We start from the raw sequence: 72,089 nt of genomic DNA on the forward strand, positions 1-72,089 counted from the left end.
TTGGATTCAGTTTGCTAGTATTTTGTTGAGAATTTTTGTGTCTATGTTCATCAGGGATATTGGCCTGTAATTTTCTTTTTTGTTGTTGTATCCTTGTCTGGTTTTGGTATCAGGGTAATACTGGCCTCATAGAATGAGTTAGGGAGATTCTTTCCTCTTCAAATTTTTAGAATATTTTGAGGAGAATCGGCATTAGCTCTTCTTTGAAAATGTGATAGAATTCAGCAGTGAGCCATGCAGTTTTGGTCTTTATTGTGAGACTTTTTACCACTGATTCTAATCTTGCCATCCACTACAGGTCTGTTCAGGTTTTCTGTTTCTTCTTGATTCAATCTTGGGAGGTTATGTATGTCCAGGAATCTATTCATTTCCTCTGGCTTTTCTAGTTTATTAGTGTATAGTTGTTTATAATAGTCCCTGATGATTTTTTGTATTTCTTTGGTATCATTTGTAAGGGTCCTTTTTTTGTGTCTGATTTTATTTGGGTTTTCTCTTTATTCTTGCTTAGTCCAGCAAGTAATTTATCAATTTGGTTTATCTTTTCAAAAAAGCCAACTTTTCATTGTGTTGATCCTTTGTATTTTTTTAGCCTCTATTTCATATTGTTATTTTCCAGTCTTTATTATTTTTTTCTTCTACTAATTTTGGGTATGGTTTACTCTTGCTTTTCTAGTTCCTTATGATGCATCATTAGATTGTTTATTTAGAATTTTTCCACTTTTTTCATTTAGGCATTTATTGCTATAAACTTCCCTCTCACCACTGCTTTTGCTGTATTTCTTAGGTTTTAGGATGTTGTGTTTCCATTTTCATTTGTTTCAGGAAATGTTTTTGTTTCCTTCTTAATGTCTTCATAGATCCATTAGTCCTTAAGAAGCATGTTGTTTATCTTCCATATATTTGTATTGTTTCCAAAGTTCCTCTTCTTATTAATTTCTAGATTTATTCCATTGTGATCTGAGAAAATATTTGATATGAGTTTTATTTTTTTTTAATTTGTTGAGACTTGTTTTGTGTTCTAACATATGGTCTATCCTGGAGAATGCCCCATGTTCTGATGAGAAGACTGTGTATTCTGTAGCTCTTGGATGAAATAGTCTATACATGTCTATTAGGTCGATTTGGTCTAATGAGCAGTTTAAATCTAAGATTTCTTTGTTAATTTTCTGTCTAGGTGTCTAGGTGTGTAATGCTGACAGTAGGGTATTGAAGTCCCCAGTTATTATTGTATTAGAGTTTATCTCTCCCTTTAGATATAATGATTTTGCTTTATTTGTCTGGGTGCTTTGGTATTGGGTGCATATATGTTTTCTTCCAGTAGTTTTATAGCTTCAGGTCTTATATTTATGTCTTTAATGCATTTTGAGTTGATTTTTGTGTAGAGTGAGAAGTGGGTTCTAGTTTCAAGTCTTCTGTATATGGATATCCTGTTTTTTCAGCACCATCTATTAGAGAGACTGCCCCTTCCCCAATCAATGTTCTTAGTGTCCCTGTCAGTTAGCTGACAGAGTTAGCTGTAGGTACATAGATTAATCTCTGGGTTCTCTACTCGGTTCCATTTGTCTGTGTGTCTATTTTTATGCCCTTACCATGCTATTTTGTTTACTGTAGCTTTATAATACACTTTGAAGTCTGGTAAGGTGATGACTCCAGCTTTGTTCTTTTTGCTCAGGATTGCTTTGGCTATCCGGGATATTTTATAATGCCATAGGGATTTTAGGGATTTTTTTTTCTATTTCTATGAAGAATGTCATTGGTTACTTTGAGTTGTATGGTCATTTTAACAATATCACTTTTTTCTGCTCCATGATTATGGGATGGGATGGCTTTCCATTCTTGAGTGTCTTTTTCAATTTCTTTCATTAGTGTTTTATAGTTGTCCTTGTAGAGTTATTTCAGCTCCTTGGTTAAATTTATTTGTAAGTATTTTTTGTTTTGTGGTTACTATAAATAGGATTACTTTCTTGATTTCTTTTTCATCTAGTTCATTGTTTATCTATAGTAATGCTACTGATTTTTATTGATTTTGTATTCTGTAACTTAACTGAATTTATTTGTCAGTTCTAAGAGTTTTTTAATGTACTTTTTTAAAATAGCACATTCTTCTTCATGAGTATCTGTAATGATTTTATTAGTCTGAAAATATTAATGAAGGATTTTCTCCTTCAGAATTCACGTTTTCTTAAATTATTTTTGTTTGTGTGTTATCTTGATCTCTATCTTTCATGTTATAGGCTTCTTAAGGTATCCATGAATCATGATTATCTGACTATATTTCAGAGTGGGCACTGAAAAACTGAATGGTGGCCTTTAGTGTGTGAGTGGCTGGGTCCGTTCATGGAGAAGCTATGATTCCAGTATTTTTTACCTTCTTTCTTGGGCTAATTAGATTCTCCACTGAAGGATCTTCTGTACTAGAGGTTACAAGAGTGGTGTCTGCCATTATTCTGGAAGTAAAGTGGGAAGAGGCCTGGGGCTCTGCACATTCATAGGCTCATTTTTATTTAATCTTCTTGCTTTCAATAGCACCTGAGCCCTCTTCTTTACCTGACATTTCCAAAGACTCTCTGTTATAGCCTTTCCAGAGAGCAGCTTTCCTCTCCAATCTTCTGCGGTGGACGGAAGTTGAATCTGGGAACCCAGTCACATCCAAAGCAGACTTCCCGCCCACCGTCCTGATGATCCTTCTACTTTATCTCCATTCCCAGTGTCTCTAACCCCTAAGAAGCTTGTGATTCTGTGTTGTAAGTCAGGATGTTTCCTGACTCTCCCTACTGCTGGCTTAGGATTCAGTATTTTTCATTTCTGTTACCACTCACTCATTTGTTTCCATCTTTCAAAATGTGTTATCCCCCGCCCCTTTCTCTGTTTCTCCTTGAGTGTTTATGCTTTGTCATTTGAGTGAGGATTCAGGAGTTATCAAAAGCAAGTGTGTTAATTCAATCTACCATCTGTACCTTGAAGTCTGCATATTATAACTATTTTATTTATCTCTGTGGTAGATAAAAAAAAATCCAAATATTTTACTTTTCCTTGTTTCTTTGCCCTAATAACATTTTTTTCTTTGCCCTTTTAAATGTGACTTTGCATCTCCTATAATCAGGAAGTGGAGTATATTCCCCTACTCTTAAATCAAGACTGGTCCTGTGAATTGATTTGGTCAGTAAAATGCAACAGAAAGGAGAGCACATTAGTTTCAAGCATAGGCATCAAGATGTCTTACATGATTCCATTCATTCCCTTAGAACCCTGTCCAGCCTCCATGTAGACAACCTAGTCCAGCCTGCTGGAAAATGAGAGGTTCCAAAAAGCAGAGATGAGCCATTTCTGAAGCCATCCTGGCCTAGCTGTACCTAACCTCCCCCAGGACTGGCTACAGAAGCAAACTTAGCTGAACTAGAAAAACAGCCTAGCTGAGCCTGGCACAAACTTCCAACCTACCGAATGGTGAGCTAAATAGTTGGTGTTTTAGTCACCTAAGTTTCAGGATGGATTGTTACACAGCAAAGGCTAACAGGAACAGTTTCTGAAGAATGTGGGTTCAAAGATTCAGACAGTTCAGCTCTTTAAAGACATTGGAAAAGGTCCTTGCCAAGTCAGAAATTAGAAGATCCATAAAAATAGTAAAACTTGTCGATCTTGAAAAACACCTGCATAAATAATAAATTTATTGGTTTTAAACTTTATATCATTCTTATTACAAAACTACACTCCCTGAAAGATAGCAAATCAGTCTCACAGTCAGCGCTAACACAGCGGCAGACAATTTATCTTGGCACTTGGTACCTGCTGGCTACTGATCCCAATTGCTGCAGATGCTAAGGAACGTGTTTATGGAAACAGCGAGACGATGGAATGTGTTAGATGCATCAGGATTCTGGGACTGTGTCAGGCTTGGTTCTGTGCACCACCAAATTCCTGCCATGAGCAGCACGGTGACACCACTACTTTTATTTCTGTTAACTTCTTATGAACGCTAGAATAACAAATTAATTCACTGCAAAGTTGCCTTTTTTGAGATATTACTAGATTTTTCCAACAGTCAAAAAGAAAATCAAGATATTAGGGAAAGCGTGAATGAAAAGCAAAGCAAACACAGGAAGGCTCTAGGGCCCACACACATGCGGTGTCCATGCAGGTTTTTCCAGAGATAAAGGTAGTGCTGAATAGTTGCTGAGAAGTCTCAATCTCAGCCCTGTTCCAGAACTTACTCATGCTGCTGGGGAGAGCTGTGCGTGGTAAACCACCACGGTGGACATAGCCTGGAGTTTCAGAGACAGAGGTGGGTCATCTCATTTCATATCAACTCTAACTAGAGGAAGAGAAAAGAAAAACTTAGCCATGAAAATGTGACCTCTTCATTTCCTGAAACTTAGAAAATTCTAGTTATCTTAAAAGATAACTAGAATGGTAGTAGACAAAAAGCTGATTATCCAATTCTTTGCACATTGATTATTTAAATTTTTTTAAGATACATGTCATTACTTTCCCTAGTGAAATTTGAAACAGTGTATTATCTAGATGCCATTAACGGTTAACATCTCTAGGTCTCTAAAAAATACAATGACAAAAGATTCTTTGACTTCGTTTTATTCTTTGGTGTGTCTGTCATTGAATTCCTTTTACAATCTTTTTGAAAACCTTTTGATGGGATCGTCTGTGTGAATTATTGGTGGAGAGAGGAAGGAGAGGGCATTGAAATACAAAAAGCAAAGAAAAGATTAACTGCAAGCTAGAAATCAGCAGAACTACCAAAAAAAATCAGAACGCTCTCAGAATCCACACCTCGCTGGATATGCCCATAACTCCATCACTTGCAAATATCAGAAACCGAGGAGCATTAATAAATAGCACATATTAAACAGTAATTCCTTGCAAGAAAACATTCTTGACTACATGTGCATTTAACAAACCTTCAAGAAATAGCTACAGAGCAAGACTCTGTGCTGTGGACTTGGGAGTGGAGAAGGCAGGAGCAGTCCTTGACTTCACAGAGTCCACAGACTAGGGAGGGGCACAGACAAAGTGGTGTGATGCACGCACGCAGGAGGCGGCAGACCTGAGAGTCATCAGACAGTGTGGGGGTGAGGGGGCTTTGAGGCCCTGCAGCGAGAGAGAGAAGGCGGAGGAGGCGATGGGACCCAGAGGCACACGTGCACTCAGAGGGGAGGCAGGGAATAAAGACTCAGGCACCTCCAGACTGGGGGGGAAGAAATGCAGGAAAAAGGGCCCCAGTGGAAGCCAACGGAAGGGAGCAAGTCCAGCATTAGAAATGCTGGTCCGTGCGTGTTCAGTGCTGCCGAGAGGGAAGATGTTCTAAGACAAAGCTGGGAACAAGAAGGAGGCTGCGCTAGCGTCTTTCGAGAGGCAACTCGGAAAGGAGTTGGGGCGGTGGCACTGAGAGAGACAACGCCCGGCTGCGGCTGGTGGCGGAGCGTCTGGCCTGAGGCAGTGGACGCGGGCCTTGCAAACGTGCCTCAGTGCGCTGGGAAGGGAAGGGAGGCACAGGCGGTGCGAGGTGGCTTCTCGGGAGGGTTGCACTTTAAGACAGAAGTGACACGAGCAGGTTCCAGTGCTGCAGAAAGAAGCTGTGGAAATATGGGCGAGGAAAGAGACAACAGTGTGACGGAGGGCTCAGAGAAGGAGGCAGAGCCAGCCCTGGACAGCGAGGCCCCTCTTCTGTCGTGAAGGGGCTGGGCAGCTTGTCCCTGACGTGGCAAGGAGCTAAGGTGTTTCTGACTGCCTCTAGTTTTCTGTGGCTCTAAGAGTAAAGGGGGAGATGAGGGCATGGAGGTTTAAGGGAGCAGAGAAAACCAGAGGGCGGGACCCGTGTCACGCTAACGCAGGCCGGGCGCACGGCAAGCCGGGGTTTCCATCCCGTGGGCCCTGGGCCCAAAGCGTTCAGCCGTGTGTTTCGGTAAAGGAGACACTTGCGTGAAGTTACTACATCTTCATTCTTAATTTTCTAAGGTTATTATTTCTGAATCCGAATTCCTTCTTTTTACATCTCTGAATTACATGTTCGTTTTCACCTCGTGGCAGAATATTAGGTTCTAGATGCAACCGAGGACCGCAGGAATGATGAAAAGGGGCAAGACCTTACACCACAAGGTGGAAATGACGATGTTTGTGGACAGTGGCCCAGCAACAATAGAAAGAAGAAAATAATTTTTTATTATATTGCTGCGAAGCCCTTCTTACATACACATGTAAAATAACCTCTGAAAAAAGCTCACGTTTTAAAGTGAGTTAGACCTGGGCTCCATGCTACTACTGGTTGTGTAACCCTATGCATTACATTTCTACCTGATCCTCAGGGTCCTGTTGGATCCTGGGGAAATTGGTTCTACCTTTCAAAGTATCTGTGACGAGTACACTTAGTACAGTGATCAGTATACCCTGTAACTCATTTATATCATCACCATCATCTTTACTGTACTTGAAATCTAGATTTTAATGTCAATAGTAGCTAGCTGTGTGTCTCTTAGATAAATGATGTAAGCTCTTTGGATCTTTTTAATTCTCTCAACATACATAGAGCTGGTTTGAGTAGAAAAACTCTAAGGATTTACAAATGAATAAAATTTGGTATTGATTTCCAATCATAATTCTTTAACATTTAATCAACTATTACCAATTTTGACAATTCAATATTTTTCTAAGCATAGAACTTTGGCTAGAAGCCAATACAAATTTCTCTTTATTACTATTTTCCAATTTTTTTTTCAATACTTGGTTTTATTGACTGATACCCATTCCTGCACCCTACACAGTTTTTCCAAAAAATATCTTTCTTTATGCCTTTCTATGAAACTACAGGTTTTGAGCTGCCATCCTGCATATCCCATCAAGTTCTCATCTCATGATACTGTAGTCCTGACTCTTCAATATTAATTTCTTTTAGAATTAGCTCGTTCTCTTCTCTTTCTTAAACTTAACTCACATCTCCTTACCTGTCCTTTCCATTTTTTTTCCTCTTCACTTTTTTTTTCTTTTTTTATTTTTATTTTGGCATATTATGGGGGTACAGATTTTAAGGTTTCAATAAATGCCCATTTCCCCCCCTCCCCCCAAAAGTCTGAGTCTCCATCATGATCATCCCCCAGATGGTGCACATCTCATTATGTATGTATATACCCGCCCTCTCCCCCCTCCCCCCTGCCCAATACTCTATTATTGTAGTACCTATGTGACCACTTAGGTGATGTTCAGTTAATACCAATTTGCTGGTGAGTATACGTGGTGCTTGTTTTTCCATTCTTTATTTTCCAAATTTTTAATATGGCAACTTTATTTAAAATTGTACCCCTAGGTCAAGACCTGCTTGTTTGTTTAGTTTTGTTTAGTTTTGGTTTTAATGTAAGTTTCTGTGACTTTAAGAAAAAAAAACCTGCAACAAGCCAGTGTTCTAGTGAATACAGGCAAAACAAAATTAAAAAAAAAATTGTTTTCCCAAATCTGAAGCATAAAATGTATGCTTTTATAGATTACTCTTGGAAAGTTAAGACATATCTTTAAACTGAAATATGTGTTCCTAAGTATGAGTCAATTATGCATTTAAATCTGTTTAACTGGTCATGAACATTGGCAAATTGCTCAACATTAGAGATGGTCCAAGTTCTCAGGATGATGTATCTGCTGCTGGCAAAGGCTGGAATCTGCTAGAAGCCAAGACATCTTCATTGCAAATCTCAACGAAACAAAAATACCTAAATGTGCTTATATGTGTTCTATTTTTATGAATGCCCATGACGTGTTATTTGCAGAAAAACACAAGTTGCAGAGCACAGATTCAGCAAGATACACGTGCGCACATACCTGCACGCACTCATGCGCACACATACACACCGGATGTTCCATGTTCATTCGAGGATACCAAGATCAATTCACCCTAACTACTAATACTGCTGTATCTGAAATACGGAAAGGGAAGGGATGTGTATTTAAAGGAATTGTCTCTTTTTACTTTGCACGTTTTGTACGGCATAAATTTGCACCAAAAAATGTATTGTTTTATAACTTTAAGTAAAGCTCAATTGCCAAATTAATCTATATAAGTAATCTTATACCAACTTAAAGTGATTTATTAGGAAGATGATGCAAAGAGAACCAGCGGTTAGTGAGACATTTTATAACTTTAAAAGCCATCCACCTTAGTCAGAATTCCAAGACTCACATAGTTCTATCAAAATTTATAGTACTCACAGAACTCACATAGAACTCACATAGTTCTATCCATAGTTTATGCAATTACTGTCTGTGAGACGCTTTGCTAAAGACCTACATGCAGTAGAGCGTAAACCCTTTACTAATATCCTGGAAATCAGCACTATTACGGTCGTTTTCATTTGAGGAAACTGGAGCCCAGGGAGATGAAGTGTCCTCACCAAAGTCTCAGCACTAGGAAAGAGTGGACTTAGGAATCGAATTATGATCTTAACATCACGCCCCACAACCTGCCTGCCTTCCCTCACACTTTGCATTTTAGGGAAGAAGAAAACTTGTTATGCATTAGCAAAACTTCATGAAGTGTTGAGAGCTCCGAGAAGGAAATGATATCTCTGTGATCAATTCTTTTATAGGGGAGTTAGACGCTGATTAGCCACTTACTCTGACACGTTATCGCAAATTGTTACTCTAAGTCAACAAGCACTTTATGTACCTAAATCTTGCCAAAAGCAATCACTAGAGACAGCGGGATGAATGTGGAAAGAGTCACAAAGTCTTCATCTCAGTAAAGCTTGTGGAGGAGCCAAAGTGAATTAACCATTTGGTGGACCGATGTGTGTATCAGGTCCAATAGTTTAGACTGCAAATTCCCCACCTGGGGGACGGGAGCCATAGGTTTTATCTTTATTGCATCTACTCTACAAAAATACACAAAATAGGGTCTTCAACCTTTCATTAATATGTGTTGTTGAGGGTACAATCTGAGTGAGTTAGTACTCTTTGGAGGCAGAAAGTGTCAGAAAATCCAACCCATATCTATACCTAAGTGAAATGTTCAAGGTATCACTAGACCCAGAGACTTAAATACGCCATCGGGATTGACTTTCTCATCATCTCCTCTGGTTCCATTTCCTCTCTGGGAACCTGTCTTGGATGGTAATTCTTTGCAGAGACAAGGAGGCGTCGTCTACAGTGTCTCACACCTTCCCAAGATCAGGTCCAGAGCTTCACTGTGCTCTCCACAAGCCGGTTACTATGGGTTGGAAGATGTGCTGTGTGGTTGGCTCAGGCCTGCTCACATGTGCCCCTCCTGGAACCAGAGTCAGAGCCCTTCCGATGAGATCATAGGAAGGTTGTTGAGGACGGTGAACTTCCACATGACAATCAGGATCTGTTACTGAAGACGATGGAAGGGACACCTGGAGGCGAGCGACAGATTTCCTGCTTGCCCTAGGTACATAAGCGTTGCCTACTGAGTCTCTGATATGTTTTGGTGGCTCTCCCAAGACTCAGGTGACCTGCGGTCCTCAGGTCAGCGGTAGCCTCACCATAGCACCTGCAACGGGCCTCCACCCACCGTGATCCACTAAAGCTTGTTCAAAATGGCTTCCCTACTTCCTCTCAGCCTGCCCCATGGTCCACTCCTGGGGACACCTGACTTCCCTATCCCAGCCTCTGAGTCTCAGCAGCTGCTGGAGGATGAGCTGTGTGACGGTGGCTAGGATAGAAGACCTCCATTCCTTCATCCCCAGAACTGATGTCTCCCTGCGGTGCCTAAGAGAAGAGTGTGATAACTATTTAGCCTCGCCTCTCCAGGTAGAAAGTGGGGTGGAGGTGTGGGGAGGGGAAGAGTAGAGGCAGGAAAGAGGGGAAAAGAGGAGAATTCGGTTAACTCAACCCCTTTCCATGGCCGGATGTCCCCCAGCTTTCCACTTCAGGGGAGAAGAGAACCAACTTAAAAACTGGAAGTTAATTAGTAGAACATCAAAGAGGAAAATCCTGAAACAAAACCAACAACGAAAAAAGCTAATTAATTTTATTTTTTTCCAAATCTCCAAAGGTGAACAAATTCTAGGTAATGATAAAAAGACTCATGACTGGGAAGTACAATCTTCCAGCTTCTCGTTGCCAATTTTTATTCTCTGACTAAAGATGAGAAACCTCAGTTTTCTTCTCCACCTGCTGTGGGTTAAAGCTTTTAAAGAGTTTATAGTCTTCACATTTCAAGGTGCCCTGGTCTGTTGGTGAAATTCTTTAAAATCTACAGAATAAAAATACCCACTTCTACCATATAAGATCCTACCTGGCAGATTTTAGTCAAGAAAATTTTCCTTTGTTTTATTGTTAATAACTTTTATACAAATATGAACATGGGATTACCCTTTTTCAAGTAATTTTCAGTGTAAGGAAATAAAAAAAAATGCACTCTTCAAACAAAATGTGTGTTATGTTTGTCTCAAAAAAGCAGACAAAGAAAACCATAGAAGCCCCTCAAGACCTTTAGGTTTCCAAATTTAGTGGCTAAACACATCTAGTATCCTATACATGAGGCTAAATATATCTAGGTATTATACACATACGCCTAAACTTTGAAGCATTATTCATACCAGATATAGTGTTATATAAAAAGATCAATGCCAAAATATCATGGCCAGAATTACTCATCGCTGAGTAAGTTAAATACAAAACCAAACAATTTTGTTTCCTCATAAAGCAAATCTCAAATGCGAAAATGGCAAAAGGCAGACATTATGCAAAGAAACTATACATGTTGCTTCTCTCTGAAACAGAAATGCTTTCTTTGCTAATTTTTAACAGAATTGCTAATTTAAATGTGTACATATTCAGATATGAGAATTCACCAGATCTGCCAAACCTCAAATATAATATTTTACTTTGGGGATCAGTTTTGGGGGAGGTGTCTTGCACTCACTTCCTGAAAGACTTTTTTTCCCCCATTTCACAAATTACACAAAGGGAGCCTCTCGTCATTTTTAACTAACTAAACCCCACTTCCAACCGGGGCGACTTCTTGTTGCTCTGGGAGTGAAGCCAAGGCCCTCCCCGTGGGCGCCGGGCTCGGGGTCTGGCCCGTCCCGCAGCGCCCGCCTGGGCCCCCCCCAGCCCTCACTCACAGACAGGGTCTTGGCTTCTAGAGGAAACGAGAGGGATTTTGGGGGAGGGTCAGGAGGGGGGAATACGTTTATATGAGGAGCACCATGAATTTTTAAAATTGCAACCAAGTTTTACGTTTTCCGGTGGAGTGATGTACGACTCTTTGCCCTGCAAAGGACAAAGCAGGGCATTGCCTGCTTTGGGGACCCGGACAGAGCTGAGTAAAGCAATGTAATTGTGCAGCGTGCCTGCCTGAGACACCTGTCACAGCGCTCTCAGGGGCTGTGCATTAATATCAGTGTAGGTTACGGGCGTTAATATCCCCTGGGGCTGTGGGCAGCTGTAGCCTCAGGCCGCCCTCCTCACCGGGCCGGGACCCCTGCAGAGTCACGTTTGTGTTTGGCCAAAGCACAAAGCGCCAACACCGAGGCCGTGCAGGGAAGGCACCGCGGGCTGGCGCTCCCCACCCCAGCGACTCCATCTCCAGCTGCGTTGGCCCCAGTCCTCTCTTGAAGAAGTGGGTCCCCGTGGGTCTGGCTCCGGTCACAACTCAGCACCCCTTGGTGCCATGTTCCTCCCACGGGAGCCCTGGGCTGGCTCCCACCACGGCCCTTCTCTCTGGCCACTTCCCTCTTGTAATCTTCTCTTCTCTCAAAGACCCACGTCCAGGGGATTGGCTCATCCTCCTCCCACCTGTTCTGTGGGCACAAAGCCTTTGTCTGGGTCCGGCACGGTGGCTCACACCTGTAATCCTAGCACTCTGGAAAGCCAAGGCAGGAGGATCATTTGAGCTCAGGAGTTTGAGACCAGCCTGAGCAAGAGCGAGACCCCGTCTCTACTAAAAATAGAAAGAAATTAATTGGCCAACTAAATATATAAAGAAAAATCAGCCAGGCATGGTGGCACATGCCTGTAGTCCCAGCTACTCGGGAGGCTGAGGCAGGAGGATCGCTTGAGCCCAGGAGTTTGAGGTTACTGTGAGCTAGGCTGACGCCACGGCACTCTAGCCCGGGCAACAGAGTGAGACTCTTGTCTCAAAAAAAAAAACAACAACAAAAAAAACACAAAGACTTGGTCTGGCACCAGCAAGGACCACCATGGCTTTGCTGATCAGCCTGGACTCCTCTAGCCCCTCCCTTTTCCTGCTCTGTCCTCTGTGACCTTCTCCTGCCCAAACCTTGGGCCTCATCAAATGACCTCAGTACACAGACACACCTGGGTTGGTGCAGCCCTTCCACGTCTGCTAAACAACAGACACACTCAGGTGTCTGGGGTGTCACCAAATGCTTCCTTCGAGTTCTGTTGCTTGTGCTTCGGAAGGACACAGTGGGGTGTGGTTTAATCATCGCCGTTTTTCAGCATCACAATAAAAAAAAAGCTACCATTTCTTCAGTGACAGACATTGCTCTAAGCACTTTATATAGATAGATTCGCTCATTTAATCTTCATAATAATGCCGTGGGGAATTTACATCATTATCCCCATTTTACAGTGAGGAAACTGAGGCGTGGAGAGGTATACATAATTGCTCCAGTTTCTAAAGCTAGCAGGTGGCAAAGTCAGCGTCGAGTCCAGTGCAATCTTACCCAGGGGCGCAGGGTAGAGGGGTCACTCTGCCGCCAATGGGGCAGAATCCATGCGAATAGGAAAATGGGCCTGGTCGTTGAGGGACTGCACCGGGAGCCGCAGGGCTGGCTCTTGAGTCTCAGGCTTCTCACTGAACCGAGCTTCTCTTTTCCTTACCCCGCTGCCTCCTCTCCAACTGCTTGTTGCGTCTGTCCCCGTGGAAGCTGTGCTCCCTGCCCACCGTCGGCCTGACGGCCTTTGCACGCGGTTTCCCACGGCTGAGGACAGCCAGGGATGCAGCTCCCATGGGGACACCCAGATTCGGTGGGAAAAAATGGGGGAGAGGACACAGGCGCGGTGGCAACTTACAGTGTGTGACGGTCACCAGCACTGGGCGGAATGACACGAGCATGCCGGTTGGGGGCAAGTTTGGGTTTTCAAAGCCAGAAGTTTTGCTGGTTCCACTCTAGACCAGCTGCTGGCGCAGCGGTGCTGGCCACGGCGGTGAGGAACGCATGGAAGCCCCCTCACCTGGGGCAGCAAAGCATCAGCGACATGGGAAAGTGGCTTTAAGAAGGCGTCACTTTCCCCATGACTTGCCCCGACGGGACGGGGGCGCGGGAGGTGGGCAGAGGCACCCTACATGCCCACCCTACATTCCCGGTGGGGAGAGAGGAAAACCACCCACTCACCCCATCGTCGGAGAAAGAGACGGGACAGTCGCTGACTGCCTCATGGCAGGTGGTGCGTGTCCCCTCCGCTCCCTCTGCGTGCAAAGAGGGAAGGAGGGTTCCCTGGGACGTGGGAATCACAACCTCCGAGTCCCTGCCTCTCTGCGCCGTGGTCCCTCGGCACGGCCTGAGCACAGCACGGCACAGCCGCTGGAGACTGAGCCTTGTCGGGGTCACCGGAGTGTAGGGCTGGCGCAGGGTGGGGAAGCACCGTCCTCCAGTAAAAACAAGCGCCGAGGAACAAACCGCGTGCAGCGGTCCTTACCGGGCGGGTGGATCGCAGCTCGGTGGTTAAAGCGTGTCAACATTCACTGGTGACAATGAAATTATGGGGACAGGTTAGAAGAAGGATTCAGAAAGAAGAAATTAGTGTGGAACAGGAGCTTAAACAGTCCCAATAAATCAAAGAAATAAACTAAGAAGAAGCACGGCAAAAAGTTCAGGGAACCTCATTAATAGGGAATGAACTACTAGAAGCCGGAGTAATTGACTCCTCCCAGAGAGGAGAGCACGTGGGGATGCATTTACAGCACCGTCTCGCCCGACAGAGCGAGGATACAGCGAGGCTCCCAAACAGGTGGGAAACGCGGAGCTGTGGCGAATGTTCTCCGCAGGGAGGGGAGGTCGCAGGGAGCCAGGCCTCCTCTGACCGAGACCCCCACTCCTCAGGCAGTCAGGTCAGCGAACAAAACAGAAATCGATTGGCCAGGAAACCACACTTTTAGGGATGCAGAATAATGTCCTATCAGTGACTTTTTGGGGAGCAAAGATAAGTCCACGTAAAAATGGAAAGAAAGTAAAAGAAGGCGCATGGGAAACCAGCTTACCGGGGCCGTTTTGCTGGATGCATTTAAGTCCCACGGGCAGACCTCAGCTGAAGGGAAAGGAGACCTGCAGGGCCTGCGCCCCGCCACCGCGGGTCGCGCGGGACTGTCCACACGGCCAGGAGCAGCACCCTGCTCAGACGGCCCCCCGGGCAGCTGCGCGCGCTCATGCAGACAGGGGGCTTGGCCGTGGCTTCCTGGTCTAGACACTCCCCGGCCAGCACCCTGGCCACTAGCCGCAGGTGGCCACCGAGCGCTCGGGACGTGGCTATTTGAACCGACCTGCGCTGTGGAATCGGATGCAGGCCGCGCTGCAGATGCTGCTGCTCCTCCTTTCTGGGCCGTTCTCTGCGACCTCCCTGCATCGCTGCTTCCTTCGCTGCCCCTGCCCCTCTCCTCTCAAGTTCAGTCCTAGACGCTGCTCCTGCAGCCGGGGAAGGGAAAGCCTGCTCCGACTCTCGGCGCCTCTCCCGGTCACTGCCCCACGCTTGAAGAGTCTTCGACAAGGGTTTAGGCTTCTGGGACACAAGGGCCAGGAGAAAGCAAGACGGGCTGCTGTGGGGCACGGGGAGGCGGGGGCGGGGGACCGTCTGCTGCTGGGCGGGGGCAGGGCGCCAGGAGGAGAAAGGAACCGTGCAAACCCCAGGAGGAGGAGAAGCACCCTCAGCACCTCAAAAGATGCCCTCCTGCCCATCTGTGCGCCTAGCCTCCATAAAACAGACCAAATGAGAGACCAATATGCACTCTTCTTGTTAAAATAAATTTAATTATGGCATAAGAAAATATTTAGATTCATAAGATGTGGGTGCCTAAGATCGGTGTGGATTTTTTTATTATTATTAATTCAGCGGAACCTCACTTATTAGAACTTTTAAGCAATGCTATTTCCCAGCTTCTTGACAATAAAATAATCATGAGCAAAGTTTAAAAAGTATTCACCTGCAGGATTTCGTGTGGGCTCTGCTCCCTGAATGGATATGGCCTAAATACTTGAGAATCTTTCCTTTCCTCGAGGTTTACACATTCCCCAGGTAACCTTGACCTATCCACTGAGCAGGCCCTTTCCTCAGAGAGGGTCCAAAGGTGCGTTTGGTGTTGGCGGTGTCGGATTCAACACCTATTCCAAGTGATCAGTGATCTAATGATCAAGTGATTGGATCGAATTGCATCTACCAGCCTAACTGTTCCACCGTTCGTTCAGTTACTGATTTCTGGACGTGGTAGAACCCCCGCCACTTTTGAGGGTGTTTCACGCGGCCAATACATTCTCAAGGGGCGGAAATCTCTCTTTATCCTAGAAATGGGGATTTCACGGAGTGGTGAATGGGCTTCAGATCTCTCGGCACCTAGGGGCTTTGCCTAATGAGAGTGCTTTAGCAGACCAAAGGAAGATGATTGCCGAGTGATGAAATATTCAAGACGACAAAATAGCTGCACACAGAAAGCAAAGGGAGCTTGCTGGATAACGGGATCTCTTCTCCAGGCTTCTTCTCAAGGGAGTTTTGATCTCAGGGAGGCACCGCCCCCACCCTGGGAGCAGATAAACTGTGGTCTAGACGCTTCCCTGGTGGCCTCCTGCCCCTGTCTCCCTGCTCTGCTTTGAAGCGCCTGCACCACTCAGGCTCCCTGCGCTGCTAGATGCAGTTTGGGCTCCCTGCAGCCCCGGTCCATGTTCTGTGCTCTGTGCAGAGCAGATACCGGCCTGGCTCGGGGAGGAACACGGCCATAAATCATTCAGTGTCAGAGCCTTTTCAAGTTAAATCCCTGAGCTCTCTCAGCCCATCACTCACGGAAGGCTCAGGGAGCATCATTTATGGAAATGCCTTGGAGTTGAGATTAGAGGCACATTTGGTTATTCATTCACTTTCCCTTCCCAAATTGCAGTTCACTCCGTTTCAGGAATCGTTTTGCAGTATACTATTCGGCACAACTTTCTAATAGAAAAGCGCTTCCAAGAATAAACATAAGCTCTATATGTATATTTCCATGGTAGTTCGCTCAAGAATGAATTAGTTGGAAAAAAAAAATTCTTAATACCGGTGACAAAACTGAAAAGTAACCTGGTTTCAAATGGAACTCCGGCTGCACGGGCTGGAGAGATACCCAGGAAAGGAACCCACACTGCATGGCATTTTGTCAGCGTCACCCAAAGTAGATCTCCAGCCGTGTAAATTCACGCATCCTAATCCTTGCAGCTTCTGCTGTGCCTCATAAACCCACCCTATAATGAGCGTTTTATTTAAGCCATTTTTAGAGATTAGAACGGAGTTCATTTCCTTCTACTTTTCATTCACGTTACTTTTAATCCCTTCATTCTATAAACTTAATTGCTATTTTGCTAGTCCCCAAGCAGCTAACCTAAGCCTTCTTTAAGCATTTCTTAGTAATTTCCCTTTAGTTATTTACTACGTTTTCTCTTTAGTCAGCTAAATGAAACTTCCAGGATATTTCTTGGGTGAATAAAACTTTTCAGATGAGGCATTTGCTTTTTTTTGTTACAACTAAACAAATTTTACTTTGCATTTTTCCCTCTTCTAAGGGGCATCAAAGAGATGACAGAATGATTGATGTCAGTCATTAGCACTGATTATTTTTTTATCTTGGGCAAAACACTCAGCATTGCATTTGATGCAAAAACAAATGAACATTTGATGCAATTGCTGCCATTTCCTTCCATCTTGACAGATTGGGATTTTGCTTAGGAGCGTTGGATATTGCAGCATCCTCTGCAGTTTGGAGGCCACGCTGAGGCAGTTATCTACTTAACCTACTTGTCTGACTGCAATTTTACTACTTCACAAACACCTGTTACGGCGGCGGCGGCAGCACCAACGGTGTTATAAAATAAATAAGCGAGTAAGTCTGAAAGAACCCGCTGAAGCTATGCCCTGTCTAGGTAATATAATTTCATCCAAGGAAAAGACTTCGGAGAACAATGTCGTTGTTTATCTATTTATCCTGTTTGATAAAAATAGTAGCAAATGCCACAAGTGAGCAAGACTTTGTCTTAAGAACCCAACAATATAAGCATACAGACAAATAGTGATAGACATAAAACCAGTTGCCGTGGTGGCTGGGTGTGGGTGTATTTGTGTGTAACATATATTACTTGCCCATATTTGTAAGAATATAAAGCTTTGCACCCAGTTCTTCAAAAAAGGGGGCAAAAACATGTTTCATCAGCCAGGCGATATGGTGACGGGCTTAATGAAAACAGTCACATGGGAGTCAAGTGCAAACAAAGGCAACAAAAGCAGCATTTGCCATACAAGGTCGTTAGAGATCTAGCTTCATTTCTCATAGTGATACATTCTCACCTCGGCCCCCAGCACGGCCATGTCCCAGATAATAGCAGCTAACTGTCCTCCCAGGGGTCACACTTTACAGAAGGAATTCATGTGTGTTTTCTCATTTTATCTTTTCACCCGCGAACACGAAGGTTTCCATAACCAGAGTGCTTGTCGTTGTCCTGTTTCACAGAGAGGAAAACTGAGGAGTACAGAGGCCACGTGACCTACCCCAGGCCTCACAGCTAACACCTGTTTGCAAAGACTTGAACTCAAACGTGCTTATTCCAAATCGAGTCTCCCTTCAATAGCACTGTTGTCCCCCCCCCCCAGCAATGAGTATTTCTAAGCCTTGATTTAAGAAACAAGAAAAGATATTTTTGCCCATTCCAACCTCAGACCCAAGGTTGAGTTGATTTTCCAACCCATCCTGACGCACAGTAGACTGCAAGTAAACCAGGTGTTGGAACCGGTCCAGTAAAAATCTCATACTTTCTACACACCATGATTAGACCTTAAGAATATAAAGTAGGAAAAGTACATCAGCAGTCTGGCCATTCAGAATTAGTCACTTACTGTCCCACAAGTGACTACCTTGAGTATGAGTAACAGTATGTGGAAATGAGAATCTGAAGCCCAAATGAGCTCCTCAATTCCTCTGTTACAAACTGGAGTAGAGATCACTAACCCTATAATAACTACAAAATGACATGGGTAAATATCAACTGTTTGCTTGTTTTTAAACTGGAAGTATAAAGCTCAGGCTACAGATAATCCACTCAAAAATACCTGCCTCAACTACCTCATTGGGGTCTTGTAAGTTTCCCAATCAAAATAAGATAATAATGCCTCTGGATGTGCTTGGTAAATGGTAGAAGTCCATAAGAATGTCAATGATATTGCCACTTTTATCATCATTTTTATTATATTGTGCCGTAGATAGAATAGCATAGCATAAATATAGTATAATGTCATATATTTAATGTCAGCAACTGCCTGCAGTATTACCCAAGCTCCCAGTGTAAAAGAAATCTATAGTGAAAGCTAAGCCATCAATATATGGAGATGGAATTTCACCTAGCATAACACAGGCAGAGGTAAAGGTACCTTATTTAGAGCCCTTATCACCCAAACTCTCTTTGTTCCCTCTTGCTCTGCAGAGCAGAGTCTGGCTGAAATGGGGGAAACGCAGGGATAGGGTCTGGGTAAAGAGTCCCAGGGATAAAGAGCAATGAAGACCCTCGTCTGCCCATCCATGGCTTTTAAAGCCCTTATCTTAAACCTTACAGCAATTAAACTCAGAATTACAAAATGTGACATTTGCCATTTTCATGTGACATACTTTTTTCCTTGAAATAGAAAACAAAATTTTAGGCCAGGTGCGGTGGCTCATGCCTGTAATCCTAGCACTCTGGGAGGCCGAGGCGGGAGGATCGTTTGAGCTCAGGAGTTCAAGACCAGCCTGAGCAAGAGCAAGACCCTGTTTCTACTAAGAAAGGAAAGAAAGAAAGAAAGAAAAGAAAGAAAGAAAGAAAGAAAGAAAGAAAGAAAGAAAGAAAGAAAGAAAGAAAGAAAGAAAGAAAGAAAGAAAGAAAGAAAGAAATTGGACAACTGAAAAAAAAATATATATATATATACACAAAATTAGCCAGGCATGGTGGTGCATGCCTGTTGTCCCAGCTACTCAGGAGGCTGAGGCAGGAGGATCACTTGAGCCCAGGAGTTTGAGGTTGCTGTGAGCTAGGTTGATGCCACCGCACTCTAGCCCGGGCAACAGAGTGAGACTCTGTTTCAAAAAAAAATTTAGCAATTTACCCAAAGCCACAGCCAAACAACAACAAAGTAAAGCATACGAGACTTGCTCAGTTCTTCAGGACAATGTTTAAAAAACAAGCTCCCTATTTCCAGAAAACGTGGAGCGGGGTCTAGTATTTAAGACCTTACCTCTTTATAAACACGGGGCTGTTTAGTTCAATAAATGCAAATCTTTACAGTAACTGTAATTAGGTTGTTGCTATTGCTAATAATAGTATATAAGAAATTGTACCTAATGCCGACCTCACAGACAGGAAAAGTAAGGCCCAAGTTTCCTCCAGTCCATCCAGATAGGAGCCGGGGGTCAAGGCCTCCTGCAGGGAAGGGGTCCCAGTAGAACATGCGGTTTCTTAAGGCAAATGATGGCAAGAGGGCTGTCAGTTCCAATTTAATATTTGTATATACGTACTACCTTGGAAATTCTTTAAAAATGTATTTATATTCAATGTAGACATAAAAATCAATGTTTCTGCCTGGGATCTATTCACACCTTAATACAGTTTATAATGGAGCAGGCAGCAGGAAAATTAAAAACGTTGTTAACTTCCAAACGGTGCTGTTTGTTGTTTTACGTTTGACATAACTGACCAAATGGGACATGTTCACTTTTAATGTGGCTTTATTTATTTTTCTTACACTATTTCTTTAGCACTTTTTCTTCTCACATGACATATTAATACATAATTCAGAGCTTTTATGTCTCCCTGCACTGTCGGTGTGATTTCTTGTGCTATTGAGCGGCTCTATTTATGACCAAATGGCTAACATGTCTTTTATTATTCATTTTTGGGGGCAATTTTTAAAAAGCTGCTGAGAATGTTAACCCACTAAACCCCAAATTGCTTTTCTGTGTTCCCACCACGTGTCTAAATTCTGGCTGAAATAATAATCTGCTGGTCCTGGCCAATTATTAACATAACCGGAGGTCCCGCGAGGAGGCCGGGTCCTGCCTCTGGACGCCCGCAGGTGCGCCAATGGCAATGACCAGCTCTGACATGGGGACAGGTATCCCAGCGGCCGGACCTCCGGTCATCTGCGGGGTCTCCCCTTCCAATTCTTCACGGCCGTTTCCTTAGTTTCGTCACAGTTCCTTTAATCTGTAGTTGTCTCAGACCCCTCAGGAAACATGTAGGTGTCCGCTTCCCTGATGTCATTACTAAGGTCTGTCACTGGCAGAAGCAGCATTTGCTGCATGGGCCACCTGCAAGTTCCCGAGTGGTCCCAGGAAGGCTGACACCGGCCTCGGAGCCCGCCTTCCCCCCTCAGCTTTCCCAACCTCCAGCCCCGGCGCCCTCAGTCAGGAGGCTGAGGCAGGAGGATCGCTTGAGCCCAGGAGTCTGAGGTTGCTGTGAGCTAGGCTGACGCCACGGCACTCACTCTAGCCTGGGCAACAGAGTGAGACTCTGTCTCAAAAAAGAAAACAAAATTTTAGTGATTTACCCAAAGGCAAATTGGGTAATTTGCTCATCGTCCCTCAGAGCTCCTGGTGACGGGGACGTCCTTTCAGCAGAAGCGCGAAGTTACACAGTATGGGACATGGAGACTGGAAGGGGCCTTGGAGATGGTCAACATTTTTATCTGAGGCGAGAAAACTGAGAAATCCTGTTATGTGCAAAGGCCACAAAAACGGTGAATAATAGGCATTGGTCTTGACGCCGGGTCCCTGGCCTTCTAGAATGTACTATTCCCAGCCCCTGGCTCCAAGGAAGCTTCTCAGAGGCATGTACATACATAGGAATCCCTGTGTGTGTGTGTGTGTGTGTGTGTGTGTGTGTGTGTGTGTGTGTGTGCTGATGCCAGGGCCCGGCCACTGGGCCTCAAGTCCCCAAACACACGCCTGCGCAGAGTAGCAAACCAAACCCACGACAACAGGATCGCAAGTCACCAAGACCCTCGCAGCCGGCTGCCTCTTCTGTTGTCTCTTCTGAATGCCTCTTTCTCCTGCACCCAGCCTTCTTCAAATAGGAGAACCCCAAGAGAAGGATAGGCAAAGAGGGATGGGAAGGATGCTGATGGAAATGCAAGGCTTCTCCATCCCTTTTTTCCTGCCTTGGCTAATTAATTTTCTACATTGTGTATTCTCACGCCTGTAATGGTAGCCAGCCATTCTTCCTTGTCAAAAAGACCTGGGTGGAGCTGGTCTCAGCACAGCCCAGGGGCATAGGAGAGCGGGTGTCAAAGCTGGAAATAATGAATCTGGTGACATACATGATAAGTGAGGCAGATGTAAGCCCACGACAGCCGGGTTCCAGGGTGGCGATGAATGGTTCTGTCTTCCAAGACAGCTGTGCTATGCTTGTCTTCCCTCCTCCCTCCCTCCAATCCTTCCTTCCTCCTTTTCTTCTTTCCTTCATTTTTCCCTTCCTTTCTTTTCTAGCTCTTTCTTTTTTTTCTTGTCTTTCTGCCTTTCTTTCTTTCTTTTGTTTCTTTCTATTCCTTTCTAGTAAAAAAGAAGCAGCTGACAATCTTTAATATACCACAGAGTCTTTAAAAGAAGCCATTTAGCCACCATTCATTCACTCGCTCATTCATTCATTCAACAAACATTTATTGGACACCTTCTATGCTTTCCTAGGCATTGGGGTGGACACCAAGGCCACAGATTTGTGGAACTCAGCTTCTTCCCCTAACCTGGTGCTTGAATGTTTTACTCCCAGTCCTCTTAGACCAGCCTTGTTCTGGTGAAACTGAAGTTACAGATCTAGACTGGGATAAGCCACACATTGAAGTCACCTCCTGACCATGTTCTGCAGACCTGCTTGCTCAGAAGGGTGAAGGCTGACAGCCAGAGAGTCGCACCCTCAGCTGCCAAGGCATGGAGCAGCTCCACTGCCCCCAGTGCCCTGGGCCCCAGCGGTGGGGAGGCTCAGGCTGCAGGAGACGGGGAGCTAACCTGTACCTCCATCTGCCGAGGCAGCTCTGAGCAAAACCACATGAAGTTATCCACCTCTTCCCAAAGTTTGGGCATTATCTTAAGATGCATGGGATTTTTTTTTAGGAAGCCTTGATTTTCTAACAACAAAAACCGCTTACAACTATCACAGCAATTAACCTCTGCAAGGCACTATTGAAAGCATTTCCTTTGTATTAACCCACCTAAACATCACTACTTCATCACTACATCACTACTACTTTTACTACTCTTGTTATCAACTGAATTGTGTCTTCCCAAAATTCGTATGTTGAAGCCTTAACCCCCAATATTATTATTATTTGGAGATGGGCTCCTGGGGAGGTAATTAAGGTTAAATAAGGTCGCAAAGGTGGGCCATAATCTGGTAGGACTAGTGTCCTTAGAAGAAGAGGAAGAGAGACTGAAGATCTCTCTCTCTCTCTCTCTCTCTCTGCACACACAGAGAAGTGGCCCTATGAGGACATATCAAGAAGGTGGTCGTGTATTAGGTGAGAATGGAGGCATTGCCAGAAATCAGCCTTGATGACACCTTGGTCTTGGACTTCCAGCCTCCAGAATGTTGAGAAAATGAACATTTGCTGTTTAGGCCGCCCGTTCTGCAGGGAAGTTGCCAGCGTGCGTGGTTCCGGAGAGGGCTCTCGTCACGGCTCGTAGAGAGCTGCCTTCTCGCTGTGTCCTCACGTGGCAGAGAGAGAAACAGCTCTGGTTTCTCTCCCTCTTCTTATAAGGATGTTAATCTCATGACGAGGGACTCATCTTCATGAGCTCATCTAAATCTAATTACTTCCCAAAGGCCCTATCTCCAAGAATCATCACATAGGGGATTAGGGCTTCAACATATGATTTTAGGGGACACACACACAAAAAAATCAAATCACATAGGAAGAGAGAAAGAAACAAAGGATTTACAAAACAACCAGAAAAAGATTAACAAAATTACACTAGTAAGTCCTTACCTACTTACTGATACTACTTTAAATGCAAATGGATTAAAGATTAAACTCTCCAATAAAAAACATGGAGACTAAAATGGATTTTTTTTTTTTATAAAAACAAGATCCGACTCTATGCTGTCTATAAAAGACCCACTTTAGATTTAAGGACACACATAGGCTGAAAGTGAAAGGATAGAAAATGTATCCCCTGCAAATGGCAACCATAGAGCGCATGGGTGGCGGCTACACTTATATCAGACAAAATAGACTTTAAGTCAAAAGCTGTCACAAAAGACAAAGAGGGCCACAATATAATAATAAAGGGGTCAATTCAACAAGATGACATCACAATTGTAAATACCCTGTGTATGCACCCAACACTGGGGCACCTAAATGTGTAAAGCAAAGACTACCGTAACTGAAGGGAGATAGACAGCTTAACCACAGCGGTAGGAGGGGATGTCAGCAGTCACTTTCAACAAGGACTGGAGCATCCAGACAACAGACCAATAAGGAAACAGTGACGTGAACCACACTATAGACCAAGGGGAACTAGTAACAGACATGTACAAATCATTCAATCCAACAGCCGCAAAATACATATTCTTCTTAAACGCACATGGAACATCATCTAGAATAGATCATATTTTAAGCCACAAAACCTGTCTTAACCAATTTAAGAATACTGAAATCATATCAGATATCTTTTATGATCACAATGGTATGAAAGTAGAAGTCAATACCAGGAAAAAAAATTTGTAAAACTCATAAATACGTGGAAATTAAGCAATAGTCTCCTGAATAACCAATGAGTCAAAGAAGAAATAAAAAATATCTTGAAACAAACAACAGTGAAAACATAAAATACCAAAACTTACAGGATGCAACAAAAGCAGTTCTAAGAGGAAGTTTATAGCAATAAATGCCTACATTTAAAAGAAAGAAAGATCTCATATCACCTAATTTTATACTTCAAGGAACTAGAAAGAGAAGGCCGAACTAAGACCAAAGTTAGTAGAAGAAAGAAAATAAATAAAATAAATATCAGAGTATAAATAAATAAAATAAAGATGATAAAAACAATAGAAAATATCAAAAAAATAGAGTTTGTTTGAGAAGATGAAATTGACAAACCTTTAGCCAGACTAACTAAGAAAAAAGAGAGAAGAATCAAATAAAATCAGAAATGAAGGAGGAAACATTACAACTGATACCATACGAATAAAAATGATCATGGGAGACTACTATAAATAATTTTACACTAACAAAGAGGATAACTGAAAAAATGGATAAATGTCTGGAAATATGCTACCAAGACTGAGTCATGAAGAAATAGAAACCAATAATCAGTAAAGAGATTGAATCGGTAATAAAAAAATCTCCCCACAGAGCAGAGTCTGGAAGCAGATGGCTTCACTGGTAAATTCTACCAGATATTTAATGAAGAATGAACACCAATCATTCTTAAACTCTTGCAAAAAATTGAAGAGGAGAGAAGACTTCCAAAGTAATTCTGAGGCCAGCATTACCCTGATACAAAAGGCAGACAAGAACAGTGCAAGAAAAGACAAGGCTAATATCCATGACAAACACAGATGCAGAAATCCTCTATTTTATTTGGACTTCCTATTGCTAGCAAACAGATAAATAAGATAAAGATAAATAAGATCTACTATACAGCATAGCGACTATAGCTAATAATACTGTATGGTGTACCCAAAATTTGACAAGAGGGTAGATTGCATGTTAAGTGATCTTACAACAAAAAACAACAACAACAACAAAAACACCAGAAAATGATAATTATAATAGAGGGAGCAGGAGGAAAATTTTGGAGGTGATGGATTATGTTGATGGCCCTGATGCTGGTGATGTTTTCATGGGTATATCTTCATCCTCAGACCCACTGAGGTGTTGATGTAGACATTAAATATGGACAGCTTTTCACATGTCAATCATGCCTCAAAAAAATGGTTTTAAAATTGGTTTTCTTTAGTTTTAAAGTAGAATGTACAGATTGTTAATCTCTATTTACCTTTAGATACCTGTTATTATCACAATGGGGAAAAAAACTTTAATTTCTATTCATTTTCTAGTAGAGGAATTTCTATTCATTTTCTAGTAGAGGAAGTTCACGACAATAACGCATACAAAAGTCTTTAATCAGGGTGCCTTTGAACCTCACTAACTTTTAACAGCATAAAACACAATTGAAGCAAGGACCTGAGAGCTCACAGCCCCGTGTGAGCGCCCCCAGTCTCAGGGAAGAGGCGTCCTCGGCTAGCGTTTACGTGACCACATGCACGCAGATCAGGAGTGAACAGCTGCTTAATCGTGGAGGCAAAAAAGTTTCTGTAACTGTACGGGGTAAGGAAATAAAACACGGTGGCAAAACAATTTCTCTACAACCTCCCTCATACACCAAATGGAAACTTTTATGGAACCAGATTTAAGATTTTTTACAATTTTGTTCTGAACCTCAGTGGTTCTCTTTTCAGTGCAGAGCTGGGCGACTTCAGCCAAAGGAGCAGAGCAAGTTCCGGGTTGAGAGACTGGGGCCATCAGCACCCACCACTGTCAGGTGTGGCCATCCAGCGCCTCCTGCCCTGCTCGCCTCCAAAGTCCAAGGAAAGAAGACCACCCTTTAGCAAGATTATGGAATCTCAGATCTCCAGAAGCTTTTTATAACATAAAATAAAACATAAAATTAAAAAGTCTAGCCACGAATGCATGCTTGCAAAATAATACTGCCTTTGACACCTCTTAAGGACTTGAAAACTCTGAGAATTTATAAAATTACATCATCCCAGTTTTGTACATAAAGAGTAACCGTTCAGAGACTCCTCTTTCCATCTCCGTGGGGTACAAAAGCAATCTTCATTTAATTTTAACGCTGCCGACCAAGCAGGCTTCTCTATGGTTTGTCTTACTCAGCACTAATGTGTATAGCTCCACTGAGAATAAGAGGCAGCCCATGGAGCTCGGACTAGGAGGTTAATTCACTTATGCCTTTTGGTGATTCAAAACTACAATTTCCATTTATGATGTAATTTATGTTGTGCATCCAGTCAGATACCTGCATTTCAGCCACCCGTTTCTAACACTGTCTCAGAAAAAGGGACTTGCTATGTACCATGATGCTTTCCCACCGCCTTACAATGCACCACCAAGAGGTGGGTGCGTGGACCCAGCAGAGCCTTTGCCTGGGCTTTATATCTGAACACGCAGGTGACATTGTTTTCACTTTCCATTGGGTTTGCTAAACTTGGAGAATGTGACACCAGGCCACGATGGAGAGATCCCCTTTTGCAGACTGAAGCCAAGAGGAGGAGCTCAGCAGAGTGGCGAGCTGGGCGGAGGTGGGCGCTTCTGCACCAGGACCTCACTCTGGTTACTGAGGCCGTGGGGCTCCTCCTCCGTGTCCATGAATGACTCAGCCTCATCCCCTACCCAGAGAATCAGCACATTCCCTTTACTGCTCAAGCTATCTGCTTACGTTAGCTCGGAACCAAAGAACTTACTCACTGATCCATCGGGGTATTCCCGATTCCTTACCAAGATCACTTAACTGAACTACAGGGTTGGAACTTTAATGGGGAGGGAAGCAGAGAACATGTTTGGTCAGTGGTAGGATCTGATCAAAGTGCTCGTTTAAGAAACCAGATGTGGAAAGACTACATAGGATAGTTCCAAAAGGATGTAGGCAGGGAGTGAGAAATTCTGGGTACTAGAAGTCCTTTTAGGTGATACTTGGGGGATTGGCAAGAGAGGGCAAAGAGTGAATAGACATGATTGCAAAGGAAGAATGATCAGAACTTCTTGGTTTTTTTCTTATTGTTTGACTTTCTCTGCTGGGGAGAAGAATTTGTGTAGTAAGAATTGCACAGAAGGATTTTGCTGGAACCAATCTCTGACCTCATTAAAATAAAAATTTAGACAATTCTACCCAGGCCATAGGGAGAGAAGTTCCTGATCATATCTGCTTGTATTTTCAGACTCTTCCTCACTGGACCTTATCCCCTGACAAGCAGATCTTCTGTAAATTTAAATAAACAGAAAACTAGGCTCTGGGCTAGCAATGATCCGATTACCATTGGGCCACCAGGGACGGGCCTATGATTATTGACAAATCCAGAACATAGATTGATGATCCAATATATGAGACAGCAACAGCACAGGAGCCAATGTTTGGGGTCAGTCCTCGTAAGCTAGCACGCTCTTCACCAATCCTGTGCCCAGCTGCAGTGCTGGCATCATCCCTTTCTCCTGGCAAGCAGTAGCATGCTTGGATCCTTTGGAAGGTGGCCCACTGCGGATCTAGATGCAACAGTCTAGACGGGGGTGGGTTTGGCTAATATGTGGTTGTCCCCTTCCAGGAGTCATCCTGGAACCCTCACTGTGACGTTGAGTTTCTTTAATAAAGTCCTGTCAACCCCACCACGCTCCCCAGGGTGTTATTTTTGTTGTAAGTGACATCCATGAACACAAGTATTTTGGGGGTGACCAATCATTCTCGCTGGCCAGGATTGAAGAGTCTCCTGGACATTGGACTTTTAGTGCCAAAACAAACTACTCTTCTGAACTATCCAGGACAGGTTGTCACCCTGGGTATTAAGCAGAAAAGCTCAGGGGCGGGGGGTGCAGAACGTATGCCTTTAAAATTTCCAATTTGCTCTTGAGTTTGTTAAACTTAAATGTTAACCTCTTCCCACTTCCTGGTGTTTCTTTTAGATCTAGACTTAATTCTCCCGACAACAGTTGCCTCGTTTGGACGGAGTACTACCTAAATAGCAGAATGCATGAACAGTTAGCTCTGGATAAAAAGTAACCAACATGGAAGGAAATAGAGATAAATACAGACTAAGTAAAGATGGCAAGTCTGAATCCGGGGGGGAAATCTGCATTTCATATTTTGAGACATGCAAATGTATTTTCAGATGTATGTATTTCAAGGATACTAATGTTGATGACTCAGATTTTTGTAGTGAACTCCTTCAGTGAATAGATTAAAATGACATGTTATTGGCAGTTCTATTGTTTTTAAGTAAATGGATCCTTCTAAAATACTTGGAGGAGCTTGAAATAGTTTGACTGAATATTTAGCCATAGAGGATAACTTCACTTTATAAGGTGGTTCTGTTCCTCAGCAAAGGATATAAATCATGCAAGAGAGAGGCCGGGCACAGTGGCTCACGCCTATAATCCTAGCTCTCTGGGAGGCTGAGGCAAGAGGATCGCTCAAGGTCAGGAGTTTGAAAGCAGCCTGAGCAAGAGCGAGACCCCATCTCTATTAAAAATACAAAGCAATTAATTGGCCAACTAAAAATATGTAGAAAAAAATTATCTGGGCATGGTGGCACATGCCTGTAGTCCCAGCCACTCAGGAGGCTGAGGCAGGAGGATCGCTTGAGCCTAGGAGTTGGAGGTTGCTGTGAGCTAGGCTGACACCACAGCACTCTAGCCCAGGCAACAGAGTGAGACTCTGTCTTAAAAAAATAATAATAATCAAAAAAAGAGGGCTGCAGAAAAAGCCAGGTACAAAAGACCATGACTAAGGTAAGCTGATGCCCAGGGAATGAACCTATATACCTGGGCATCCAGATGTTTGTGTTTTCCCTAAGAGCCAGTCTGAAAGTGGCTTCAAAGCATCTGAAGCTGCCAGGGCTGCCCTGTGCTCTAGAAATCGATTACAGTGGATGCTGGAAGCACACAACTGCAGTAACCCCAAAGATGTGTGGCAGGGTGACACACGGGAGAAGCAGATGGTCTTGCTCAGGTGTGATACGGTTTTTCTGATAAAATAATTCAACCAATGAACAATGTTAGAGAACAATGTTCTCTAAGTCTGACTATTAATAGCTCCCAACTTGTTAAATATCTATCAAGGTCACAGATCTTAATGGCCCTTTTTGAGGGGCACATCTTTCCACCAGAAGCCCCAGTTTCAGGCTGAGTCCCTCCAGTGCATCTGGGAGGTGTCCCCACCTGCCAGCCCTGGCCCGACCCACCGCTTGGATACTCACTGAGTATTTACTTCTAATATTAGAAACTGAATCACATTCCATTTTAAAGAGCTTTGTCATGCACATCAAAGAAACAACACTTTCTTGTTTAAAACCTAAAAGTAGATAGACAATAAAAAAAAAAAGATATGACTGTATTAAAATTTTCAGAAAGCAAAATTAATAGGTCATCTTGAATAATCCCTGCTCAAGTTGATTCATAACGGGGCGCTGTGAACTCCCAGCCAAACCCACTTCCATTTGCTGGCTGCTCTGCATCCAAACTGCCACGGGGGGCTAGAAAGAAAAGAGTGTCTGAGCAACTGGCCTTGGGAAATGAGGGGACCACAGGCCAAGGGGTTGTTGTCCTGGGACCAGCAGGCAGGGCATCGCTGGAGAGCTCATTGGGAATGCAAACTCTCGGGCCCCCCCCCCCCCGCCCCCCGGGTGCACAAAATGAGATCCTGTCTGCTGGTGACGCCCATGCACATCAAAGTTTGAGAAGCACCGGGCAGGGAAAGGAGGTTGATCTCAAGACTCCGGAACATGACTTATGAGGTCATTAAATATGGAATGTTCAATTTCAAATCAAAAGTGTAGTTTATTAGATCTCAGACAAGAGGCAGTGGGATTAATCAAAGTATGCTCCCACACTATGGACACAGTTTTGCCATCTTAATGGTAACTCATTTATGGCAGCAGTGGAGAAGCCTGGAGAGCAAGAGCGAGTGTCAGTGAAATCGTAAAAGGCGTTTTCCACGGCTTGTTCAGAATTGAATATTTTTTCCTTGCAAGAAGTGGTCCAAAGCCTGGAAGAAGTGGTAGTCAGTTGGTGCAAGGTCTGGCGAATACAGTGGATGACAGGGAGTTTCCAAGTCCAGCCTCTGTAGTTTGACCAGCCTTGTTTGTGTGACATGTGGTTTAGCGTTGTCTTGCAAGAGGATTGGGCCGTCTCTGTTGACCAGTCTCAGCTGCTTAATCTCAAGCATCCTCATCATTTCATCCAATTGGTTGCAGTAGACATCCGCTATAATGCCCTGACCAGGTTTCATGAAGTTATAGTGGATATACTAGCACTGGACCACCAAATAGACACCATTAGCTTTTTTTTTTTGATGAATATTTAGTTTTGGATTGTGTTTCCGTCACTTGGTCTTTATCCAACCATTGTGCCAAACACTTGCGATTGTCAAAAAGAATCTATTTTTCATCACATGTAACAGTGCGGTATAGAAATGATTCACCTTTATGTCGTGACGGGGAAAAAAAGGCAAGCTTCAAGATAATTTCTCTTCTGAAGCTCATTTAATTCATGCAGAACCCATCTATCCAACTTCTTTACCTTGCCAATTTGTTTCAAATGGCCCAATATTGTTGGAATAGTCGCATCAAACCTTGCTGCTAATTCACGCATAGGTTGAGATGGATTCGCTTCCACTATAGCTTCTAGCTCATCATTATCCACCTTGGTCTCAGGTTGCCCATGTGGCTCATTTTCAAGATTAAAATCACCAGAACAAAGCTTCTCAAGCCATCAATGTACTGCGTGTTCATTACCCACATCCTTCCAAAACACTCTGTTGATATTTTGAGCTGTCCGCTGGTTCCGTGACGGAACTCATATTCAAAAATAACACAAATTTTTGACTTATCCATGGTTTCACAAAAAATGCTCTAAAAATTTTTTGAACAATAACCACAAGTCTACGGCCATACCACCCTGAACGTGTACACCCGATCTCTTCTGAAAAGTAACCACAAGCCAAAACATGCGTTTGAAAGACCGAGGATATGCCTTCACAGTAAAAATAAAATAAGAAGTGTCAAAGTGAAATGTCAGAGATAGCAACTGTCAAACTTAGTACTTAAGGAAATTGGACATTTCATACTTAATAACCTAATACTTGGCAGTACATTTGGTTAATTACAATCTTAAGGGGAGGGAGGAATTTTACTTGATCCAGAGATGTCAAAGGTGAACCAAAGAGGCAGGGCCCATTCTTATTGGTGCCGCCAAAACCCAAGCTAAGTAATCGCCTCTTAATTCTAAAAGCAGCAATAAAACACAACATTTGTATAATGCTTTTTTCTTGGCAAAGCACTTTCTATGTGCATTATCTTTATTGACTGGTGACCACAGCACTATTAGAAAATGACATATAATTACTATTTTAATCTTTATCAGTTATTGGATTTTCTGTCTCCCTCAAGCAACTTTGTTTCTCAGTTCCCCAAACTGTTTACTTATCCTCGGATTTGCTGCTTAGCCCTGATTTTATGAATCAGAATGTCTTATCAGTCCTCTGTTATTCATGCAGCCTGGTGTACCCCAGATAAGGGAGTGCCCCAAAACTCAAGCTGATGAGAAGCTACAAGTTCTTTGGAACATATTTGTTTACATTTCCTGGCATTTAGACAGTGCAAATTCAAACGTCTATCTGCCTTCCTGAAGTTTAACCTTGAGAAGAAATTATTTCAGCAAAGAAAGGATATCTATTGTCCATGGTTCCGATGGTTATTTTTCCTCCCATTAAGAAGAGTTACTCTCAGCAGTTCATCATAGCTCAATTTTCTGACTGTGAGTATCATATTAATGTCCTTACCTTTTCTGTAAATCGCAAAACTCAGTGGACAATTTTCCTGAATGAAAATAAGCAAAATTTCTGTAAGATTTATATCTTTCTCTTGTACCTATTTATATACCGTTGTATATACTTTAGTGTTTCCTTTAAAAAAAAAAAAAAAAAGGGCTGACGAGCACACACAGGCCTGCCGTAAATATCTATTTCAGCTGAAGTGAAAGACTGGGATATTATGTCATTTTCTCCACTACATGGAGGCTACATTAGTCTTTCTAAAAAAAGAGAGCTCCACATATCTGAGACAAATTTTGCTGTAGCCTGAATGATATGTGTGCTTTTTATGTTTATGAAACCACCATCCAGCAAAAAATAGCAGCCTAATATTTTGACATGAAGGTCATTTGAAAGTTTTACTGCCTGCAAGCGTGATCCATTTTGTTGACAAAAAGCTCTCTGGGGTCCTCAAAGACGCCCAGCCTGCTCAACTTTCTCAGAGTCTGGCATTGCCGCCCCCTCCCTCCTCAGCTCCTCCCACCAGACTAATTACCTGCTCATCACGGCTGTCCTAATGAATTATGTCGCAGCATTAGACAATGGTCTGGGGCAAATGTGGGTGTCAGTGCAGGAGGAGGGGAAGGGCGCTGGGAGCAGAGGGCCGCAGACCCCGGCATGGCCTGTCTGGGCTCCCTCACACCCCATGCGCCATAGAGGTCTCGGCTGCAAAAGGAAGCTCGGGTTGCTGTAAACACGCTCTTGGAAGGAGCTGACCTCCTAATGTCGCTTGGCTTCGCAAACAGGCATTCTCCCGAGGGTGACACACCGCGCACGCACATCTGGGTGGGTGTCTGAGCGTGGTTGGACGGAGCGGCGGGGAGGAAAGGGACTCAGGGCACCCGACTGGGGACTCAGGCAGGCCAGAGCTGGCAGGATGTGCATTTTCTGCAGAGGTGACCAAACACCCATCGAGGGAGGGGCGGGGGGAGAAAAGGTCAGCGCAGTCTGTCTGTCTCTTTAACAAACACACCCATGCAACTGTGCTTTTGCTACTTGCTTATTTTATTCTTTTGGGCGTTCTGGCAGACGAAACAAGAATACCCCTGTTTTTCTTCATTCTTAAGGACACAGAAATCACTACTGCCCTAAAAACAAAGATGGCCTTTTATGCTTCACTTGTCCCCGGCATGGCGTTAGCAGTAACAAAATGATACAGACAGCAGCTCCAAACTAAATCAGATCCAACAACCAAGTCGAAAAACCGAATTACTGAAGAGCAAAGTGCAGCGATAGATTTGAAAATGCCAAATATATTTTAAAGGGCTTGGCTTTTATTTTTCTCCTGCATTCAGGATTGTGTCAGTGATATCGATCATAAGGGTATTATTTTCTTATTTCAATAATAGTCCGCATCTCAAGCCTTCCATTTACTAAGCTTCAAGAAAAGAAACACCAACCATATAAAATCACATGACAAGCATCTGACAGTTTTGTTTTTCTCCTTGTTTATAATTATAGTGATGTGTTTTTTTTTTTTCTTTTCTTTATATAACCTCCCGAAGCAAGATGCAACTGAGCCAACTGAGCAACCACACACAGGGGCCACTTCAGCCTCTAATGAGAGGCAATCTCCCCCGAGTTGGAAGTGCAGAGCTAATTAATTATCATATTTGGCAAAGAATCTTCTGTAGCTAAATAGATCATGGAGATGATGAATATCACTCTGTCTATGGACTTCTAAAACTATTTTGGGGGCTGGGGTGGTGGTTAAATGATGCTTTTCTGAGACAACACCATGGCAAAAATTCACATTAGGGAAAATTGGTTAATTTCACCAGTGATGTCTCTCTTAATGCATTCATTACCTCTAAGCCAGTGTAAGTCTATACAGGAGCTCTGAGTTGACATTTCCATGCAGATCCCCAATACTTCCAAGCAGCAAAGGTAATTTTAATCATGTCTCTAAAAGAGAAGCTGTGGACAACTCAGAAGAGAAGAGCCTTTGGAGATTAAGGGCTGTCAACGACAAAACATCTCATCTGTAAACCCCGAGCCTTCTCCACTCACCTGATTGGACTCCATGCAGAGCTTCTCCGTAGTATATGTGACTTCTTCAATCTTTCTATTTATTTTTCTTTTTTAACGGCCTACGCAATTTAAGCACTTACAGATTGATGACAGAGGAAACATACTTTAAGCGTGGGGAGGGTTGCATCCAAATGTGGGGCCAAGAGAGGACAGGGAACGTAAAAATAGACCGGCGTGCAAATTCGTCACTTCAGCCATGCATTAGTTCATCAACATATGGTGTTGGGAGAACTTCTCTTCCTCGAAATATCCGAATGATAAGCAGACATCCAACCACATGCCTAAAAAGGCTTTAATATAGCCCTTTCTAAGAAAATGGATTAGATAAGGATACCTTAACCACCTGCAAAACTGCTATGTGTCGGGCACCAGGCAAATTGAGGATTCATTTCTTTCTCACAACGTCCTAAACTTGCGGGCATCGCTGCCACTTAACGGATGGGGAAGCTGAGTCCTAGCTCCGCCCTGGGCTACAAGGCTTCGTGGCGGTGGGAAGCTTCGAGTAATGATCACCGAGTGCTGGAGTGCTCACCGTTTTACTTACTTATTTTATTGTGGTAAGAACACTCACGGGGTGTCCCCTCCACGTCGTACAGCAGATCTCTAGACCTTATTCATCTGGACTAACTGAAATTTCATGCCTGTTGATTAGTAATTTCCCATCCCCCAATCCTCCAGCCCTGGCAACCACCATTCCACTCTTTGATTCTGTGAATTCGACAACTTCAGATCCCTCAAATGAGTAGAATCACGTAGGGTTTGTCTTTCTGTGACTGGCTTCTTTCCCTTAGCGTGATGTCCTCAGGGTTCACCTGTGTTGTTGCGTATTGCAGAATTGCCTTCCTTTTTCTGGCTGAATAATATTCCTCTGTGTGTGCGTGCGTGTGTGTGTGTGTGTGTGTGTGTGTGTTCACATAGTTTTTTTGTCCATTTACCTGTCGATGGACATTTAGGTTAATGCCGCCATGAGCACGGGAGTGCTGATAGCTCCACAATTCTGATTTCAATTCTTTTGTACAAATACCTAGAAGTGGGATTGCTGGATCATACGGCTGTTCTATTTTTAACCCTATGGAAACTCCACACCCCTTGACACAGAGGCTGCACCATTTTGCACCCACCAACCGTGCACGAGGGGCCCCAGTTCCTCCACATCCTGGCCTACTGTTTTCTTTTGCTCTTTCGGTAACAGCCATCCTGGCAGGTGGAGGTGACGCTGCCTCCTTGTCCGGTGCTGCTCTGCCCGGGATGCGTCTGCAGAATTGTTGTCCGGCCCTGGGATCAGCGTGAACGCCAGACAGCGACTTCGACCGTGAGGAAGAGGCGCTGAGCATCTGCGTCACTCTGGTTGGGCGCAGTGTTAGGTGGACAAGCCTGCAGGCGGTTAGAGCGGACTCTGTGAAGAAAGGTCCTGGCCAGGGGCCAAGCATCAGCGCTGGCCCTCCTGGGGGGCCAGCCAGGGTGTGGGGAGCCGAGCGGAGCGCGTGGGAGAGGGGACATCCGTGGGCGAGGGGGCGAGGCCGGCGCCTCCTCTAAAGCAGACACTCGAGGAAGCTTCCCGTCCTGTCCTGCCTGCCCTTACCGGACCGGGCTGCCCCAGCAGGGCTTCCTTAGCTTGGGGTGAGGGCTGGGACTGGTCGTTTAGGGTCGGGCTTTCTGCTCTGCTGTTTGCCAAGCCCACAGGAGGAGCCGCGCGGACCCTCACGCTTCTGGGTCTCCAGCCGTCCGGCCCGGGGCCCGTCTGCTGCCAGATGCCGAGATGCATTTAGATAAAGCAGCAGCCAGGCAGTAACAGCCCTGAAAATGTCAGGCTGCACAGAGGCCAGCATCGATTGCATCCGTGCCCCCCACCCCCACCCCGCAGCCTCTGCCCTTAGCGCCCCCTCCCTCCCTCCAACCCTCCACCCCCACCCCGCACCCAGCAAAGCCCTGGCTGGCTTTATGCGCCCCTGGAAAGGCCATTGTGCCAGGACACACATTGCGTTGTTGGTCACACAGAATTTCTGCACGTTCCTGTTAGTCCCTGTCCTTCCTTTCCGCCCCCTGCGCCGCCAGCTCTCTCCCCGGGACCTCCCAGCTGGGCGGTCACCGGTTGGCTCCTCCAGACGGGACAGGGGAGCCCTGGGCGCCCTGCGCAAGGACGCCGGACCAACGCCCACCCGGGGATGGAGGGTCAGAGAGATGCTTGATGCTAATCAGCCGGTCCTCCCCCACTGAGCAGAACAGCTTTTGTGTGCAAGGAACCACCTTTCAAGTCCTTTTGAAGAGACATGAAAGGATGGAGGAGGGAAAGCGTGGGCATGAATACCAAGGCGGGGCCGGCCCGGCGCAACGCCGGCGGAGCCCGCGAATCCTCTTCTGCCTGGCGGCCGGGACGCGCTGCAGGGCCGTCCCCTCCGTCGGCCAAGCATGCTGATAATCATGCAGACGCCCCACGGAGGGAACAGGTGTCAGGGCATCACGAGTTCTGCGACGGTGTTCTGTTTTGCTTTTTGATTTTAAATTTCGTTTCGTCCTCTTGAGCATGTGGCGGACGGCGGGGTTAACGGGAGTCAGCCCAGAACCGCCTTGTGGAAATAGGTACCTCGGTGCCGAGCGCTCGCCCATCCTCTGCCGTTTGCGGCGGCTCCCGAGCACAACATATTTTCCAGTGGCACGAGAGCCTGCAAGGAGAGGGGGAAAAAATGATAATGTGCGTTATTGTTTTGCTCTTAATAGCTGCTGGTAAATAATAGAACATTATCTCTATTCTGGTCCCCTGTGCTTAAAATAGTTGCTTCGGAGCAAAAAAAAAAAAAAAAAACCAGAAGTTTGGCATCAGAAAAACTACTCTGGAAGATTCTTTTATTAAGAGTAGTTCACTCTAAAAATAAAAATGACAGACCAGAGCACCGAGTAAACCAGAATATAAAGGGTTCCAACGTTTTAACAGCCACCACCTGCAACACAAAGAAGAAAGCAGGCTGGGAAGAATGCTACGCCCCCACATCCACGTCCTGATTCCCGGAGCGTGACCGCGTGGGGCTGCACGGCAGAGGGGGGTCGCTAAGGCTGCAATCAGCTGACTTTGGGGTGGGGAGATCTTCCTGGATTATCCAGCTGGGCCAGTGTAACCACGGGGTCGCTGGGCATGGGAGCCCGAGGCAGGAGCATGGGTTAGGGAGGTGCGATGTGAAGTGAGAAGGGCTCGGCAGTTGGTGCCGGCTTTGAAGACGGAGGAAACACCACGAGCCAAGGAAGGGGGGCGGCTCTAGAAGCTGGGAAAGGTTCGGGATGGATTCTGCCCCAGAGCCTCTGGGAGGGCCCAGCCCTGCAGACACTCTGGATTTAGCCCTGTGACAGCCGTGTGGGACTCCTGACCACAGGACTGTGCGGCGACGCGTCTGTTTGTGGCCGTCTGCTGCGGCGTCAGTAGGAAACCAATAAAGAAGGAGAAGGGGGAAGAGAAGAGCAACTGCGGATGGAGCACGTGACGAGCCAAAGCCCGGGCTAAGCACCGAACGTGCATGTCGTCCCTAGTCCTCCCCGCCCGCCCGGGGGATGGACACCGGTATTACTCCCACGGAGGAGTAAACCGAAGCCTGGCGTGTGTGAAAGGCCTGATCTCAAAGCTCCTGCTCCGTCCACTTGCGCACGGAGATCTCCCCGTGTCTCTGCTGTCGTAAAGAATAAAAAACGCGACGCTCTTGTGAAATGATGATGGCACAGTAGTAACCAGAGCCATCAACCATTGTTTTGAGATTTTTTTTAAACTTCGTAAGTGAAATCAGGAGCCCGCACATCTCTGAGTTGCTGAAAGCTGTGTCAGCCGCCCCCGCTGCGCGGCGCTGCACGCGTGCTAGGTGAGCGTGTGGGACAGCCGTGCTAGGTGAGCGTGTGGGACAGCCGTGCTAGGTGAGCGTGTGGGACAGCCGTGCTAGGTGAGCGTGTGGGACAGCCGTGCTAGGTGAGCGTGTGGGACAGCCGTGCTAGGTGAGCGTGTGGGACAGCCGTGCTAGGTGAGCGTGTGGGACAGCCGTGCTAGGTGAGTGTGTGGGACAGCCCGGCGTGCGGCCCCGCGCGTCTCCCCAACACCGTGCGCTCACCCAACCGCGCCTGACCTCCGGAACGGCCCAAGAAGAGCCTCTCCCTGATGATGCCGCATCGCTGCGTGTCGGGGAAACCACAGGCGATGTTTCGAGCAGAAACGCCGTCCGTAGCGTGAAGGCAGGAGACGCCTCCCCACAGAGTCACGCGAGCACAGGAAGTCACGACGCGAGACCCGGCGGAGACCTCGGAGGGTCACGCCCACGCAGTGGGGGCGTGATGGCAGATTCTGCAAGAAGAAACATCTTTGTGAGAATGCATACTCTCGGCCGGGCGCGGCGGCTCACACCTGTCATCCTAGCACTCTGGGAGGCCGAGGCGGGCAGATGGCTCGAAGTCAGGAGTTCAAAACCAGCCTGAGCAAGAGCGAGACCTCGTCTCTGCTATAAATAGAAAGAAATTAATTGGCCAACTAAAAATATACATACAAAAAACTTAGCGGGGCATGGTGGTGCATGCCTGTAGTCCCAGCTACTCGGGAGGCTGAGGCAGGAGGATCGCTTGAGCCCAGGAGTTGGAGGTTGCCGTGAGCTAGGCTGACCCCACGGCACTCACTCATTCTAGCCTGGGCAACAAAGCGAGACTCTGTCTCAAAAAAAATAAAAAATAAAAAAATAAAATAAAATAAAGAATGCATACTCTTCAAAGATCCTTCAGAAAAAAATTCCCAGCACACGTCATTCGGATATCTTGATTCCTTCACGGCAAGGGAGCATGAGAGTCACATGCTACAGTGGCAGAGATGGCAGCTGTCCGGCAAAGATGTGGGCTCCCCTTCCCCAGTGTAGCAGTGGCTTGGAAGTGAGGCAAGAACGGAGCAAGAACCATGTTTTCTAGCTCCTCTCTCAGCTAGATGGGGCCATGCTACCAGTTCTTACTAATGGGTTATAAGAAGTCATGTGTGTGTGTTTTTCGTGGGCCGAATTAAGACACGAATGTGCCTTCACCACCGTTTTTTTCACCCTCACAGTGAGCATGGAGCCACATACAGGAGATAATGGAGCCAAAATAGGGGTGGGGCTTGATCCCTGAATCACCATGTGGAAGACTGTCTACACAACAAGCTTGTTAAGCCACTGAAACTTCAGGGTTTAACTGTTACAGCTCACAGCCTTTTCATAATTAAAGCATGCATTCAGAAGGTTAAGAGGAGCATGCCCACAGCAGTTTTGGCTTTGGCAGCAATACTTGTCAGTGCCCGGAGGGGAAGTTGGGAGTCATTTCCATGCGTGGTGTGTAGCAGGAAAGCATCCTTCACGCTAGTTTCTCGCCAGGCCTTTCGCCACAGTTATTAAGGTCACCGGTCTTCAAGCCTCAAAGTCGTGTCTGTTAGCCTGGAATTGATTCTGATATAGAAAGGACTGTAAAGGCGCATATCATTTGCCTCAACCTAAGAATCAATCAATATTGATTTTGCAGGACCTTTTCAGGGGAAGAACATCTTGCTCATTGAAGATACCATCTAAAAACAGCTCAAAATGCTCCTAATTCCAACTCAGAATTGTGCCACACACACAAAAATACAGTTTTGCTGGTATTATTTGCAACATATAGATTGGGAGAAAATAATAATTCTTCAATGGGTCTATATACATACATATATATATATATATATATATATACCTGATGAGCTTTAGAATATTGTAGTGGAGTTGGGGGCCAGTGTTTCTTAGGAGTTCTCACTGTAGCAAAATACCCTGGAGCAAGTCATTAGGATTAAAAGATAATGTAACTAAGCAAGGATACCCTGAAGCACCTTGTGGAAGGGAATTGAGTGTTGGTCTTTAACAGCCTGCAAAGCCTGCCGAGAATGAGACTGGCAGGGCCCTCCTGCCCTGGAGGCCTTGTTTCCAAGTAAATGCCCTCCTCCCTGGAAGAAAGGCTGACCTCTTTCCCCTTGGGAGGAATGTTTTCACCTCGTCTCTGCCCCAACTGTCCTCCAGTGTCAGCAGAGCGAAGTCCCACTGCTGCCTCCAACGCAGTAGAGTAGCTTTGTCCCAGCTGTACTGAGCTCCTCCCCCAAGACTTCCTTACCCCCTGAAGGACTACGAGGGAGTTGGGAAGCTCTCCCAAAAGGCCTCCTAACTTCGCCAACCCCTCCAGCTGGCTCTGTGCTTCCTGGGGCCGCCGTTTCCCAGCCCCCACCTCGATCCCTTAGATCCCAGCACCTGCAGATACCTCAGTACAAGGCTGCTGATACTATATTCACATATTACTACTACTGTAACCTATTAGTCTCAAGTTCATCTGTATAAAATTGCCATTTTTGTAGATAAAAACTAGGCAAATATGAGCAGTTTCACAGGATCTGACGTGATGCAAGATATTTACAAACTAGGAAGGCAAATAAAATGTCAGCATTATAATAGCTGCAGCTCATTAGGTTTCTGCTACCAGGCAGGGACTACACCATGTGCTGGGCATGTAGTCTCGGTCACAGAGTGGCCATGGCCACAGTCCTTCACCCAGTGCCCTGCTTCCCTTTGTAAAAGTAACATCCATGCACAAAGGTGCATTGTAAATTTTGAAAAGGATGCAAAATACATATTGTATATTTTATAATACAACTTGTTCTCTTTGAAAACTAATACATTCTCACTATGAAAAGAAATAGAAAATATAGATAAGTAAAATGTAATCTTGATGGATCCAAGAAATGGTGCAATATCAAATAATGCCACACTGAAAGGAATAACCCTACTGGGTACCCAACCAGTTTCCCGGTTGTACTTATGCAAAACCAGAGGCCAATTTCTCATTGCCATGATGAACTACATTATTCCCAGCACCCAACACAATTCCTGGCAGGTTCACAATCTCGATGAACAAAAATGAATTACAATTATTTTCCTTGACTTAAAAATATGGAAGCGTATAACTTTTGAGCATATGCTTCACCTAAAATGTAACTGTTAAAAATGTGTTGTACGCTCATCCCCACTTTAGTAAATAACATTTCTCTTACTCGAGCTCCATTTGTCTTATTTCAATTCATGTTATGCGGTTTTTTTTATCCTTTAAATTCTAATAGTGAACATAATCAGTGCAGGATCTTAGAAAAACAGACAAGAAGGAAGAAGGCGTTTTCCGTAGGCAGAGTGAACTGGGGGCAAAGTCACTGGTCCCTATCAACAGTCCTGAGTCCTACCAGGACTTCCCAATCCATCTTCCGCATCTAGCCTCATGCAGGTTTGAATTCTTAAACCTGTGAAATTAAGTGGAAGAGCCCATTGTCTTCCTCACCAGTCATTTCTAGGTTTGAAAGGTGTGTGATCCATTATGCTTTGAAAAGAGCCCTGCTCTTTAAGAAAAACCATTTGAATGACTCTTTTTAATAGCAATCATCCACCGACTCATCTGTCGACAGCTCAAGAATGACGGGTGTGTGGAGGGGTGCCCTTGCATTCCCATCAGTGGCTCCTTTCATGGCACCCGGTCTCCCTGGAGAACCGGGTATTGGATTCTGTTGGCCCTGCATCCCACAGAGGCCCTCCCTGGTCTGGCTGCGAAATGCGCCCCGTGAAAGCTGAACCAGCCACCACAACCCTCCCTCTTTCTGCAGCTCAAACATCCTCCCTGGGAATTGTCTCAGGTGGTTCAAGGAAAAGAACATCATTCTTTTTTACCATGCGTGGGCATTGGCCAGACATCACCGTCACCCCAGTATTAGTACTACCGCGTTTCCCCCAAAATAAGCCAGGGTCTTATGTTTAGTTTTCCTCGAGAAGACACCCTAGGGCTTATTTTCAGGGGATGTGTTATTTTTTTTTTTTAAGTAGGGTACAACAATCTACATTTATTCAAATATAGTTAAGTTGTCTTCTTCTGGAACATCACCATAGTAAAATGGCAGCCACAGCTTTCCTCCTTCCCCCTGGGGACACACAACACCTAAAGCGGAGCGCCCCACTCCCCACTTCACTGCGGAGAGTTTCCCCTCAAAGCCTCAGCTTGCAGCACGCACAGGACGGCCGGGACTTGGCAGGGGGAGCCGACCTTGTTGGTGGGGCTGCCCGCACCTTTCCGGTCACCTCTGGGACAGTAGCTGTCACGATGGGGCAGATGAGAAGGGCTGGTCATCTTCTTTACCGCTCTGCAATGAAATGCATGGGTTGTGCAGACACACTTCGTAGCCACGCCCGTCACTAGGTCTTATTTTGGGGGTAGGGCTCCTATTGCACACATGCTTAGAAATCCTGCTAGGGCTTATTTGATGCTTAGGGCTTATTTTCAGGGAAACACGGTAGCTGATGCTAATACTAACGGGGCCCACAGTGTTCAAGGCAGGGATTGCCTGAGGCCCTGGAAACACGTGTCAGCCTAGGACAAGGCAAACCTTCCAGAAGCTCCTCGGCTTCAGGGGCTGCGCCCTTACTGTCTGGAGGCAGCTAGAGAAAGGAGGAAAGTATTATTCAGATTGAGTCACAATCAATTGTTATCACTGGGTGGAAAAGAACAAAAAGCCCAGAATCCATTAGAGTCTCCTTACTGAAAGAAGACTTGTAATTAGCATTTGGCTTGTCAGTGTTTAGAGTGAGACTGCTGTGGTCTGATAATGCCACTCCAGCCCCCAGCAAGACCTTCCCTTGCTAAATCATGGCTCCTCGGAGCTTAACGCCAGGCATCAGTGAAACCACCCGGACCAAGCTTAAACTCTGAATTGCGTAGAGATCGGCCCTGCCCAAGAGGGAATGTGCTGCTTTTCAAACCTCTCTAATGTCTGGTCCCTGCTGTGTTCTGGCTTCATGTCGCCTTTCCCCAACCCTCCCCCCAACCCTCCCCGTGCCCTCCAGCACTGCAGGGGCCTCCTCTGTCTACAAAGGCCCCGTTCTCAAACTGATCCCCCAGGGCTTCCCTGCCCCAGAGCAGCAGTTGAAGTTGCTGTGCTTCAACTCTTCCCCCCTCAGCAGTTGGCTAGCACTCACATCCCAAACACAGAGTCTTCCTCTGGGGAGCTCAGCCCGCTGGGGACCCACACAGGCATGTCACGCTGGCCGGCAGGCCCAGGGCTGCAGAATCTCAGCTCCGTCCACCGGTGTGCATGCCACGCTAAATGGGCACCTTTGCAGTCGGTTGCAATTTTGCATGTCTCAGTGTCAAATGGAGCATCACACAGGCCCGGAAACCACTGTGGAGAAGATCAGCATAGAATGTAATGGAGGGACACTTAGTAGTCCAACCTGCCACAGACCAGCTAGGTGACAGTAGGAAGAGTATCGAAAAATCGTGAGCTTTGTTGAAACAAGGAAAACATAATATCTCTTTCAACACCCGGCTCGACTACTTATTATTTACCCTCACTCGACACACATTTTCTTACCTGGGAGATGGGGCTAATAATGGAATTACCTTGCTTACCTTATAGAGTTGTTACGTGAGTTAGCTGAGAAAAATTCATGTAAAATGCTTAGCATAGCCGGGCGCGGTGGCTCACGCCTGTAATCCTAGCTCTCTGGGAGGCCGAGACGGGCGGATTGCTCAAGGTCAGGAGTTCGAAACCAGCCTGAGCAAGAGTGAGACCCCGTCTCTACTATAAATAGAAAGAAATTAATTGGCCAACTAACATATATAGAAAAAATTAGCCGGGCATGGTGGCGCATGCCTGTAGTCCTAGCTACTCGGGAGGCTGAGGCAGGAGGATCGCTTGAGCCCAGGAGTCTGAGGTTGCTGTGAGCTAGGCTGATGCCATGGCACTCACTCTAGCCTGGGCAACAAGTGAGACTCTGTCTCAAAAAAAAAAAAAAAAGTGCTTAGCATAACGCTTGTAAGGTAATAGGCACTTATTAAACGTTAGACAATATTAATGTGATCGTTATTTATCCATTCACTTAACGAAGGTCTGGGAACTGAATGACAAAAGGTGTACGGAATGGTCAGCTAGATTTCCAGCTCACGGTAGGTGCTTGACACAATTAATTTCATTTTTCTTTTCCTGTTCACAGATGGGGAGACCAAGCTGCAGAAGCACTGAGGCCCCTCCTGCCACATGTAATGTCGCTGCTAAGATCTCTCTGCAGCCAGCAGGTCTCCGGCAAGAAGCAATGGGAAGACAGAGGGGGAGGGAGAGGAACCTGAGAAACGTGCAGCTGCTTTAATTGATCTGCTCCAGGTCAAACCCAAGGAGCAGCGACATAAGTGGGAGTCCATTTAGCTGAGCGGAAAGCTCTGCTCTTGACCTCTGAGAGCCCAGAGGTCCGCGAACTCATCTGAGTTTCTAAGGCTTTGGCCAGAAAGGAAAATTTCTCAGCCGCTTCCTCATTTCAAAATGAATTAATTCTCTAAATGGAAAATGGAAGTAATTAGATTATAGATTGAGTGACATTTACTAAGGTAAAAAGCAGGGAAATTTTTATATCCTTTATTAAACAGTTATTAGGTATATTAAGCAATATGGAGTAATTACTTCCATCCCCCTAAATGTGATTATTCTTTTCATGCCAAGACAAGCTCGAACTCACAAGGATCCAGCAGAGCATGACTCTGCGGAAAAGCACCAGGCCATATCGTCAACGTCCCTTCCGGCCGGGACACCTTGGCTGACAGAGGGGGTGGAGAGAGGCGGCAGAGACCTGTCCAACAAGGAAACCGACTCATTGATCCAAAATTAGTTTGAATAGCACCTGCTACGTGCCGGACACTGTTCCAAGGTCTCTGAGTCTACAGCAGTGAGCATTACAGCCCAAACTTCTCACCTTCGTGGAATTTGCATCCTAGAAGCAGAAGCCAGACGATGAGGGAAATGAGTAAAATGTATTAGTAAGTTAGAAGACCGTGACTGTGGAGAAAGGGGACACTCTTACTGACAGGTGCTTCCCAATGGACATTAGGGGAGGCGAGGGAGTTAGCCAAGCAGCTCACTGGGGAAGAGCATTTTAGGCAAAAGAATCAGCACGTGCAAAAGCTGGGTGGGTTTCTAGGACCACCAGAAAGGAGTGACCCGAGAGCAACTGGGTAGGGGCAGGTAGCCCGGAGGGGTCTCAGGGTGGGGGGGAGGGCAGTCGCTGTGAGGACTTGGGTGCTTATTCTAAATAGGGAGTTCCCACTAGAAACAACCATACAGGTAGCCATGAAAGAGTTATGTAAGCAGTTTTCAGACATTATTATGCCTCTCGTGAGCCTTGCTACTATTTCTAGCCCCTACGTGATGAAATGACACCTTTGTTTAATTATAGAGTTCCCCACTGATCTGCATTGATTCAGGGTCCAGAGAGGGCAAGGTGGGACGGGAACAGCGCCCGCCTCGGGGATTAGACCCTTTCACAGTATCGATTACGGGCCCAGATAGAAACTCCTGCGTCTGCTGATACAAAGCTGTGGCTGTATCAAGTCGCTGTATCTTTCCAAGCCTCAATGTTTATATTTGCAAAATGAGTGATTGTGAAGATTACGTTGGGTGGTATGTTTAAAACATTTGATGGGAACTCAGTACTCAATAAATGGTAGGTATTTTTGTTTAAAGAATGACTTGTTGTTTCTAACGCGATGACCAGCTCCTATTCTGTCTGCCCGGGCTTTCTCGCTCCCTGGCTCAGGCTTCCGGGCTCCTACCTGGTACCCAGGTGCCCACACCCTACCCTACTGCCACCTTCTATCTGGCACCATGGTCTTGCCCAGAGCCCCCCCTGCACTCCCTTTCAACCAGGGGTCCTCCCAGGGGAGATTTGCAACCAGAGGTCCTCCCCGGGAACATTTGGTAACATCTGGAGATTTTTATGGTTGTCATAACTGGGGTAATGCTATTAGCTCTTAGCGGGTAGAGGCCAGAGATGCCAGTAAACATCATACAGTGCACAGAACAGCCCCACAGCAGAGAACTGCCTGGCTCCAAATGGCAGTGGTGCCATGGCGGAGAGACCCTGCTCCGCCTGCAGCAGGTGTGGCATCACACCTTGCCCCACATTCTAAGCACTGACACACCTGCTCCTTCCCGACTCTGTGTGGTTCCGTGTGTCCCCAGCAACACTGGCACAGCCCTGACCATGTGGCTGTCACAGTTGTTGAGTAAGACTTTGACAAAACTGAATTGTCTGGGAACAACTGTATCCTACAACTCCTACTGCAATCTGCTGACCGTAGTGCCAGAGACCGGGACTCCGGCTGACAATTCCCATATCACGTCCCTTAAATATCCTTATAGAGTGTTGAGCCCCTCTCCCTCTAGGTGGATACAGTAAGATAAAGGAATCAGTACAATCTCTTATGATTGTTTTCTAGCACAAAAAGGCTTTAGTAGAAAAGGAAAGCACAACATATTGCCATCGAATCAACACCTCGAGTTAGGGGTCTCAGAATGCTGCCAAAGACGGTGGCCCTGTTGGCATGGAGGTGACCACGCGAGGTCCAGGCTCCCCCAAGCCCCAGCCAGCCTTGCGGGGCGAGGCTTGCATTAGCGCACCGCAGCTCCCGGCAAGGGGAGGCCGATCCACGCAGAGCTTCTGTCCGTGCTGGGCAGAGGCAGGAGCAAGAGCTTGGAGCCGACATTAGCCACCACCTGCCCTGCGGCTCGTGTCTCTTTGTGGTGCCTGAAGTCACAACCCCTCATGCTGGCCTTGCCCTTTTCTTTGAGCACACACAAAATTATCAAGACTCCCTTACTCTAGAGGAACGTGACATTACTACACAGAAAGGAAATAAGGTGTGCGACAGAACCGGGAAACTGAAGCGCCCCGGGAGGCAGAGACTCAGAGGAATAGGTAGGTGACGGACACAGCCACGCGTCCGAGGAGGGGCTTGCCAGTGGGGAGCAGAGTGACGTCGCGACGTCCCGCCCACGCAAAGAGGCTAGGGCTTAATGTCAAGGAAATATGTTTGAATACAAAAGAAAGTGGTGACCTAAGCTACTGTCTCAGTCAGTTCACTTTGCTATAGCAGAATACATTAGACTAGGTGGTTTGAAACAACAGAAATTGGCCGGGCGCGGTGGCTCACACCTGAAATACTAACACTCTGGGAGGCTGAGGCAGGTGGATAGCTGGAGGTCAGGAGTTCAAGACCAGCCTGAGCAAGAGCAAGACCCCATCTCTACTAAAAATAGAAATAAATTAATTGGCCAGCTAAAATATATATATGTGTGTGTGTGTGTGTGTGTATATATATATATATATATATATATATATATATATATATATATATATATATAATTAGCCGGGCATGGTGGTGTAGTCCCAGCTGTAGTCCCAGCTACTCGGGAGGCTGAGGCAGGAGAATCGCTTGAGCCCAGGAGTGTGAGGTTGCTGTGAGCTAGGCTGATGCATGGCACTCTAGCCCAGGCAACAGAGTGAGGCTCTGTCTCAAAAAAATAAATAAATAAATAAATAAATAAATAAGAGAAAAAAATAATAAAACAACAGAAATGTATTCCTCACAGTTCTGGAAGCTGGGAAGGCCAAGACCAAGGTGGTCGTCTATTCAGTTCCGGGGAAGGCCTCATTCTTGCAGCCATCCCTCCTTCTCTTCCAGGGCAGAGAAAGCAGGGGCGCCGGGCTCCCCTTCTTTTTATAAGGGCACTGACCCCAGCATGGGGGCTCCACCCTCGTGGCCTCATCTGAACCTCATCACCTCCCAAAGGCCCCACCTCCAAACACCATCGCAGTGGGGGGCAGAGCATCCACAGATAGATTAGGAGGGAGGGCAGGACACGAACACTCAGTCCACAGCAGCTACCGAACCGTGACTGATGAAAGACTATGTGTGAGGACGAAGGTGTTTTCATGAGGTCCTGAGAGAGGGGCGTCATCGCTGTCAACTCTCCCACTGCATTCTAGAAGCTTCTGTCTTGAGGCTTTCTGCTGACCAGCTGCCTCTGCCTGGCTCTGTCTCAGGTCCTCTTGGAGTCTTCGTTTCTTCACCCATCATGGGGAAGACGACGTGTCTGCTTCACCGTGTGTGGCCACAGTGAGGGCAGGGGACATGCTAGGCTCTTTATCAGGGTTAATTTACCTTCTCTCCCCAAACAAAACTGCCATTTTCTTAGTTCAATTAATCTTAAGTAAGTGTTAGGGGAAAAGCCCTTTGATTAAACAAATTTATACGAATGTGCTCCTCACTAATAAATCATGCATCCTTCAAAAAAGATCTGGTATTTTTTTTTTAGGGTCCATTTTTAACCAAAAAGATTCAACACTTAGTAGACGTGTGGATTTCAAACAGTGTCAAACCATAAAATGAAAAAATGCAGGTTGACGGTGACTAGGAACCAGCCTCTGACGTCAGCTGCCTGAGGTCTCCCCGTTCTCCGGCCTTGCCTTCTACTCCTGAGACCAAAGATTCCAAGAGTTTTGCAGGGAGCTTCCCGGCACTGCTGGCCGGCCTTGTGCATTTCAGCCCAGCTCTCTGCAGGCCACTCTTCCCCGGACAGGCACACGAGCACGGAAACAAAGAACTAAGCACCTGTCCTGTACCATCTCCCTCCCACCCCATGCACAAACCATTTCTCCTGGCGTGACCTGGGGACCTGGGGCAGGCTACGTGGCCGCTACAGATTCCCGCAGACTGGCTCCACAAGGTGCTGGCAGCAGCGACAGCCGCAGGGAGTATCTGAAGGCTCCTTATGCTGCACCAGGTGAGCCTGGTTTTTATCAAACAGCTCAGGACACTTTGTCTCCTATGATGCCAAATGCAAAAGGCCAGAATTATCGCTCAATTCCTTGGCCTGAGACACTTCTTGTGATAATGAGTTTGGATGGACTTTAATCAGACAGAACTGGGTTTGAATACCACATTTAATGCCCTTGCCGTTTTGGATAAGTTATTCATTCCATCGAAGCCTAAATATCCTGTTCAGTAAAATGGGGTAAGAATGGTAATTCCACCCCCTCCCCAGGAAGGGTGAGCTGAGCTCTCGGAGAGGTGACAGCTGAGCCCAGCTCTGCTGCTTCTCAAAGTGCTCAGGACCCCGTGAGCTGGCACCATCGTTGCTGGCTCTGCTGTCACCACCACCCCGGGAAGTAGGGCTCCGAGCCCTGTCCGAGCCCCCAGGGCACCCTTGACTGGGACGTGCTGTGCTGTGACACCTCACTGCTCACCCTACGTGGCCAGTGGCTCTCCAGTCTGCCAATCTTTGCAAGATGTAGGTTTTAATTTCTCATGCACTCGCCTGCCCATCCCCTCCGGTTTGATGTTTTCCCTAAAAGAGACAAAAGGAGCGAACTAGAAATCTAAAGCAGTGAAGATTCTAACAGAGCCGATGGGTGGCAGAGAAGGGAAGTGTGGACCTGTTGCCAGAGCTTTTTCAGTCCTTGCCCACATGCACCTGCCTTAGAATCACAGAGCCCCGACCGCCTCTGTCCCCAACACTGCCACTGCCAGGCCCTCCCACAGCACGGGGGAAGCTGCACACCCCCACCCACCCCCGCCAGCCCAGAGAATGCTGAGCCTCCAAAAGACACACTGTAAGTGAAAAGCACAAGGCATTTAGAAGTGTAAAAATCAATCTTACAACATGTATAGATGGAGTAAATGCTATGGGAAGCCCTAAAATAATGACTGTGTCAACGAAAACGGTTTTATGGTTGGCATCTTGGTAGCAGATAAAATTATATTGTTCGAGACTTGCCAGTTGAGTAATACAAAGGAAATTAGGAGGAAAAAAAACACAAAATCTTGTTTCTAATCCATGCTGCCGTCTTCAAAGAATGTTCTTAGGATCAGCTGCCCTGAGGGGAATCTGAGACTTGCACAGTAAAAGAAGACACTTTTGGCAATAAGGTCAAAGTTCTAATGAAGTCCAAGTGCTCCGATTCCCGATTCCCGAGGCAAAGCCTTTTTCAAGGCAGGGATTGTGCACGAGGTCGTGTTTCCTAACAAGATTTCAAGGAAGCGCTGGGAAGTGTCTGGGTATCTCCTCCCCCATCCCTGAGCTGCCCACTGTCTGCTCAACCCACCCCTGAGAGCAAAGCTTTGCTCCCCAGACACGGTCCTCCCTGCAGGGTCCCCAGCTCCTGCCTGCAGGCATCCCCTTCTCAGCCTGCAGGAGGAAGCTGAGCTGAGTGTCAGGCCCTGTCACTTTAGACAAAGCGCAGACGCCCTGCGGTGATGTCACCAGCCTCCCGAGCTCGGAGATGTCAGATACCAGCAGCCCCATTCGTCAGGAAACTAGAAATATGACAGTCCTTGGAGAGACACCGAGAGACAAGCAGAGCCCACGTGGATCTGTCAAATTAAGAAAAATAAAGGCCGGAGAACTGTTTCTGCAGACAGTCTAATGAATTTTGAGTTAGGAAGAAAGAGTAGCCCTGATTGTAGATAGAATTGCCACCAAACGTTCTCAGATCTGATCCAAAGCATGCTTCCTGACCACCTCTCATCTGTAACCAATGGCAGGGTCAGAAGAGTTTTCGTGAAACCAAGAACCAGAACTCATTTCATGAGTATTTTTATTCACCCTAAAAGGCCGCGTAACCCTAGGATGGCACGAATGGGTTCAATTAGGCAAATGTCAATGGGCCAGCAGCCCGGCACCGCTGTCGTGCTGGACTGTGGAAGAGACAATGTTCAGAAACACTTCATTCATGTCATGAGGACCCTTACGCCCTAAGGAGCAAGTAGACAAAGGCATAAGCACCACTACATATGGAGCACAAAGCACCTGTCAGTAAGAAGCGCACAGGGCTGCAGGGGCCCAAAGAAGGGCAAGATCCCATCAGATTAAACGGGACAGAAAGGCTTTCAGCACAGGCCTGGAAGGACTGAAGCTTAGAAATTATCTCAGGAAAGAATTAGTGAGCAGGGTGGTGAACTCCAGCCTGGGTAAACCACGTAAACAAAGGCACTGTGGTTAAAGCACAGGTATAAAGGGAATTAGTCCACCCTCTCCTTAGTTAATTCAGCATTTATCGAGGAGCTGGTACCTACCAGGCACAGCTCTAGGCACTGGAGATAGAGCAGTGAATAAGACAGACTCTTAGCACTTAAAGATAGGTCATAAATACATCAGTTAGGACTGTGGCAGAGTGTCACATTCAAATAGGGCAATGGGATGGAGCGTGGCTCCCGGCTACTGGGTGGGAATGCTGTCAGCAGTGACATTCAGATCTGCCTAGGAAGGAGCCAAGCAGGAAGAAGGATTCCTGGTGGAGGGAAGAGGTGGCCCAGGGCACTGAGGGAGGGTGACCTTGCATGTTTGCAGGAGGCTGGGCGGGGAGGGGGGGGGGAGCAGCCCCCAAGAGGAAGCAAGACTGAGCTGTGTAAGCCAGGGGACAACGCCGGGGTTTTACCGCAGGTGAGTTGGGAGACCTGCGGAGGTTCTGAGCAGGAGGTGACATGATCTGACCCATATTTTGAAAAGATGGTTCTGGGATGGAAGCAGGGACTCCTGAGAAGAAGCCTTTTCCAGTACTGGGGCAAGAGATGATAACGGCTTGCACAGGTGAGGCTGAGGTGCGAACAGAGAGAAGAGAATGGATGGAGGATCCTCCCAGAGTCAGGACTGATATTTCCTGCTGCTGGTCTGGAAATGAGCCCTGAAGAAAGAAGAAGAAGAAAAGATGGCCGGGCGCGGTGGTTCACCCCTGTAATCCTAGCACTCTGGGAGGCAGAGTCGGGTGGGTCGTTTGAGCTCAGAAGTTCGAGACCAGCTTGGGCAAGAGTGAGACCCCCGTCTCTACTAAAAATAGAAAGAAATTAATTGGCCAACTAAAAATATATAGAAAAAATTAGCCGGGCATGGTGGGGCATGCCTGTAGTCCCAGCTACTCGGGAGGCTGAGGCAGCAGGATCGTTTGAGCCCAGGAGTTTGAGGTTGCTGTGAGCTAGGCTGATGCCACGGCACTCTAGCCCGGGCAACAGAGTGAGACTCTGTGTCATAAAAAGACAGAAAAAAAGAAAGAAAACTCCAAGATTTGTGCCGTAAGCAACTGGTGGGTCTAATTCTGAGATGGGTGTGCCTGTGAGGGCAAGTTTCAGAAGAACATTCTATTTTAACCAAATTAAGTTTGAGATTACCTTAAGTATTCATGGTAAGATGTCCAAGAGGAACACACACACACACACACACACACATTGTTGTGAAAGAGAAATAGAAAAATAAGGCAGTAACTAGAAGAGGTGCTTTTTGTCTTAAGATTGGAAATCCTGGACCCTTTTTATGTATTTTTCTACATCCAACTACAGTGGATAAACTAGAGATACATGTCACAATTCATAACCATTTCAGATAGAAGAAGGACCAAAAACAATTAACTATAAGAAAACCAAGAAATTCAAATTAAAACAAGAATGGGATAATATTTTTCACCCAACAGTGGAAAAAAAATGAAAAATATCAGTTGTTCATGCAGATGTGAAAGAAATGAGCACTCTCCTGCACTTCTGACAGAGGTGTAAGTTAGTGCAATATTTTTTCTAGGTCAGTTTGGAGATGCCTATCAGAGCAATCAGAGGGAACAATGCCATTGAAGATCTATCCTGCAGGAATGTGCACATAAATGGTCCGAGATGAACATACAAGGATATTCTTTGCCCCATGTTTGATAAAGAGTAATGAAGTAAATCATTTTACATCTCTATAAGGAAATTCTCTCTAGGCATACCTGCATGGAACTATGTCTATATTCTAAGTGCAAAAAAAGTAAATAGATGATAGTGGGTGCATATGATTCTAATTTTATTTAAATATTTACATTTGCCTATGTCCATGGAAGATTTTATGAAGGTGAAAAAGGATTGGAAAGACACACCACGCTATTTGCTGCAGCTGTCTGTGGGGGGTGGGAGGGGAAGGAAGACTTCCCTTTCACTTTGTATATTTCAGCTTAAATTTTTATCATAAAAACATCGCTTTTAAAGATGCACATTAGGAGCTAAAGATAGATATTAGGAATTTAGACAGGCGGGACAAAACGAGGAGAACACAGAGCACTAAGTGAGAACATTCTCAGTGCAGGCAGGGCGTGGAAAGATGGTCATCCTCGTGCATGGGTTGATCTGGGATGTTCTGGTGATTTCTTTAAGGTGTATGTACCCTTAGATACACTAAATGCAGTGCTAGGGACCTATCCTGAGAGTCCAATAAAAGATTTACAGAAGAGCAAGCTTATTGCCACATTTACTTATAATAGTGACACTCTTAAAGATATTTTTTTATTTAATACTACATTCATGGTTTTATAAATCACATTCTAACATATCATGGAATCTCAGGCAGCATCAAAAATTTTGTTTTAGAAGATTGCTGAATGACATGGGAGGTGTTTACAGTATGTGCTAAGTATACAAGCAAGATGCAAATTTCTTCACATTCACATAACCCATGTTTTACACACAAGTAAATGTATTTTCACCCATTAAAAGTAATATTTGAAAAAACTCATTCAAAAAATTAATAGCGATTACCTCTTGGTGGCAATTAGAATGTGTTTAATTTAATATTTTTATAATTTTATATTTTCCTAAATGTTCTTCAGTGAGCATGCATTCTTTTTTATAATCAAAATATTTGCGGCCCGGCGTGGTGGCTCACGCCCGTAATCCTAGCACTCTGGGAGGCTGACGCAGGCCGTGGTGGCGCATGCCTGTAGTCTCAGCTACTCGGGAGGCTGAGGCAGGAGGATCGCTTGAGCCCAGGAGTTTGAGGTTGCTGTGAGCTAGGCTGACACCACGGCACTCACTGTAGCCTGGGCAACAGAGTGAGACTCTGTCTCAAAAAAATATATATATATATTTGAGTAAGAGGGCTGGGTACCCTCTGGTGGCTCATGCCTGTAATCCTAGCACTCTGGGAGGCCAAGTCGGGAGGATCCCTTGAGGTCAGGAGTTTGAGACCAACCTGAGCAAGAGCAAGACCCTCCCCTCTCAAAAAATAGAAAAATTAGCCAACCATGGTGGTGCACGCCTGGAGTCCCAGCTACTTAGGAGGCTGAGGCAGGAGGATCGCTCGAACCCAGGAGTTGAGGTTGCAGTGAGTTATGATGACACCACTGCACTCTAGCCCCAATGACAGAGTGAGACCTTGTCTAAAAAAAAAAAAAATTGAGTAAAAGAAGAAAGACTAAATTAATATATCTATTTGTCCCAAATATCATTGGATTTTGTCTTTTTACTCAGCTTGAAAAGCCTCTGAAGGTAACCTTACCAAAGTGCAAATTGCTTCAATAAAGCGGTTGGGTTTCTCACATTCATTACTGCTCACTTTGTACACGTTCCCACTCATCAATGTTGGGAGCATCAATGCTCGGGGCGCCCACAGCACCCCCCCAGCACCTGGGAGATATACGAGCCGAGCTCAGGGCAGCATCTGTTAGCGGAACAGAAGGCCGTCCCTCGGCAGAAATTGAAATGGATGTTATTTACTCTAACAAACGCTGACCGCGTCACAGACTTATAAATCACGCACGCGCGTGTGGAACCGAGGGGCCCCAGCAGCGGCGAGCCGACGTCTGTATAGATGGCACCTTGCCTGCCTTTATCCTAAGCCCCTGGAGCAAGCCTGGTTCCAGCAAGAGTCAAACACCCGGGTAGAACCTCTGCCAATTCACACCCCACTTTCGCCCTAACCACGGGACATTCACACAGCCCAGGTGCCCTATAGAAGTCCCAGACCTTCCAAAAGGCTGCCACGTGCTCTTAGAACTGCCTCAGGCCAAGTCGAACCGCAGAGCGACAACTCTGCTGGGGAGAGCCCTGCCGGAAGAGCCCTCGGCCGAGCTCTCGCGCAGAACTGCCCAGACTTCCTTTCCCCTGAACTCGTGTTGGTGAGCTCTGAAGCAGCATACTGACTGTCAGGCCATGTTGAAAACAGTTACCGAGTATCAGGCAGCGAGCTAAGCGCTTAACATTTCTTACGTCATTTTATAATCATGATAGCCCTAAGAGACAGAAAACATCTGTTCTCCCCAATTTATAGTCGGGGAGCTTAACCTCGGAGAGGTTCAGAAGCAAGCTCAAGGTCACTCAGCTCATAGACGGTGGAGCTGGGACGTGAATCCAGGTGGTCTTGCTCCTTGTCCCCACATGTGCCTGCTCTGCATTGTACACCAGCCACGCAGGCTTTCGACGCCACCGGAATCGTGTGACCGTGTGACCATGTGACCGCCATGTGTTTCCCGGCACTTGTACACAGGGAGCTTTCAACAAGTACCGGCAAGTGTTACCAAACCTCCGTTGATACGGCAGCAGAAAGAGAGGAGGAACAGCAAAGATTTCCAGGGGCTTCTGGTACTGTCCATCGCCCGATTCTACCATCCTGTGCCCCTCGTGGAAGGTGATACGTGAACCACTTCGCCGAGCGGGAGCTGCCCATTCTCGGGGACCTGCAAGTGCGGATGGCTGCGGGAGACAGCACCGGAGAGAGGCTGGGGAGGTGTTGGAGGTGACACTGTGTGACCTGGGTGTGTAGCAGCCTCTCTGTGCTAGTTGAGTGGGATAATCATTCCTGCCCTTATTGTCTTCACATGCTAATCAGAATTAATTGGGGAAAATTATTTTGAACTCTAGGTCCTCTGTATATTAGTGCTTGATTGCAATACATCACTTGCTCAGAATAAGTACTTGGACCCCGGAGATGAATCTTCTCTCCTTATCCTCTTAATAAGGATTCGGTCTCGGACTTGTGCTCAATCACTCCTTCTCAAAAATACAAGAAAAATAACAAATGGTGATTCTCTCTCTCTCTCTCTTTCATTTTTAATCAAATGGATTAAATAGAAAGATAAAGAGCCTTTTTTAAATCATGAATTTTTTTTAAGCATTGCAAGGTTGTTCATTCTCAAGGAACGGAAGCCGCTGTGTGGCCTGATTCGATATCTTGGAGTTACAGTACACTCTGGTATTTGTTTATCAGCGTCATTTAGTGTTTTAGTTGTAGACGTGTTACACGTTGTGGAAGCCACTCACCGCCAAAGGGTCTTCAACCACACCCCACAGGACGAAGGGACATTGGCACGTCCCCTACCCCTTGCAATGAGACAAGATGTTTCCAAAGAGCCTTTCGTCATTGCATCTGCAACGTGGCTTCGGCATTCCCGTTTGCAGAATTGGGCAGAGCCATAGTTACACCAGCTGCAAAAGATGCTTCTAGCAAACAGCCAGAACTTTGCACAGGGAAATCCAGCCATGCTCCACTTGGTGATGTCAAATACCTTGGCACATGCACTCCGACGGCCCATCTAGAAAGGACCTGTGTTGCCCCTCACCCCTGACCCCCTTCCCACTCAAGTTTCTTTTAAGTCAAAGGAAACTATTATCCTGCAAAGGTTTTAAAATGCATATGTCCTCAGAATCTCTAAGCTGTTATACAAATCATACAATTAATCACTTGGCACAGGCCCCAGACCTAAACTCGGGAGGCAATTTCAGAGCTTCCCACCCTTCCAGAAACCTTCCTGGCACAGCCCTGTGAGCGCCCCAGCCTCTGCAGCTACCCTGGGCTCTGCCGCCAAGACCTTGACCCTCCAAGTCCCTTCGTGCCTCGGGCTGGCCGGCCACCCTTCCGGGAAGCCGCTGCAGGCCGGACTCTAGCAGACTACCCGAGATCCAAGGGTGTCTGAAGGTTAGAGCAGCAGCATGCAGCCGCATTTTACAGCTGGAGGAGTGACGAGGAAATAATAAGAGTCGTCCCGGGTGTCAGGACGAGTCAGAGGAGGCTCCAGGAATAGACTCCAGGCTCCCGTCTCCCATCCCCGCGCGGCACCATCACCACCCGGAGACTTCTCGAGGGCAAAGCGACTTCACACGGGTTCTCAGCCCAGAAATATTTGTCCTGAAAGCTTTCCCAAGCCCTCTCAAGCTATAATAAACAGAACTTTAAATCAGTGTTTTTATTTGACAACAGAAAATCAGTGTTAGAATCCTGCTTATAAATGTGTTTGTGAATTTTTCATTTTCTCCGGGCTTCCAGACGTAAACCCAGAGGACAAAAGGCCCTTCCTTCTGGCCAGACTGAGGAGAGGGGCAGCAGCAGTCTGGGAAGCCGCGAGCTGTGTTGGCAAACTGGGAAACGCTACTGGACAGCCACCTGCTATCACAGTTGATGCGGAAGGCAGCGAAATTCCCTGCGGTCCGGAAATGGACGGACGAGGAGCTCATGAGAAAAAGGAGAGAAGGGAGGAAGAAATAAGAAAGGGAGGGAGGAAAGAAAACAGGAAAGATGAGAAAAAAGGAAAAGGGAAAAAGAGGGGAGGTGAGAGAGGCAGAGGGGGACCTACCGTGGTAACTACGGGCCAGTCAATGAAAGTTTGATGAAATGTTAGTACCCAAATTTATTTCAAATAAAGATTTCTTTGCAAATGCACACTGAGAAACATGGCTGTAAACAAGGAACAAAATCTTATCGGATACATTCTAGCGTCTTCCCTGACCATGGCGGTCCTCAGAGATGCAGGTTGAGCAATGGGCATAATCTGCCGATGCTTCGGGAAGAACATTAATTTTGGAAGCAAACGAAGAAGGCGATAGTTTGCACGAATAAGACTCTGATGAGTTCGTGGTGATGTCAAAAGTGCTGATGTCCAGTGGAAGGAAGGGAGGGAGGTGAGCAACCTGGCACTGGAGCTGTGATTTCCTTGCTGAATGGGTGGCCAGCAAGCTTACCAGGGACAACATGCTCATCACACCTTAGAACACGAGGGACCCAAAGTGACCTTGATAAACACGATGCATCAGCCCCCAACCGTGATGAAATGCAATACCGACACCACTCAGGGTAAAAAGGAAAATTTTAGATCGCCACATCACCAGTTCCGACTAACGAGGGAAGACCACAAGTGCAGTGTCTTTGTTTTAAAGCACATAAAATAAACTACAATAATAAAATGGTGCCAGGAAGGGGTGCAAGTTGGTCTTCTTCAATGCCGTTGACTCATCAACACTTATAGGAAAATGAATGAGTGCTTCAAAAGTGCTTGTGGGTATTTTGAAAACTTCATTCACTTGAAATGACACACCCCCTGCAAGTTTGCTCTGCCATATTGATTTCCTAACAAACTGCATTGTTACAGATGGCGCAAGGATGGGCGCCAGACAAGTCCCAGTGAATTATTACATAATAATGTAATATGAATCAATGGGTCTTCCTAACACAAAAAGAGAATGTGTCTGCCTTGCCCGAAAGTGTGTCCCAAAGGGATTCTAGTCCTAAGAAATTCTATGAAAAAGGATTCCAAAGACAAATGTAATAACAAAAACAACAGCAATAATATCGACAACGCACACACGTACACGCAGATTACGATATGCCAGGCACCGTGTGCTGGTCGGGGTTCTGCAGAGAAACAGAACCAATAGGATAGAGAGAGAGATACATGGCCGGGGATTTATCTGGGGAGTTGGTTCAGAGGATGGTGGGGACAGAGACGTCCCACAATGCCCAAGCTGGAGAGGCAGGGAGACAGTGGTGTCGTTCCTTCGGGGTTGGAAGGCCGGGCGCTGTTTCCCCCAGCCCGGCCTTCTTTACTCAGTCACTGAACTGAGCACTAATCTCCACTAATCTCCTCCAGAAACACCCTCATGGCCACACCTAGAAATAGCGTTGTGCCAGGTGTCTGGGCATCCCTTTAGCGCAACAAAGTTGACACGTAAAATTAACCATCCCGCACCATGGTAAGAACCAAAAATATTCAGGGAAACAAACTTCACGGAACCCTTTCTCCCTTTTATCCACGCATGACACATGACGACTTTCACTCTGACAGGTCCTACGGCAAAAGAACCCATCTGACACATCCTAAATTAATTTGACAATGGAACTCTATTTTTGCGTAGAGTCTATCGGCAACAGTTTGGGAAGTGCTGAGGTATATTCATTTTTCCATGCCACAAATGTTTACTGAGTGCCATTTTTTGCCAAGCACGAGAGAGAGAGAGAGAGAGAAACTAGTAGAGAACTAAAGATTCAAGTGAGACACAACAACAATGCTAGAAGAATAAACCAGTAAGGCACGTGGTGCAATCTGATTTTTTATAAGAAAATGGAGGGAATGGCAGAAACACGCTCTGCAAAGATCAGACAGCCATGCACTGCTGTAGGCAGCCACGTCTGCTTGCTCTCTGCAGACCGCTAAGCTTCGCTGCAGGCAGCCTGGAGAAATTTGAGAGCCCCTGTCCCTCAAAATAAGACTTATTTTGGTTATCTTTAAATAAATATCCCAAATAATGTAAATCCATTTGGAATACAAAGGAAATGTGTTCAGCTGTAAGAAAAATGTCTTGTTAAATGATGAAATGCTAACACAGCCCACCAAGAGAAGTTGCAGTCCTGGAGATCTCCACTGACAGGATTTATTGCCGTCTTTAAGACGAGGCCGGCCCGCGCTGCTTGAGGCAGGGGCTCAAACTAGTGTGCTCTGGAGCTCCACGCCAAGCCTTTAACTATGGCTGCGGGGTTCTGCAGAAGCATAATAAAAAGGGTGCACACGTGTGTGCATGCGTGTGTGTGCATGTGTGTGTGTGTGCATGTGTGTGTGTGAATATGAAGGAAGAAAACAGCCCAATATTAGATGCCAAGAGGCAACTCCTCCCTTTTATTCGGGAATACAGAGAATAGGAAGAAGGAAATGTAGGTGATACTTACCGTAAAGGCTTCGCTTATATATATTAGGTAAAATCTGCACAATTTGTTGTATCTATCACCCCCCAATTACAGCAATTTCCATTTCCCCAAGGCAATAGTTGAGAAAGTTAAATTTACAGTAGAACCCAAATGTCAGAATCCCCATTCTCTTAAATGGTGTCAAAGACCTTAGCCCTTTCTCCATTTAAAATCCTGTCTCCTGTTTAAACTCCAACCATCGAGGACAGCCATGCAGGTTGCTCCAGTGCTTTAAATGTGACATTCTGGTCTCCACTCCACTCTCGAGATTTGGCTCCGTGAGGACTTCAGGAACGAGATCGTAAGTGCATGCGGAAAAGTGATCACGACGCGGGGTGCCACACATGCCAGCCCTAGTGCAAGATGTATTAGGTCAGTTGTTCTGGGCTTTGGGCTTTGGAGAGGACCATACAGCTGGGGAAAGCCAAGTACAGTATTGCCTGCTGGTATGACAAAGAGCAAAGCAACAAACCATTCAGGTTCCGTGTGTGTGTGTGTGTGTGTGTGTGTGCGTGTAACACACAATCACCGTATAAACTCCTCTACTGCCTTTAAAAACTAGAACTAACCAGTGATTTGAGCCCAAAGCCTTCTTACCCTCCATTAAAACTCTGTGACACACACCCTCACAAACACCCCCCACCCCAGGATGCCTGCTGCCCTTCTGATGTCAGCCACATGCCGTGTGCACCGAAACCCACGGTGCCGCAGAACGTGCGCACAAATCGTCACACTAGGGAGTGCGGGGTGCAATCTGCCCACGCCCTATAGCGTCTACACACAAATAATCCCTTTCAACACCATGCAGGGAGACAAAGCTTCGTAAACCATAGACAGTAACTGCCGTTTTCTTCTACACGCACTTAGTGCCCAGAAAGAACCTTATTTGACCGAATAAATATCGACTCCTGCATTTAAGCCTTTATAGGATCTACATGTCCAAAACGTGTCTGGCTCGTCTGCAGCCCCACTGAAGACTGCGCTTGAGAACATCTGCAGCCATGGTGCGCCACCCTAGAACAGTTCAGAGTATTTCAGTCTCGGCTGCCAGCACTACCAAAGTGGGGCTCGGAGAGTCCTCTGTTCATAAAAGAAGCGCGTGTGAGACTCCCGCAGAGAGCGGGGCATGGGCGTACGGTTTTCCTCTGGCGGCCGCATTTTTCTGCTGTCTGTTCTCCCCCGAGAATGAAGGAAGGAAGCCCGAGTCCCCACAACGCAGCACCCGTCCGTCCCTCCCTCCCGGAGCATGAACCGCTCCTGGTCAGACTGCGCTTTCTTGGCACCTTGCATCAGAGAGGAAGAATAGTTTGTATTGGAAAGGTGAGTTTCTAGAACATTCACGGTCAACAACATCCCCTCCCGGCTCCGTTGCTGATTTCCCCACGTATCGGACACTCTCGAGCGCTCGCCTTAGCATCCCGGCAAAGAGAAGAATCGTAGTCCCCAGTCCTTTCTTGCCAACCCAATACGTGTTCTCCAATTCAGTCTTGCTTCACCAACCTGAGACAGCCATTGAAAGCCTGGTGGGTCTGAGACCTTGAATGGGTCTTTCTTCCCACCGCCCGCAAATCTAAATAGGTCTTTTTTTAATGCCACTTTTCTAATTGCTGAAAATAGTTCCATTCTCCCCTTCCCATCTTTTATCTTTCACAAGGTGTCTATCCCTCTTTCAGAATCTTAGCATCCCAGCGTCAGGAAAAAGTCCTATACTCAAGCGCCTTCTAATGTAGAAATACAGCCTAGCGGCTATGTCAGGGAAATTTGATGTAGAAACCCCAATGCGCATGTTCTTTATAGAAATTTTGAAGCCTGGAAATCATTTCAGAGAAATTGAAAAATCTTATGAAGAATCTGAAGGAACCCAGTGACTTCTGACCAGGATATATATACAGGGTATCCCAAAAGTCTCCATACAAAGGAAAAATTTGATAAAATTTTGTAATGAATATTTTGTAAATAAAGGCACATTTAGCTACAACTTCCCATTTTCCCTATGTATAGAGAGTTTTGGAACTCTCTGTATTTGAGGAAAAACGATGTTTGAGACGGGGAGACGCAAAGCCGGAAGCTGAATTATCTTAAGAAGGGGTTAATGAGTTACCGAAAGGTACCAGAATGTTCTGTAGTACCTGCTATGTAAGTGTTAACAGTTAATATCCTTCTGGGTCCCCTGTTCTTCCTAGAACTAGAGAAGAATTTTGTGTTTCACCAGACAAAGGCTTGTCAAGCGAAGGGGAAACAGAATCTGGACTTCCTTTATTTTAAACTTGGGTGAATTTCGTTTCTAAACATTGCAGGGTTGTTTTATAGAGCTCACTCGGCTTTTCCTCTTATTGGCTTGGATCTTGTGGATAATTTATTTAAAAGACTTAACTGGCCCCTTATGGCTGGAATCCATTTTAATCTCTAAATTGACCACTCTTCTCAATTGAATTTAAACATGAAGCATCTTGATGTTTCAGACTGAAATGGTGAAGAGCTCTCTAATTATAATACACGCTAATGTACAATATTCATAAAACGTGAAAAAGTATAAATAATAAAATAAAATAACTTGCAATCATCCACCCAGAAATTATCATTCTTTTATGTTATGGTGTATTTTCTTCTAGACTTTACTTATGAAAAATTAATTTTGATGTCACATAAATGTCTCCACATAAGTACTGCTGGAAGTTTACATTTGGCAATTTCCTATTTCATGGTTTTTAAACTTGAAAATGTAGCAAGACATATATATATCCTTCAAGCAAAAAAGTATATGGTAGACAAAATAAAACAGAAAAGGATTTAATGAGTGTCATATAATGTTCAAATATAATGGGCAAATATGTGATAAAATATAATCCTTAGGCTATAACAAATAAAGTCTGTCTTAAGCTAAAACTAAGGTCTATAACCTGAAAGCCAGTGGTATGTAGTTGTGAATTCCTTTGTTTTAAACATATCTTAACCGTTTCTTGCTATTCAAATGCAGGAACCCTCCCTCAGCGAGTTCAATACTAGAGAGCGGGCCCTCCCCTCGGCAAAATGTCAGAGAAGAACCACGTCTCTTCCCGGGGCCAGAGCCTCGGACTGGGCCTTCTCTGCCAGGCTTGACCGTGTGCTCTCTCCCGGCATTGGCTCCTTACTAAGTCACCTGAGTTTGAAGTGAGTAATCAGGGACACTCTCAGAGGAGACTTGGTCCGAAAACCATTCACAGTCACTCCTGCATCTTCATCCTTGGAGACAGAGCCTGGCAAACAAACAGTCTCCCAGAATCACTGTCTGCCGAGCTGGGACTCACTCTGGACATGGCTGGGTCCTCCTCGGGACTTGCTCCCAGAGCCGCTTTCTACGAGCCCAGGAAGGCTGAGCGCAGACAGCAGGCCCGCCAAGCCCCCGCACTGACGGCCAGCAGGCAGCAGCGGGGAGTGGCCAGGATGGTCCTTCTGTTCCCGAGAACGCCCCCAACCCTCCCAGTCCCCACCCACCCCCAGATCTGACTTTCCAACCAGCCAGTCCAGACGGAGCAGCTCCGGCCCAGGCAGTCGCCCCCTGGCTGCCCTTGCTCAGCCGTCACCAGTGTGTCAACTTGGCTACACCAAGGTACCCAGCCGCTCGCTCCACACTGGTCTGGGTGCTGCTGGGAAGATATTTTCAGATGAGATGAACATTTAGATCAGTAGCCTTTCAGTAAAGCAGATTGCCCTCCATAATGTGGATGGGCCTCATTCGATCCGTTGAAGACCTTAAAATAAAAAAGACTAGGCTCCCCCCGGGGGAGAGAGAATTCTACCTGCAGGGGGCTGCAACATCATCTCCTTCCTGGGACTCCAGGCTGCGGGTCTGCCCTGAAGATTTGTGACTTGCCAGCCCCCACCTTAGGTGAGCCAATCTTTACCATAAATCAGTATCCCTCTCTCACTTGCTCACTCTTATGTTACATATGTGTGTTACATATGTATTACATATTACAGACATATATTGAATAGTGTATTAATATATAGCATATATAAATACAGCATATTTTATACATATTTATATATAATTATTGAATATCATACATATATGTTTATATATATCATACATTCTACATATATATGTATATATTATGTATGTAATGTATAAGCAATACATTCTATCAGTTCTTTCTCCTTGGAGAACCCTTACTACTAATGCATCAGTAATTCATCCATTTCTTGCCACTCATTTGTCCTTCTCAAACCACCCAGGCACGATTCCCACTATGACCAGCAAGCGCAGAGAGTCAGTTGGGCTTGCTCACGACGGACATCACAAATACAATCCTTTCTATTCCACTGGTGACAGAAACTGGGTTCGTGGAGTGTGGAAGACTCGTTGCGGGTCCAGGCAGGTGGCTGAGGGGGCATGGCTTCCCCAGGCAGAATTTCTGCACACCACGGGGCTCGACTGTGGGTTCCTGCAGCCCCAGGACCACTGCTGGACACAGTGCCTCCTCCCCCGGGCCACTGTGCGCTGACGTTCCCCAGGGCCACCCGCTCTTCTCTGCCACCTCCCACCGGCATGGCCACGCTGCTGCCCAGGAGAGGTTGGGAGCCCAATGGTCAGACCTTTGCTCTTTGAAAATGGCTTCAATAGTATCACTTGGAATCGTTAACAAAGGCCACGCATGTGTCAAGGAATATCCTTTTTGCCAGGGAGGAAGAGAACACGGAGCACCTGGGAGGCTCTGGTGGTCCTCAGAGGTGCAGCGAGTGCTCGCCACCGGTCCCAGGCCCTCCCTCGTCCTGGGCACGTCCCCTCAGTCTAATTCCAGAGTGGAGATCAAAGTTTAGAGACACTTCAGGCAAAGTCACCTGCAAAGACAAAACCCGTGAATATCCTTGTTCCCACAGATTCAATCTCTAGTGCAAAACCCAAGGAGCTTCGGAAATTTAAATCAGACTGTGCACAATTAATGACCAGAAACTCCAATTTCATGTTAATTGGTTTTAATTAAAAATTTTTTCCCTACACTTATCTACAAGGGCTTTTTGTCGCTGTGCCAGCAATCTCATCTTTGAATTCCCTGCATCACACGGCCGTACCTTTAAAATCAAACAACAAAACAAACCTCCAAACAGCACCTGGATGGCCCCTCGGGGAGCAGGGAGGGAACCGGCAATAAGGCAAGAGGAACAAACGGACGCGGAAAATGCACGCTGCAAAGTCGCACGCGAAGATGGCACCCACGGGGCCGGAGATTCATTTCAGATTAGCAAGGTATTAAGTCAAATTTCTCATCCCAGCCAGACATAGAGCACACGCCCAGGCTTCCCAAGGTGACCGCGGTGATGTGACATGAGCGTGGCGGGGGACCCACACCAGGGCGGCCACACCAGGACCAGCCTGCCTCCATCCTCTGCAAACCAGGCCAGGTCCCTCCTCTGGAGGAAAGCAGGGTGGGGACGCCTGCTTCTGGCTGTCTGGTCGCGGAGAGCTACTTGGCAATGTCGAAGCAGGAGGGAACCTGTTCATTTGGGGTAAAGGGACAGTTCTGTTCAACCCGCAGGTCAGCAGCATAGAAAGGAACTGGTCGGGACACCGGACGCCTTTCCCGCTGCCTGCACGAACACGCCACGAGAGGCCGCGAACAGAGGGACGATGCTAATTCACCTCTCCAGACAACCTAACATGCTCTCCGCTGCACTTCCAGTTTAGGAACTGCGTTATCTGTGACATTTTCACTCCTATCCACTTTGAGGAAGGGCCGTGAACAGCATCCATTTAGGTCTCTGCCATAATTGGGACTGTTAACGGCCGATTTCCTCTGCCACTGACACGGCTCTGCCTGTCTCCAGTGGCAGACACACTCGTCCTCGCTTCTAATCAAAGCTCCGGCGCACGGTTTATATGCATCCGTTTTATTTTATTGTATTTTTGAGTGTTCCATCAACGCGGCCTCACCCGTGCAGCTAGTTTTCCCTTGAGCACTCAAGTAATGATTCTTAGAAGGGAACAGCTGTGGGCAGATAGATCCTGTATATTTCTGGGGAAGCCACAGTTGTTGGGAAGGTCAGCCGTCAAATGGGGCTCATTTTTCACGGGAGACAAAGGCAGTGCCAAGGTCTTTGCAATTTGTATGGAATTAGGCTAGTTTTGTAGAAGTGTTAGCATAAGCACTAGAGCAATTTTCTTTTTAAAAAATACGGTAGAAGAAGATTTATATCTTTAAATATTCTTGAAACATTGATCAAGCAGTTAAGTTTTAATGAGATTTGTAAAAAAGAAAAATGATGAAGCAAAAGTTATGGTTGTTTGTAGGGAAAAAAAAGATCCTTACTAAGGAGATCTTATTATTCCAAAATTTACTATTTATGATGTTACAATTATCATAATTCATGAGATAGTAAGCTGTAAGGTTAGAGATAGAGGTAACAGAAAGTGTGATAAAATAATAATACTTTTTATTCTGTGTTTACTAATTCAAGAAAATTCAAGGAAACTTGACATTATTTCCATTAACAGTCTGAAGCTATCTCTTAAGCATAGAAATGGGTTTGTAATATAAATGCTGTTCCAATTATGGACACTTTCTCTTTTGACGGTGATTTTGTTTGTTTGCTTGCTTTTTTTTTTTTTTTTTTTTTTTTTTTGCTAACTCCTCTTTCCTCTTATATCTGGTCTCCTACTTTCCTATCCTACAATATACCTGATATCCCCCAGATAGTCAATGTTTGCCAACTGGCATAGTTATATCCACAACCATCTCCATGGGCCGTATAATCATGTACATGCATATACGTTTATCTAAAATGTTGTGTTATTTAAATTAACGCTTTACAAAAATCGAAAACTTTCTTCTGCATCTGGCTTCTCTCACTTAAACATGGCATTCTGGAATTTCTCTATGTTAGCCGAAATAGAATGCCTTCTTTTTAATATCTGCATAATATTCTATGGTATCAAATGCTGGCCTTCCAGAACGTCACTGAACTAACCGGTCCATCCTACAAAGTCAGCTTATTTCTTAGTGGGGTAAGGGAGAACACCACCTAGACAGAGTCTCAGAGAGGGCAGGGCAAAGTCAGGATACTTACTGTGATTTTGAAGTCTCGTTTAAGGTGAGTCATTCAATTAGGAGACTTGGTTAAGTTGGGTAGAGATCATAAAATAATAATTTTCTTTCAGTTCTTATACAATAGCTTATTTTTAGCAGTTGTATTTGGATATAATTGACAAACAAGCTGCACGTATTTAAAAGTGAACGATTTTATAAGTTTTGACGTATTTATACACCCCTGAAACCATCACCACAATCAAGAAAGAGAATATATCCTCCACCGCCCAAAAGTTTCCTCATGCTCCTCTGTAACTCTTCACTTCTACCCCTCCTACCACTCCACCCCAGGCAACCACTCACCTGCTTTCTGTAACAACAGATTCTAGAATTTTACACAATCCAGTCATATAGCCTGTATTCTTTTTGTCTGGTATCTTTCACTTTGCATAATTATTTTTGACATTCATTTTACATTGTGTTAATATGTATCAATAGTTCATTCCCATTCTTATTGAAAATTATTCCATTGTATGAATATACCACTATTTATTCATTCATCAGTTGAAGGACATTTGAGGTGTCTCCAGTTGGGCTGTTACTATTAATAATAAAGCTGCTATTAAACATTTGTGCACAAGTCTTTGTAAGGACAAATGCCTTCATTTCTATTGCATATACACCTAGGATTAGAACAGTCGAATAATATGGTTGATGCTTATCTTCTTAAGAAACTGTCTAAGTGTTTTCCAAAGTTAAATCAGTTTTCTTTCCCATCAGTAGTGTATGAAATTTCCAGTTTCTCTACATCCTCACCAATGCTTGGTATGGTCAGCCTTTTTAATTTCAACCATTCTAATAGGTGTATAGTGACATCACATTTTGATACTGATTTCACTTCCTTAATGACTAGTAGTGTTGAACATTGTGTTGTTGTAGAGTGGAGTGGTCTGTAAATGTTAATAAGATCATGTCTATTGAGAGTTCTATTCGTGTCTACTTGTATTTTTGCTGATTTTCTGTATGAGAAATGGCTATTGAAATTTTGGGCTGTAATTGTGCACTTGCAATTTCTTCTTGCAGTTCTTTTCATTTTCAGTTCATATATTTTGAAGCTCTATTTTTAGGGGCATAAACATTTATAATTTTTAAGTCCTTTTGACTATCCCCTTTATCATTATGAAATGACCTTTATCCCTGGTAATATTCTTTTATATTCTTAATGTTAATATAGACACTTCAGCTTTCTTTTGGCTAGTGTTAGCATGGGATTTTTTTTTTTGCACACTTATGTATTTAATCTATTTGTGCCTTTAAGTTTAAAGTGTGTTTCTTATAAACAAGATATAACTTGCTTTTTCATCCAATTTGACAATCTCTGCCTTTTAATTGAGATGTTTAAACCATTTACATTTATTGCAATTATTAATATGATTAGATTTTAATCTATCAGCTTGCCATTTATTTTCTGTTTGTTAGATCTGTTCCTTATTGCCCTTTTCCTCTTTTTCTGCCTTCTTTTGGATTGATTGAGTCTCTTTTATGATTAAATTTCATCTCCTTTGTTGGCTTTTTAGCTATAACTGTTTGTTGTATTATTTTAGTGGCTGCCTTAAGGTTTATAGTAAACATTCCAAATTTATCACCATCTATTTTCAAGCAATATTATATTTTTACATGTATTATATAAAAAACTTAAAATTATATCGTTCTATTTCTCCTCTCCCTGACTTTACATCATTGTTTTAATGTATTTTATTAATACTTTTCAGGTTGTAAACCCTAGAACACATTGTTATAATTTTTGTTTAAAGAGTTAAATATCTTTTAAATGGGTGATAATAATAAAAATTCTTACATATCCATCCATGTTGTTACCATTTCCTATGCTCCTCATTTCTTTGTAGAAATCCAGATTCCCATCTGGTATCATTTTCCTTCTACTTGAAGGACCATCTTTAAATTTCTTACAGTATGGTTTGCTGATGATAAATTCTTTCTGGCTCTGTATGGCTGAAAATGTCTTTATTTTACATTTGTTTTGAAAGCTCCTTTTGTTGAGATTGGCTTCTAAATTCTCAGGGGTTTTTTTCTTTAAGTCAGAGTACAAAGACAGTTTTGTTTCTCAGTGTCCCCCCTTTTTGTCACTCTAAACTGAAGGATAGACCATGAATGATGTGTAGGGGAGTGATCAACTCATATTTGCACCATGATTTGAGATCTCTGAATGCATATTCAGTCCTTTGGCATGGTTGCACCAAATTTCATAAAATGCCAGATTTTTCAGATCTTTTTGCTGGATGATCACACATTGGCCCATTCGAGGAGCAGCAGCTGCACAGCAGCATTTGAGAATCTAGAGATCACACACCTGCAAACTGCAGCACAGACAACCACAAAGAGAAGGATTATGACCAGGACCAGATTTGCACTCTGTTTCTCAGCAAAGAGTCAAGACTGACCAGGTAAAACCAAGAGAAGACACCCCATTCTCCACTTGAAGACTTGGCAAAACCAAACATAGGGTTATTAACAAAATTAAGTAATGTCAGGATTTATGTTTGCTTCCCACATCATTTTCTTAATATTAAATATTCCAGCAAAGTATTCACAGGTATATTAATAAATATAACATTCTTATTCTATGACCTATTAAATATTTCTTGAACCTCTCAAGAAAGCATTTTTTAGAGCCTATAGAGTCTAAGTGGAAATGACTGCTATTCTCTAAACCATGGCATGAAAGATTTTCCTTAACTTCTGGGCCTTTTGCAGAACATGAAGTTAGGACTTGAAGAGAGAAGTTAATCCGGAATTTCTCTTGAGTGATTAGTTTTTATTCTCAAATCAAGGTCCAGTTTTTCTCCTACTTGAGTTAAATTATCAAATGATTGACTTTCCTAAAAGAAAAATTGATGGATCAAAATGAATATTCAATCCTGATCCACTATCCTGAAGATAGTTATCTGTTTACTAAAGCAGAAAGCTCTAATCCAGTTGTGGCTAGCAGCCAATGTTCTTTTGTGCCACAAATCCAAAACCAGTCATTGGGGAGCTCTCAATGATCTGTTCTTGGCAAAAATATTCTACGGGATTGTTAAATAGTGTTGTAACATTTTGGTGCCACTCATCAAGAATAGTTCAGTGCCAGGCAATAAATTCTTTAGGATCAAGATGATTAGGTAACTCTAAAGCAAACTAAAAATAATGCATCTACCTTGTAAAACCTGTACAGGTGATACAGCCTCCAATACTCTTCCAAGTTCTATTTCTGAGAAAATGCAGTTACTAAAGCTAGCTCCCATAAAAGGTCCCCAAGTATTGTTTTGGTGGAGATATGAATTTCCTTTTCTAATATGACAAAATAATATTTTCCTGATTTCTAGTTATTGTGGTGTTTGCCAACTAAAATGTCACCCAATGGTTGAGTCGAGTTAATCCATTAATCAGTTGGACTCATAAAACCAATTGATTAATTACAAAAAGCTGGGACTAAGGGGAACTGAGTAGCTCTGAAGAAATGTGTGTAAAAGATCAACAGTTTAATTGTATGCTTGAGCCAGCTCACAGGTAAATCATAGCCAGGTGTTGTGCCCACTCAAAGGAGGGGGTAAGAATACAAGGAGCAAAATTAAGAACTTAGCCTTATATGTAATGAAGATCAAAGCAGCCATAAACCAGCAAGAGAAGAAAGACCATAGCTAGAAAGATAAACAACCAAAGAATGCACATAAAAGCATCTAACAAGACTCTCTGCAGTCTTGTTCTGTGGACTTTAGGTGGAAGATGTCTACAACTCATGTCATCATTAACTTAGTTCAAAGTTCTTGGGTAGACGCTGTCTCTTTTTGAAGATTATCAGGTTCTTGGGGATTTCTAAGAAGCTTCAGCTTGAGATCTCCAATAGAGAAAGTCTTTCAGTAAGTTGAGCATAGTTTTTGCCTCTTTAACTGAAACACATGAATCCAAGAATCAGTCTTTCAGAATTTTACTGCTGTGCTAGTTGTGACTAGTTCTTGATAATAAGCTTTCCACTGGGGCTTTGGGGATGTTTATCTCTGGTGTCTCTTCCAGAAGACCAGGTATTTGAGACCTAGATAATACAAAGGTTGTTTAAGAGAATGTGAGGAAAGGGTGCTTATGCATACTGATACAACAGGGTACATCAACAAATCAAAAGTCCCTGCAATAATTGCCCAGGTCTGTTTGCAAAGTATAGAGTCTAGAGTTGGAAACAATATTCACAGACACATGGGCCTGCCTCTCACTAATTCACGGAGCCAATCAATGAGTCCTACAAATAGCTGACCTCATTGTCATTACAGCCAATGGCAATACTTTAGGCCATAGAAGTTCTAGGATCCCTGAGAATTTGTGAATTTCAACTTTAGAATTTTCTTTGTTATTTCGTTCTTTCCTGAAGATTTTAAAGTTATATGGACAGTACAATTTCTATGTAAAGGGCAGGGCTTTGCAAAGCTCTTTGGTGATATTCCCAGTACAATGGAATTCCCTGTTCCTTGACTAGATAGGTCATAATCCCCCAAGTTAGAAACACAAATCAAGTAACTTTTTGTTTTGTTTTGTTTTGCTACTGTGAGAGTTGCAGCATTTCAGCAAGGAAAGGCTTCCATTCGTCTTAAATAGAAGCAAATAGTGTTCAAGATATTCAAAACCCACTGCAGAGGGGACTTAAATGAAACCCGCCTGGAGATGAGCAGAGGGGTCCTGAGGTTTCGACTCTTGCCCATGTCCCACCTTCACCCACTTTTACTGTTGCAACAACAGTCTGCCAGTGACAAATGAGACATGCACAGGGGACCCCCCCCACACACACACACACATACTCAGCCTTAACAATTTTAGTAAAATTTCCCCCTCAACATTGACTTACTACATTGGCCATTTTTCCTTCCTGTTGTGGGTAATTTTATGTAAGAATTTTTGCAGGCTTCCAATTGAGGGGGTTTGTTTTTTGTTTTTGTTATTTTGGTTTTTTTACTTTGGTGTTGATCTCTTGCATTCTATGACAGCATCTTTGAGCCTTTCCAAAGATTTAGCCTTTGGGTATACTGTGAGCATCTCGCAGGGCTGCCTGTCTGACATAACACCTGCGTACCACCTATCTGTGCGTTCCGCATCGGCAGATTCAGCAAACCGAGAATTGAAAATATTTGGAAAATAACAATGGATGATTGTGTCTGTACTGTACATACACAGACTTTTTTCTTGTCATTTTCCCTAAACAGCACAACAACTATTTAAATAGCATTGACATTGCATTGTGTATTATGATATAAAGATGATCTGTAGTATACCGGAGAATGTGTGTGGGTTATACACAAACACTATGGCACTTTATATAAAGGACTTGAGCATTTGTGGATTTTGGTATCAGCAGGGATCCTAGAACCAATACCCCAAGATACAAAAGGACAGCTGTGATCAGCCAGGTGTTTCCTTTTATCTCTACATTATTCCCTTTTGCATGAGCCTCTACTTTTACAGTAGCTTTAGAGCACTCAAACATTCCTTAATTTGCTGATCATTCTTAATTGAGGTCCCTACTGAGGTCAAGAACTCTCTTGTATTTCCAGAGCATTCCAAGATCATAGACTTCTCCAACTGATATTAAGAACTTAGCCTTATATGGAACATAGGTCAAAGCAGCCTTAAA

Source organism: Microcebus murinus, chromosome 5, assembly GCF_040939455.1.
Source record: "Microcebus murinus isolate Inina chromosome 5, M.murinus_Inina_mat1.0, whole genome shotgun sequence".
NCBI classification, from domain to species: Eukaryota; Metazoa; Chordata; class Mammalia; order Primates; family Cheirogaleidae; genus Microcebus; species Microcebus murinus.